The following is a 72089-nucleotide window of genomic DNA, read 5'->3' as shown; positions in this document are numbered from 1 at the left end:
GAAAGATAAAAGGGTAATCGTAGAGGCCTCTGAATCAGATTTATTTAGGAATTCCTGAATATGCCACCCTTGCTGAAGCTATCAACAAATCCCTTCTCAACAGGGAGTTCCACCTCCATCTGTGACCATCTTGTGAGGAAAAGGAAGGAGTCTTGGATGTTGGTCTAGTATTGCTGTGATAACCTTGAGATAGTCAGGCTGTGAGCCAAATGATATCTATAGTACTGACCATATAATAGTGTGATCCACAGGGGCCTTGCAACCACATCCATTCCTACCACTTACCAAATTATCTGTTGGTCTGTCTTCCACCAACCGAGCATCTGCTTACCTATCTGCGCCTCTTTCTTGCTGTCTCATCAGCACTAAAGTAGTATGAATAGTTGGTATGGTTTCTGGGGTAGACAACTTTGGTTTACTAAACTATATTATGTTCTCTCTTAGTAATTTAGAATTTTATCCTGTTTATGATACTGGTAATATAAATGGATAAATGTTTCTCTTTGCTTTCTCTCTGTCTCTCTCTGTCTCTCTCTGTCTGTCATCTCTCTCTGTCTCTCTCTCTCCTTTCAGTACTACTAGGAATTGAATACAGGGCTTCATATATGCTAAGTATGTGTTCTACCATTAAGCTTTACCCCAGGTCTAATGTTAACAGTTTTTTGTTACAATATTTAATATATCTTATTTTTATAAGTACAGATTAGGTTCAGAATTTATGATTCTCTGTTACTTGCATTCATTCATTGATAAAAGTTATTTGGTCTAGGTAAACTTATTCATACCAGGTTTAAGGTTTTTATATGATTTTCTGCTACCACCAGTTTAGACTGTATTTCAAAATCCAGAATATACAATGACAAAGAGGTATTTTGATTAGATAGGGTGTACTGTTAAGTTTGAAAACATAGTATTTTTGATTTATGATGTGTGGAAAATTAGTTTTAATTTCAAAATTGATCAGAAAATTAGCAATTATAATGTCAACTTTGCTCAGAATAGTAGTTTAAAAACATTTCAACCTTTTAGCTTATGCATGGACAAATCTGAATTGTCAAAAAGACTTAGCTTGTATGGGAAAGTTAGGAAACAAAATAGTAAGTGATGATTGGTAATTATTTACTTCTATATTGTGACAATATTTTTTATGATACTCAGAATTGAACTCAAAAATCTATGCTTACGAGACAAGTACTCTACCACTTGGCCACACTTCCAGTCCTTTTTTAATTGGAGTTATTTCTTAAGTAGGGCTTTGCAATTTTTCTACAGGTGTCTCAGACCAAGATACTATTGATTGATGTTTCCTTCCTACAAATTTGATCACACATGCATGAGGCCATACCTGGTTGTTTTATTTTTATTTTAATTTTTTTTGGTCGTGGGGCTTGAACTGTGGCCCTGGGTGGGGCTTGAAGTGTGGGTCTGGGCACTGTCCCTCAGCTCTTCACCTTAAGGCTAGCACTCTAACACTTGAGCCACAGAGCCGCTTCCAGTTTTCTGGTGGTTAATTGTAAATAAGATCTCATGGACTTTCCTGTCTGGTGGGCTGGCTTTGAACCTTGGTTCTCAGATCTCAGCCTCTTGAGTAGCTAGGATTACAGTGAGCCACCTGCGCCCGGCCATACTTGTTTGTTTTTCCCAAAGATTACTTTTTATCTGGTTGGTATCCAGTGGTGACTTTGGGTCTCTGTTCCTTGAGTAGCAGATATTATAGACAAGAACCTCTGTTCCTGGTTTGTATTATATAGATAGTATTTTTCAGTCTTGAATTCCAATAAATTTTTTTGTATGTATGGTGCTAGGGATCAAACTCAGGGCTTCATAAATGACAGGCAAACACTTGAATTATGTCCTCAGCTCTTTTCTTCCCATATATTCAAAGAATCACTTCCATATACATATTTTCTTTGATTTATGAAGATAAAACTTCGGTTTGTGAAGGCAAACTTTTTTGGTTCATGAAGAAAAACTTCTTTGTTTTCTGACTGTGTATGACCACAGTTTGTTAAACTAATGATTCTAAAAAATGCTGTTGACTAAATTACTTTTAAGTTAAATACTATCTTACCTCTGAAATAAACTTGTAAAGATACCAGAAGCTTAATTGTGCATCTTGATTAAGTGAAAACTGTTGTTAATCATCAACATTATGTATATATGCTAATGTCATATATAATTGAGTCAAAAAAGTCATTGTTTCATTTTGTTTGTTTCTTTTTAGATTTTTAAATGTTTTTTATTGTAAAAATAGTGGACAGAGGGGTTACAGTTACATGAATAGTGTAACGAGTACATTTCCTATCGAGCCTTCTCTCCCCATCCCCTCAACTACCCACTCACCCTCCCTCCAAGTTGTAAAGTCTTGTACATCTCATTATTACAATGAGCAAACCTATATCCTTATTTCAGCATTTTGTTATTTCCCTTCTCCTCTCCAAATTAGACAAATGTATATACAAGATGCAGGGACTAGAATGAAATACAGTGAAAACGGGTTATACTGTGGGGAAAGAACATACCAGTCCCCCCCCAAAATCATATAGTACATTTTAAATATGTTAAAAAACATTAGCAAGAAAGAAAAAACAAGTTGTGTCCCTATCTTGGGGTTCATTTCACTTAACATCATCTTATATGGTCATATGTACATAGCTTTTGACCTTTTCTCCTTGTCCTAGACTAATACTAGTTATTGCAAATTAGGGAAACTATGGGACCTATGTTTCTTTGGGCCTGGCTTACTTCACTTAATACAATTTTTTCCAAGTCTTTCCATTTCCTAACAAATGGGGTGATGTCATTCTTTCTGATGGAGGGATAGAATCCATTGTATATACCACATTTTCTTGATCCATACATCTACTGAGGGAATCTGGGTTGGTTCCATATCTTAGCTATGGTAAATAATGAATGCTGCAATAAACATATCTGTGCTGGTAGCTTTAGTATAGCCCTGCTTGTGATCGTTTGGGTAAATGCCCAAAAGTGGGATTGCTGGGTCATAGGGGAGTTCTATGTGAAGTCAGTTGAGGAACCTCCATACTGCTTTCCCACGTCATTGCACAAGTTTGCACTCCCACCAACAATGCAGAAAGATTCCCTTTTGGCTACATTCCTTCCAGCATCTTTGTTACTAGATTTCTTGATTATAGCCATTCTAACTGGGGTGAGGTGGAATCTCAATTTTGTTTTGTTTTACATTTCTTTTATGGCTAGAGAAGTTGAGCATTTCTTCATGTGTCTTTTGGCCATTCTTATTTCCTCTTCAGAGAAGTTGACTAAAGACCACCTATTTATCGGACAGTTGTTTCTTTCAGGATTGGTTGTTGGGGGGATTTAGTTTTTTGACTTCTAAGTATATTTTAGATATAAGACCCTTGTCTGTTGTATGGCTAGTGAAGATCGTCTCCCAATTCGTGGGTTGCTATTGGTCTTGCTAGCTATGTCCTTTGCCATGCAGAAATTCTGCAATTTCATGCACTCCCATTTGTCCAACATTTCTTTGATTTGTTGTGTTTCTGGGTCTTTATTAAGAAAATTTTGGCCTGTGTCAAGGAGCCCTAGAGTTTCTCCTATTCATTCCTGTAATGTTTTCAGGGTGTCTGCTTTGACTTCGAGGTTTTTGATCCATTTGGAGTTGGTTCTGGTGCAGGGTGAAATATAAGGATCTACCTTTAGTTTTCTACAGGTGGTTAACCAATTTTGCCAACACCATTTATTGAAGAGGCAGTCTTTCTTGTATTCTATTTTTTTAGTTCCCTTATTGAAGATTAGGTGGCTATAGGTCTTTAGGTTCATTTCTGGGTCTTCAGTTCTATTCCATTGGTCTTCAGGTCTTTTCTTGTGCCAGTACCAAGCTGTTTGGATTACTATGGCTTTGTAGTAGAGTTTAAAGTTTGGTATTGATATTCTGTCAGTACTGTTGTTTCTGCTAAGATTTTTTTTTTGCTATTTGGGGTCTCTTATTGTTCCATATGAATTTTTGGATTGCCTATTTCCTTGAAGAATGAGGTTAGGATACTGATACGTTTTTTTCACTTCCTTATTTCTGCTTTAATTTCCTTTTTCAGGATTTTAAAGTTTTCATCATAGAGGTCCTTCAATTCTTTAGTTAAGTTAATTCCTAGGTATTTTATTTTTTGTGGGGCTATTACAAAAGGAGTTGCTTTCCTGATTTCAGCCCACTCTTTTCCTTATTGGCATACAGAAAAGCCATTGGTTTTTAAGGGTTAATTTTATACCCTGCTACTTTGCCAAAGTTTCAGATCAGCTTGAGTAACTTGGGAGTGGAATCTGGCGTTCTTTAAATGCAAGATCATGTCATCAGCAAAGAAGGGAGAGTTTTACTTCAGCTTTCCCTATTTGGATCCCCTTTTTCTTTGCATCTTTTCTTATTGCTATAGTTAGGCATTCTATTACTAAATTGAAGAGAAGTGGAGAGAGTGGACATCCTTGTCTCATTCCTGAGTTTAGAGAAAATGGCTTTAGCTTTTCACTATTAAGTATAATTTTGGCTATAGGTTTGTCTTACACAGCCTTTATTATATTGAGGAATGTTCCATGGATTCCTAATTTTTCCAGAGCCTTCATCTTAAAAGGGGTGTTTGAGGCTGGGTCTTGTTGTGCAACCCAGTGTGGCCTTGAACTAGAGTTTCTCAGCTTCCTGAGTGCTAGGATTACAATTGTGTACCACCACACCTGGGTAAGGTGGAACTCTTGGTCAGCTGAAACTGAAACATTTGATTTCTGGTTTCTGCTAATTTATCTCTCAAGAGAGTCTCTGTGCAAGATACTCACATAGAACCTCATATTTACATAGCACCTCTTCTCAATTTGAAAACTCAAAGCATTTCTGTTTTTACTTTTAATTGACATATACTTGTACTTATTTATGAATTACAATGTAATAACTCGGTACAGATAGTGAATAATTATCAAATTAGAGTTAATTAGCATTTCTGACTTTTTGTATAGTTATCACTTCTTAGTGTTTAGAGACTTTGGACTCTTTCAGTTTATCATAAAATATGTAATTGATTGTTGTAAAAGTAGGGTTATCCTACTGTGCTACAGAATGCTAGGACTTACTCTTAACCTAGTTGCATTTTGGTCTCGATCTTCCACCATCTTTCTCATTTCCTTCTCCCCCTACCTTTTCTACCCTTCAGCTCTCCTCTCATTTGAGAAGCAGCTATTTTAACTTAGACATATTAGTAAGAACATGAGACATTTGTTATGTCTGTTATATTTCACTTAATAGTGTCTTCCAAAAATATATTTATGATCAACTTTAAAACCTAAAAGTTAATATTGGTACATCCTTCTTTCTCACGCCTCACCTCCAATCTATAGTTTCCTCTTGTGTGTCTTAAAAATCCACATAGCTCTCTTCCCAACCCCACCCTTTAGTTCTAGCTCCCATTTACCTCTTTACGTGGACTGTTGTGTTAGTTTCCTGAGTCCAGTTTTGTTCTTCTCCATTCCACTCTTCATACTTGCACCACAGTTGTCTTTACCACCAGCAAATCTCAACCTGTCATTCTTAGAACTCTCCAGTGAAGACCACATCTTTTGATTGACCTCCAGAACCCCTCTCAACCTCCCCTGCTTCCCAAGAACACAAATAGCCTGTGAGTGCTCACTGTCAAGTGTATGTTGTTGTGTGTGAATTTAAACACTTACGTGAACTTAGAAATTTCAGCTTTACTGGTCTTGCTCATTTTGTTGTGTAGGCTGTTTGGGTGCTTCCAAGGTTCAGTGTTATCTTTGCTTCTAGGATTTACTGCTATATCTACTTACTGACGTGACTGTTTGTTTTAAAGGTGGCCGTTCTCATTCCTTTCCGCAATCGTCATGAACATCTGCCAATCTTTTTCTTGCATCTGATTCCAATGCTTCAGAAACAGCGGTTGGAATTTGCCTTTTATGTCATTGAGCAGGTGAGAATATTTTTTAAGATAATTACTGAGTACAACTTAAACTATGGCTTTAGTTAATAATGTTTAAGGATAGGGGCTGGGAAGGTGGCTCAGTGGTAGAGTGCTTGTCTTCCATGCATGAGCCCCTGGGTTCTATTCCTCAGTACCACATAAGCAGAAAAAGCTGGAAGTGCTCTATGGCTCAAGTGATAGGTGCTAGCCTTGAGCTGAAGAGCTCGGGACAGTGCCCAGGCCCAGAGTTCAGGCCCCAGGACTGACAAAAAAAAGTTTAAGGATAATCAGGTAATTTAAATCCTTTGATTTAGAGTTGAATAAAAGATTTCGGATTGGATCTGTACTTTTTTTCTTTTAATAATTGTAATTACCTTATAGTAAATGTCAAGCAGGTCAAACTTAGTCAAATTTGGTCAAACAGGTTAATCAGTTATTATGTTTGAGAAAAGATAACATTGACGTATTTTAGTGACATTGTACACTTGGTACAGTCATCTGGGCTTCAAATTGGGGTGTGTTCTAAATTATATGTGGCACTCCAGAGTGACCTCAGATACATTCACTGTGTTCAGTTTTGAAAGAACATTTCAGTTTTGAAGGAACATTTCAATTTTCAACCCATGGATTTCCATAGAGCAAGGGAAGAAGGAGTGTGTGTGTGTGTGTGTGTGTGTGTGTGTGTGTGTGTGTGTGTGTGTGTGTGTGTGTGTGTGTGTGTGTGGTTTTATTTTTAATGGTATCCAGATCTGGATGATTCTTGAGCAAGGGAAGATGGACTCTGTGTGTGTGTGTGTGTGTGTGTGTGTGTGTGTGTGTGTTTATGGTATCCAGATCTGTATGATTCTTGGTTGAGGATTTCTTTGTACTAGGGTGTGGGTGCTAGTTAACCCTGAAAATTAATATTTGATCAGCATTATTAGGCATTGCAGGGAACCTGAATCAGAACCACATTTTTTTTCCAAGTGGCACATAGTGAACATTTGCTGTCCTGTTTTCAGTTTTTCATTTGAAAGCCATCTTTCTTGGTAAAAGAACATTGACTTTCTGTTGTAGACTATGTACCCAGATTGCATTATTCTATTATTATATTTGGTAGCAGACTATTTAAATGTTTATTCCTAAGGTATTTATAGTTTTTTCTTCCTTAGTGATTTATTCTGCATCTGTCTCTTTAAAGAAAAAGATTCTCAGATTTTTGTATCTGCTTTTTTTATTGTGGAAATACCACTCATCTAAAATACTTATAGGTATATAAAGAATTCTTTAAGTTTTTTCCCTGTAAATATAATGATTAAATTAAGCCAGTGTAATTTTTTTTTTTTTTGGTCTTGGGGCTTGAACTCTGGGCCTGGGCGCTGTCCCTCAGCTCTTCAGCTCAAGGTGAGCGTTCTACCACTTGAGCCACAGTACCACTTCCAGTTTTCTGGTGGTTTATTGGAGATAAGAGTTTCACAGACTTTCCTGCCTGGGTTGACTTTGAACCGTGATCCTCAGATCTCAGCCTCCTGAGTAACTAGGATTATAGGTGTGAGACACTGCACCCAGCTCAAGCCAGTGTATTTTTTAATGCAGCACATAAACTATGAAAATTGACCTATTTTATCTGGTAATAAGTAAAACAAAAAGCTGCTTCCATAACAATCATGATACTAGATTTCAAGATCATTACTGTCAACTGTTAGTGTCACTCTTTGACGCTTCAATCAATTGTCCATAATGTCCTGGAAGATAATGATAACTTTCTGTTATGTTAAAATCATCAGCACCATTGAATTATTTTGTGAATATGATGAAAACCTCTTTGCAAAAAAAATCTATATTTTAATTTTCAAGCCTCTTAAGTCGAGGAATCTCAGTCTTTGTCAATATTAATTCAGGGGCATACATTTGATAGTGTGTGGTTTTGAGCTAATAATATCTTCACTTATGAAATAGAGGAGTAATTCTTCTTCTGGATTGGTGCCCAGGAGAAATGCTCAACAACTGATGAAAAGCTGAACTATTCTAGTTAAATATGAAGGGTTGTGCAGGGGTTTACCTCTTCTCCAAACTCAAAAATTGAAATGAAAGAAAAAAAAATCTTGTAAATCAAACCACAAGAACAGAGAGAGTGCACATTTCCTCTTGGCCCTTACTTAGGAAGCTCCTGAAGGAGGTTACTCAGCAAAGCAAGTAAACCAAATAAAAGGCATGGATGATCATAGGGCATGAAGTAGAAGTCCAATTTGGTAGCAGCCAGTCCAGACTGCAAGACAAAAGTGAGGGCACTGGGAAGTGAGCTTGGGAGGAGCTGATGGATGATTTAGTTTCAATGATTCCATCAGTTACTAATTGCTCAGACCTTATTGACTGGTCCTTTTTAACAAAATAATATATACTTAGAAAACTAGGGCTAATCTTGGTTTGATAAAGACAACAAAATCAGTTCACTCAACTGTTAAAGCCCATCTTCTTCAGTCAAGAGTAATAATACATTGCAGCTCTTCTAGCAATTCCAGCACTTATCTCCATACTTTAGCACAATAGAAGTTCTGTTTCTTGCTTTTAACCTTGGGAACTGTCTGGCTTTGTGTCATGGAGGTTGAGGAGTTAAACCACCATACCCACTGCCTAGCACTAGTCTCCCAATATAGTTTTATTGTAATCTTTAAAAATTACATGCTAGAGTTTTCATTGTTAGAAATTCTTATTCTTTTTATTAACATTTAAATATTATGTCCACATTTATTTAAAACATTTTAAGACCTTAAAGGAAAGTCAAAGGTGATTTTGAGATACCAGTAATAATGTTAGAATTGATCTCCCTTTCATTTTATTCTATTTCACTGGTGAAGAAGAGGCTATAAGCAATAAAGTGATTTCTGTGACTTCAGATAAAGTGCAAGACCTCACTCCTTAGGCAGTATTGTAGTAATAATACATCTTATCCAGTCTCATTCCTTCCTGTCTTATATGTGTATATAGGAAATGATTTTGAGAAATGTTGCTAAGACATTGGTAAATGCTTTGTGATTTTCTTTAGAAGTGGAATAAAAGTTTTTTTTAATTGCTAGTGCTCCTTAATATTCTTTACTATAAAGGAAGGAAAATGTTTGCAATGTAGGGAGTTGGGTTTTGTGTAATAAGTAAAAGTGCTCCTGATAAAGACACAATAGTAAGTCTTAGTAAGCAAAGGAAAGAGAGAGAGAGGTGGAGGAAAGAAAGGGAAGGGAGGGGAAGGAAGGAAGGAAGGAAAGAAGGAAGGAAAGAAGGAAGAAAGGAAGGAAGGAAGGAAGGACAAACAATGAACATAGGAGTGGTTGCCTGTGCAGTTTCCCTACTAAAGGAAAATGGTTATAATATGAAATATGCATGCTTTGTTTGTTAAGTTCCAGTTGTCTTTAAAGTGTTCTTGATGTCTATTATAAACATTAATAATAGAAAGTTAGACTTATTTGGCTTTGTTATACAAGAGAAGGGTCATGATCTATGTGTCATTTTTAGTTTCCTGCATCATTTTTTATTTCCTTTGTTGGTGTTAGGGATGGAACCCAGGGCCTCATGCATGTTAGGCAAGTGCTTAATCATTGAGCTACTTCCCCAGCCCTCTATTTTTAAATCTGATGGTATACAGAAAGCATTGCTAAAAACCAAACATTATTTTTAATGTCATTTTAAAGGTAGTATTTTTATTTTACATTTTTTCTGGTTATAATATATGAGTTGGTATATTTGAAATAAAGCAGAAATACAAATTCCATTTTATATGATTATAACTTGGAACCAGTAGCCTACTTAACTAGTTCTCCATTATTAAAATACAACATTATGTGATGATCAAGTGGTATAGCATTATGTACCACACAATGGCATCCCCATAAAGTTATCTTGCCTACTGTTATCCTAGCTGTCTTAGTCTGTGTATGTACACCCTGTAATAGTCATGTATTGAATAAATTATCTAATGGCACATTTTTCAGAATGTTTCCTCTATGATTGTCATGCCTGCCTGTATTTGAAAATCCTGACTTGTCTGTTTGATTGAGATATGATTGTTACTTAATGATTCAACAAATTGGAAGCCATCAGATGACAAAACCTAAGTACGTTTCTATTTCTCTTTCTATATTTGCTCTGTGAAGACGGGCACACAACCTTTCAATCGTGCAATGCTCTTCAACGTGGGCTTCAAAGAGGCCATGAAAGACAGTGTCTGGGACTGTGTGATCTTCCATGATGTGGATCATCTCCCTGAAAATGACCGAAACTATTATGGATGTGGAGAGATGCCACGTCACTTTGCAGCTAAGCTGGATAAATACATGTATATGTAAGTAGTGCACACTATTTCTGATACCATATGATGTACAGTTGGAGCTTTTTTGGCTTTGGAACAGCACTATGTGCCTAATGCTAAAACAGCTCAGGATCCTAAAGAGTACCATTTTTAGCTCCAGTCTATCCTCATTGGGAGCTAGGACATGGAGTGCCTGGTCATCCATCTTGGCACTTTGTATTACAAAGAGGTTTGGGTGTGGTGTGATAGAGAGGAATCTAGTTTCTGCAAAAACACACACACACACACACACACACACACGTTACAATTACATGGGCAAGATAATGAGTACATTTCACACACACACACACACACACACACACACACACACACGGGTTACAATTACATGGGCAAGATAATGAGTACATTTCTTACCGAGCATTGTTGCCTCCTCTTTGTTTCCCCTTCCCATCCTTTTCCATCTCCCACCCTCTCTCCCCCCTCACATATATATTTAAAATTTGGTGGAACTTATCTAGTCTCTTGTACTTGTGAAGTTTGGTTTCTTTTTCGTTGTAATGCTATTGCCTATCTATATGGCTGTGCCTGGAACAAGAATATGCCCACTTGGTAGCTGTGTAACCTATATTGGCTCTTTCTATTTCTTACTACCTTAGAGATAGTTTGGGGTCATGAAAGACCTTCTTCTGAAGTATGTCTTCTTAAACTGTGCATTCTTGGTCTTCTCTATAATTATAAGAAACAAATCTTACTGTTTTCCTTGACATTGCATGAAGACATCTTAAAATGTAAATGGCTGCATAGTTGTGAGAATAACGGAAGCTGACCAAGAGTACAAGTCTAATCTGGGAAAGAGATCACAATTTTTATGGACTTAAATCACAGTTTTGGTAGCATCTGATCTGCAGAGCAGAGAGAAGCACAAATCCTCAAAGGCCAGAGCAGATGAATTGGCATCAGAAGATTATTTGGGGTTTTGGTTTGTTTTTGGCATTTTTCATCACCATATGTCGTGTTACTCCTCATCTGAACTTCCGAGTCTGGGGTTGCTTTAGTGGAGGCCATTGTGATTTCTTGGGACATAGAAACCTGGAATTGTGTTTTAGAACTTCTGGAAACTTAATTTTGGTCAGATTAGTGAAATCAAGTTAGACCCAGTGTTAAATGGCTTTCATCAAAGAATACAAAAAAGTCATGTAAATTAAGAATTCTAAATTAAGTTGTTTTTTGGTCGGTTGTGGGCTTGAACTCTGGGCCTGGGCACTGTCCCTCAGCTCTTCAGCCCAAGGTTAGCACTCTACCACTTGAACCATAGTGCTACTTCCCAGTTTTCTGGTGGTTTATTGGAGAGAAGAGTCTCACGGACTTTCCTGCAATCCTCAGAGCATAGCCTTCTGAGTAGCTAGGATTACAGGCGTGAGCAACCTGTGCCTGGCTCTAAATTAATTTTTATACTTGAAGATAACAATTTCTAATGGCTAAACCATTCATGTCCATTGGAATGTAGTGCTTTTCTTCACACTGAGTGAGTTAAGTCCTTCGCAAAACCTTAAATCCTTCCTTGCTTATTTTCTGACAGACTTGCTCTAGAGCCAGGCAGATTGCTCTTGTCTTAATTTTGGTTGCTGTTCATGATCCTTTTTCCTCTGTGGTGCTGCATACTCACCTGACTTCTTAAGCATTGCCATTCCTAAGAAGTACCTTCACAACCACTGGAGTTGATTGGGTATTGCAGGTCTGGGGAGTTACTTTAACATCAGAAAGCCAATCCATATCTGAACTAATAATGTAGATTATTAAAAATACAGCTCAGAAATACTGCATGATTTGACCAATTACTTGGGATATAAATTAGGGAAAGGTAGGGAAAATAAAATATAAATTAAAAAATATAGTTAATCTCTCCAGATATCAGTATGTAAATATATTTGTAAATATCCATGAGTATTTTATGAATATAATCCAGCTAGTCATTTTGAAGTAAAATACTAGTTTTCTAATTTATATTTATGCATTAATAAATCCAGTTTCTTTTAAATAATGTTATTACTCTAGCAAATTAATTGTAGCACTTATTGCACTATAGATATGAAAATGTTTTATTTCTCCGTTCACATTTTCCAGAACAATATTTGATCAGTCCAGTGTTTTTTTTTTTTTGAGAACATGGGTGTATTTTGCCAAGCTCGTAAGAGACCAAAAGTTTGATCTTGTGTGGCAGACTGTTAGGATTTCATTTTTAGAATACTGTGTCCTGCTTTCTTTTTCAGTCTTCCTTATAAAGAGTTTTTTGGTGGTGTAAGTGGACTGACTGTGGAACAGTTTAGAAAGATCAATGGATTTCCTAACGCTTTCTGGGGATGGGGAGGAGAAGATGATGACCTTTGGAACAGGTATGTTTAGATTCAGAATTGCTTACTAATAGGATGTGTATATTTCATTTCTGTGAGTTAAATTATATTTGCCAACTCCAGGAAAGGATTCTTTGGGACAGAAAATTTTTGAGGTTCCTAATGCTATTTCATCTTTTCTTTCATGAAGAACACCTAAAATCATTGGCAGCATGTACGTTTTGAAGTTTGAAGTTGACCTCATGTAATCCATTCTGTATTTGTGTTGTAGAGTTCATTATGCTGGATATAACGTCACCAGACCAGAGGGGGACTTAGGAAAGTACAAGTCCATTCCTCATCACCATCGAGGGGAAGTACAGTTTTTAGGACGGTAAGTTTAATGTCCTCAGATAACAAGGATATGAAACTCTTTGATATATAATAGTTTAAAAAATACCTGTATCCCCCTCCCCAAAATCTATGAGAGAGAACATTGTTTATAGAAGGAAGGCATTTTTGTGTTGTTTTGAAGATGTTTTTATATACTCAGTCTCACACAGACACATGCAGATGTACACACACACACACACACACACACACACACACACACACACACACACACACACAATGCTATACTAATGAATCCAATTAACTAGTCTTTAAAATGCTTCCTTGACACAAAACATCTTATTTTTTTAAGAATGTCTAAGTTGTAAACATGCAAAATTAAGCTAGGTCCTGGTGGTTTATACCTGTAATATTGGCTACTCAAGAGACAGATCTGAAGATTGCAGTTTAAGCCAGCCAGAGTAGGAAAGTCTGAGAGAGTCTTACCTCCAATCACCTGACAAAAGACCAGAAGTAGAGCTTTGGCTCAGGTGGTACAGTTGTTACCTTGAGGAAAAAAAAGCTCAGGGACAGCACCTATGCCCTGAGTTCAAGCCCCAAGACAGCATTAAATAAATAAGTAAATGAATAAATCAATAAGCAAGCAAGAAAAATTACTTTTTTCAAATGGCATTTCTGAGTAGTAAAATGCTAATTTAGAATCATAGTTCAGAGATATAAAGAAAATGCTCATGAGAACCTGAAATTGTAAAGGACTTCACATGTTTTAATTGTTAGAGAACTTAGATCATATTCAGCATTAAGTTTTTTTTTTAACATGTTTCTGTTACTTTTTTGTGTTTTCTTCTAACACTTAGGTATAAATTACTAAGGTATTCTAAAGAGCGTCAGTACATCGATGGGTTGAACAATTTATTATATACGCCAAGAATACTGGTTGATAGGTTGTATACAAATATATCTGTAAACCTCACACCAGAGTTAGCTCCAATTGAGGACTATTAAAAAAAAAAAGACGAAGAAGTAGCTCTCATGGCACGATGCACCACAATGCTGGATCATGTACTTGGAGTGTACTCTCAGTGGAGGTCAGTGCCTGGACCATGAGAAGAGCCAGCAGTCCTGGGGCTCACAGTGTTGGCACTGTGTAAAGTCCCCCTCTTCCACCTGCCCTGTCGTGGTACACTCCACGACACGGCGAACACTGCAGAACCGGAAGCCAGTGCTGAAGATTGGAAGTTAAGAGAGCTCCTTATACAAAAAGAAATTTTTTATACTCGGATCTATAATTTAAGAGAATGCTTTTATTTCCATTTAAACATATTTTGTACATATGTGATATAAATCAATGTGTTTAAATAATTGTTGAACAATAAGCTGTGTTGCAGTTTTGCATGTAATTGGTTATGCTTCCGTTGGTCTTTTATAATACATTTTTTTATTTGCATGGGGAAAATTACTGTAAATTTATGTCACTAAACAAAGTGTAACCCTTGTGTAAAAATGAAGGAACTGTCAGTAATTGACAGTGAATACAGTAAACTGTTATACTAGTTTTCAGCTTTAGACCTCCAGCCTTTCGCGTGGAAGAAGGCTTAGCTTTTTGATGGCTTTAAAGGGAAAGAAGAAAAGACTCAAGCAGCTAATTTTCCTGCCAGGATTACCTATTTTTTCCTTGCTTGCAAGCTTACCAGATTTAGCTGAATCACAACCATGTTGTTTATGCATATTGCATGGTATTACCAAGAAAATCTTAAATGTTGTGATGTGACATGATATAAAGGACCTCTTTATGTTAATGTCTGTTATGACCTCTGGTGTGTTAGGGATTCTGTGCCTCAAAAACGCTCCCACGCTTGTGTGTTTATACAGTTTTTTTTTTAAATTTCATAGTGAACAGCACTTTTATTATTTCCAGGTCAGAAGAGCCAAAACAAAATATATTCATTTTTTAAATTAGTTTTTTTTAAGAAGAAGCTATAGAGAGCCTAAGTAGTACTTATACAGATGAATTATACTATTGGATAAGACGTTAAATGTTCTATTTTTATGAAGATAAATGCCTCATAGATTAAAAACAAATTTTAATTATCAGACTTGCACAGTTTCACCTTTAAAAATGACCCTTATAATGTCAGCCAGTTTCATACAAACTATATTTTTTTTCACTTACAGTATAATGTCATAGAATTATCTTTCGTGTGTGTGTGCCTGTGTGTATATGTATATGTGCGTGTGCGTGTGCGCATGGTGCTGGAGACTCACCCCAGGCCCTCTACAGTTACCTTACAATACATGATCAATTATCTAGATGCACTGATAATGGGATACTTGTGGAAGCAGGTCTGACTACCTAATAGCAAGTAGATTTACCTTAAGATTGAACAAAACTTTCCATTAAAAATTCAAAACAGTGTTCTTAACTTTGAAGATGACCAGTTATAAGGATTTTAAAAAAAAATCATAAAATATTTTCACAAACTTAAAGTCTTATATATTCTATAAAATAAATCTTTGAAAATAATGGAGAATGATAAGATGCCTCCATCTGAGAAATGTTTGAATAAAATTTGCCTCTGAGTTGTTCACCTAAAATGGAAATACGGCTATGTATCTCAGGTTGTAGATTTAATTTTCCAGGACCATTTTCTATACCAATTTTAGTAACACAAATGACCATAAATGAAATCATAAAATAACTGAGAATCATATACTTGAAGGAAATAGTTTCTCTGTAATATACCTGACAGAATTTTCCATATTTATTTCTTAGAAATATTTCCAAAATATTTCTCTGCCATTTTATTTGTGGTACTCAAAATAGTAAAAAGAAAAATCAAGCCTTCCGAAAAGTACAAACATTTGTACTTAACTATGTTGTCCATTCATTTTGTGTCCCTATAGCTAATGTAGTTTTTTTTTTTTAATTTGGTGAAATGTAAGAAGATAAAATGACCGTGTTAACATTGTTGTTTACAGTTAACAAGGTAGCAGGGCACAGGGACATAATTAACCTACCAATGCTGAAGTGTGTAGTGGTGGGGAGAATTAGTGTTGTTTCTGAGTCTTACTCAGGAAACATGATTTTTTTCTCATTTTAATGTAGGGCTGTCTACTTTCTGATGTCTTTTCATTTTGACATACATTCATACTTTCAAGGGGATTCAGAATCTGCCTTATTTTTGTGGTTTAGTCTGACATTAATTTTTTAGGAGTTGTATGCAAATATTTTGCTTTTTACAGTTTTGAATATGGTGTGTCATCCTATAAAAACTACCTTATAATTTTTTTTAAGTGCAGATCTAAAGTTATTTTTGGCTATGAACACTGACCTTTTTGTTTCCATGAAGTGATAGCTTACCTTCATTAGGTGACAATAAATCTGTTCCCTAAAGATGAATGAGTGCATTGCAAAAGTAATCAGTCTTCTGTTTAGTGTTGGGTTGTTTTATTAATGAACCATGTATTAATTATCCACTCTGTATTAGGTCCAATGCTAGATGTGACTATTTAGAAGTATGATTTTATTCTAAACAAGTCAAGCAAGTTAAAACCTTGAAATTTTGAAGACATTCTCTGATTATTTTATTTTTTTCAGTCTCAAAGTCATGAAACCTACATTACATAGAAATATTAGAAGATCACTGTGGCACTCAGAAAATTATATAGTGCCTTTCACTAGAGAAAGAGGTCATGATTTACAGCCCTGTTTGTAGAAAAGAAAGGGGAGGACACACATTTGTTAAAATTGTATCTAATTCACTGATAAGATATCATTAACTTCTTTGTTAAACTAGGATTTGATGAGCAAAATTAAAAAATTTGATTCGAAGAAATAATCTTATAAATGTGTTAAAACGAACTTTACAACTTTGGTGGGGGGATGATTGGGTGGGGGGACAGGAGGAGGATGGGAAGGGATGGGAAAGGGAAACAAAGGAGGAGGCTACAATGCTTGATAAGAAATGTACTCATTATCTTGCCCATGTAATTGTAACCCCTCTGTACAGTATTTTCACAATAAAAAAATTTAATTCAAATTTTTGTTTGTATATTCTGAAAAGGAATTCACTAAGAATCCTTTTTTATATTATACAAATACAAAACTATGAATTAAAAATTTAATATCCCATCCTGGCTAAAACACTGTATTCTAAAGTAAAGTGGAAAAATAGCCAATACAGTATTCTTTAGGAGAGTCTCTATGAATGAAAAGCAAATTTTGCGTGTGTGTGTTTTTTTTAATTTGACCTTTGCTTTCCTCCGTAGTATTCTTTACATACTTTACAGATAAATAGCACTCTAGATTTATTGCCTTGGATTTGTAAGTATGCCAATTGAGAGAAACAAAATGATCATAGTGTTGTCAGACAGAGGAAGTGTACTTAAGTTTTTCTTTATCCAGATATGAAAGGCTTCTACATTAATGCACTGAAATAACTGCTAGTGATCTCTTGTACTCTCATTTTTTTTTGCTTCTCATGGAAATGTTTGTACTTTTTTATCATTGTCTTTTATGAAATATAATGTTCTAAAGACTTTGTGTGATGATTTAGTTATTTCCTCTAAGGATTTTTTGGGGTTACTGGGGTTTTATTTTCCTAAATTTGAAGGAAATTATCGATTTTTGTCTTGGTTGACTAGGATTGCAACATAAACCAATGTAAGCAATCATATCTTACATACATTTAGCAATCACATCATTGTTTTTACCTTAACACTGACACATTCAAATATTGAAATATTTGAATAAATATTTTTATTAATATAGTGGTAATATCTAAGCATTTGGCTTTACCATACACTTTCTTCTTCACTATATATTGCAAATGAAACCAGTCATGTCATAATCATTCGATCACTTAAAGTCATGACATTTAGCTGGTGTACTCTGCCTTAGGTTCCTACCTCTGATGACAGAGCATAACTCACTTTAATAACCACATGTATGTACACATATGTATAGTGCTGACTTTAAACACACAGCTTATGGAAGTACTTGGACCAAAATGGGTTTTATATAGAAAAGGCTGTTGCTAAGCAGTATATACTCTATTGGTCTTGATTTAAATTATTTCAGAAAAAAACACAAAAATGGTTCATCATGCAACTCTACTGTAACTAAAAGAAAAATACATGGCTAAAAAGTAAGACATCCTTCTCAAAACATTCCCATAACATATTTTTATGGACATGAAATCCGTTGTGAATTTAATCTTCCCAGTTAAATTTGTCATCTAGAGGGCACATATCAGATATTTCTATACTGAAGTAGTTAATAAATTCTGTGTGTAAAACTGAAGGATTGAAACACCTGAAGATCCATCATCTTCAAGTGAAGCTGATGTCTCTTCTGTAAATACTGCTTTTGTATTTCACATGTTTGCTGAGCATCTTGACAGGAGTAACTTTTCTCCTTGCATGTAATAATTCCCACTTGTACACATACTTTAGGAGGGTCATTGAGATCATGTTTTTCTTCGGCGGACTGTAATAGCTTTGCAGTAAATTTTTAGGAGGGCTCTGAAGAAAATTGAGGTTATATCTATAAGTAGTGACTTTGGATGACACTCACCTGAGTTTGAATTCAAGGATCCCTTGTCATAAGCTGTGAGACATTAATACCTTTTTTTGAGCTCTTTAGTTTTTAGTTTCCTTGTATCTTAGTGTAGTATGGTAGTACTTATCAGAGGATCTTTGAAGCAAATAAGCTGACTCCAATGACTCCAATAGAACAAGCCCAGTGCCTGACAAATTGAACAAAAACTTAACTCATTAAGTCAGTTTACAGAAAGATAGTGTGTTCTTTAATTCTAGGGAGTTAAGCCTGAGATTCTACACAATTATGTAAGTACAATTGAGTTTGTCAGTAATTTTCATGGGAAGAAACGTGACAAGCCTTCAGTCAGTCTCTTTTCTGAGAGGTTGGAGACTTAGCATGGAAAGCAGCTATATCTGTATCTGTCTCTATATATAATGCAGGGGGTGGGAGGCATTGAATAACTCAGAGCTTGTCTCAGTGTCACAGCCAAAGATGTAAAGTATCACCCTTGTGTCTGCGCTACTGCCTTCTCCCTTCTAACTTGGCTCTTTGTTTTGTTCTGTTTCCTTCAAAGGTCCTTCTTCCTCTCTTCCATTATTCCCATCCCACCACCTCCTCTCTAGACCAAAACTCATGTTGTAACAGTCTGCAGTAGTGTGTTCTTTGGGGATGGGAATGGTCCAGTATCTGCCATTGATAAGAGCAACGGCTAGCTACAGGTAGCCCATAAGGAATTGATATGTGCCTATGACTAAGGAACTGGAGTTAAGATGTTCTTAAAATAGCTTACAGCATCAGATGATCTCGTACTTCCAAAACATTATGGACACAGACTCCTTACTGAGGCCTACCAAAGCCAGATCTCCTGCTCAGAATTCTGAACTGCTGACCCACCCATATTTGCTCAACTCAAGGCACAGATCCCTTCCAGTCATTCCCTGATTTGCTATTCATTACGCCATGATTCACTTCAGTTCTCACTGCCCAGATGCCCTTTTCCTTGGTGTAAGATTTTGTGGTCTGAATGTATCTTCCAGGTTGCCACAGAAACTGTGTCTCTTGAAGCATTTCTTTGTTTAAATGGCTTCCCATTACCTGATGATAAAATCCAAGTATTTCTTTTTTTTTCTTTTTTCTTTTTTTTTTTTTGTCAGTCATGGGGCTTGAACTCTGGGCCTGGACGCTGTCCCTCATCTCTTTAGCTCAAGTCTAGCACTCTACCACTTGAGCCATAGCACCACTTCCGGCTTTTTCTGCTTATGTGGTGCTGAGGAATCAAACCCAGGGCCTCATCCATGCAAGGTAAGCACTCTACCACTGAGCCACCCTCCCAGCCCAAATCCAAGTATTTCTGCTTCATGTATCAGGCCTGAATGACCTAACTTCCATCTACCTCTCCACCCCTGACTCCTGCCTCTTACTCCTAGTTTGCTCTACATTCCTGTAAACGACCTCAGTAGCTTGTGCCATACTACTTGCTTTTATGTGCATCTTCTTTTCTTCATCTACCAGAGGACTAACTTTTAAGATTTGTTCAATCTCTGGAAGCCTCCCCTGTGGACCTAAGGAGAAGTTAACTGTCTCCCTATGGTACATAAACCCTACCAAAGCATGGGTTATACTCTTAGTCTTTCTTTCCATACAGAGACTCAAGTCTTTGAAAATGGAGAATCTCTATTTTACATCTGTACTTAGCATCCAGCACAGTGCTCGATGAATGAATGATTCTGTGAAGGGAACTCTCTTGGTGATCGAATTGGGAGAACATTCACAGCATTCTAGACTACTGTTGTATGAATACCTGTGTCTCACACCTCCTGGGTTTTAAGTAGGATCAGTGCCTTAATTAGGACTAGTAAGGACTATTACCAAAGTCAATGATTTACCTACAAGTATATCTGAATAGAGAATTCTGCTCTTTTGACAACATCTTTACAATTTTTAAAAAATGTACTAAGGCAAAGATTGAAGCAGGTTAATATTTGAAAGAAAAAATTGCTGCCATGAATAGTACATTTTTTTTTAGAAAGTCAAATGTGAGAAGTGAGGTCATTCCACAAGTTTACATGACACTAATATTTTGATAAAGCAGCTTGAAAACAGGTGCCGAGAACAGCTGTTTGGTTTATTAAAAAGAGAAAGTGTTAATGTATCTCTGGAACGTAACTGCTATTTGAAGTTGTCTTTTAAGTATACCCAATTTCCAGGGATGATTGACTTTCTATGACCCAGTTTTCCCTCCCAATTGACACCTCATTTATCTGGCCTTCCTTTCCACCACTGTCTTCATCAGAATCAGCAAAGATCTTGATGGCTATGCGAGTTCTGGTATAGGCATGAAGTCTAGTGAGAGCTTCTGTTCACACGGACGTGGGCCTCCTTGATAAGCAGATTTCCTTTATTTGCTCTTTCCCTTAGTCTGTTCTCATAGTCAGATTTTAGGAAGTCTTAGCTTGTCTAGCATCTTACAGCAGCCTAGTTCCTACCTGTTATAATCCCTACATTTTTGCCATGTGTCTGTTGTGTCTCTGGCACTGTTGAGTGCTTAGTGAATGGGTGTGAGCCAGATGCAGTTCTTTCTCCCAAAGAGCCACAATCAAGTAAGGGAAGCCAATCACCTCTTCCTTGAACTAGTTTAAAACTAACTTGGGAACTCCATAAAAAAATGTGCATGGCTCAAGTGGTAAGAGTGTCTGCCTACCAATTGCAAGGTTCTGAGTTCAAACCCCAGTAGCGCTGAGTGGTACCCCAACCCCTAAGCCCTTTTATGTATTGTGAAGGCTGGTCTTCACAATAACCTGTGGCCACAGGAAGGAGGAAGAGGAAAGAAACGCAAAAGGCAACCCCACATTCCCTCCAAGTAGTTTACTGCTGAAGACTCCACTTAGTCCAGGAGTTTTATGCTAGTAGAAATGTTAGGTCATCACTTAATTCAAATTCAACAGAAACAAAAGCCTTATGCTTTGTAAAGATGTTCACGCAAGCGCTGGGAAGGTGGCTCAGTGGTAGAGTGCTTGCCTTGCATGCATGAGGCCCTGGGTTCGATTCCCCAGCACCACATAAGCAAAAAGAAAAAAAGCTGGAAGTGGCGCTGTGGCTCAAGTGGTAGAGCGCTAGCCTTGAGCTGAAGAGCTGAGGGACAGTGCCCATGCCCAGAGTTCAGGCTCCACGACTGGACCCCCCCCCCCAAAAAAAAATTTTAAAAAGATGTTCACACAAGTACCAATAACAAAATTGAAACTAAGAATATCACTTTGAGGGGTATAATTTTTCTAAAACAAAATTATAAGAACTACACAGAAACATGGAAAATTGTGATAAAAAATAACTAAAATCTGAATTTCACCTTATCATTATGAGTTTATATAAGCACAATATTGTTTACTTAGTCTACGGTGTTATAACTGTGGGTTATTGCAATTTTAATTTATGATTACATTTCTTTAATAAAATATCCTTGAAAAAATAATTATGAATTATTGACAATAGTTCATACAATAACATCTTCCAATTTATTATTATATGTGAGAAGAAAGTCTGCCTTAGACTCTTGGCCAATTGTCTTGTGTACACTTGTTTTTACCAAAGGTTGATGAATAAGTTACATCTGTGCCAATTAAAACATTCTAAGTCACAAGTAACAACTGAGATGAATTCAGTTTGAAAATAAAGGAAGCTACTGGTTAGTCTTAGTGAAAATTCTAGACTTAAGAAAGCTAGCTATTAGTTAATGTCAGTTAAAAAAAAATCCCAGAAATACTTTGTCTCAGCTGCTCGGTAGTGTCACTTGGGCCTGGTTTTCTACCTTCCTGAGGAACTGGCTCCTTTCTGAGTGTGGCTTACCAGCACAGCATGGCCGGCAGGCCTGCAAGTAGCATTCTTTCAGGAATACCGGTAGGTGTGTGTCTGTACATCGGATTCATATTGTCTGATTAATATTTTCAAACTGTTTTGGGCTGGGAAGGTGGCTCAGTGGTAGAACGCTTTGCCTTGAATGCATGAGGCCCTGGGTTCGATTCCCCAGCACCACATAAGCAAAAAGAAAAAAAGCTGGAAGTGGCGCTGTGGCTCAAGTGGTAGAGTGCTAGCCTTGAGCTGAAGAGCTGAGGGACAGTGCCCAGGCCCAGAGTTCAGGCCCCACGACCAGACCCCTCCCCCCCAAAAAAACAAAACTTTTGTGCTCAGATTTTCAATCACTGATTACAGAAATCCATAGCTATTTAACAATAGCCAAATTGAAGTGTGGCATTCTATAAATAGGCAGGTTAGGGACTAAGCAATCAATATAGGTAACAGATTGAATCTTATGGAATTGTCAGTGTTTGACTATTTCATCTACAAAGCGGTTTGATCATGATTAACCTAATATATAGGGAACCAAGGACTTGCTAACAGCATTGAACATACTGGAAATATCAATTCATCACATATTTTGGGAAAACTCAATATATGTTCAGAAGCCCAAACTTACATTCCATTTTCTTCAAATCTCTTGCTTTCTCAATATACCAAGAGGGTATCAAGATTTCAGGTTTGACTTGGGAGGAAAATAGAGGTATGTTCAGGCCTAAGCCAAGTGTCTAAAGCAGGTTTATGGGGCATCCTGTTTGGAGATTCTGCCAATGCAGAAGCTCTCTTTTCCCCAGGCCACAGGAGGGTCACCGACGCCATAGGTCATCGATTTCAAGGCTATGTTCAATGGATCCATGATTCTTTGTTCCTACCACTCCAACTTGACTGTGGCAGAAATGGTTATTGATCATGTAGATAACTGCTCCTCTTCCAGAAGGTAAGACTGTGCCAAAGGCCACATTCATCAGTTCATCTAGATGGAACCATGTGCTCTGGTTTGAATGTATCCCACAGAAGTGCATGTGTTGGAACTCTGTAATTCCTCAGAGAGGCAGTGTTGAGAGGAAATGTCTATATTGAGGTCATACAGGTAGAGGTCTCATGAATGGATGAATTCTTTTCTTGCTGGTCTGGGTTAATTCTTGCATTAGTAGGTATCTTTGGAGAAACTGGATTAGCTCCTCAGAGCAGATTATAATGGAGCAAGGCTTTCCGTTTTATTTTTGGCTCTGTCAAGTGTGCCTGTTGCCTTTCTGCTTTCTGCCATGAGTTGAACAAGAAGCCAAGCAGATTCTGGTGCTCTGTTCTTGGACTTCTTAGCATACAGATCACTGACCCAAAAGCAGCCTCTGTTCTTCCTAAGTCATTCAGTGTCAGGTACTCTGTTATGGTGACACCAGGTCACTAGCTCTGGTCAGTAAAGGGCCAATGAGATTCATGTATGACATGTCATCTCTGAGAGCCCTCTGCTGGCTAGTTGTCACTAGGGTGACCTTGAAGCCATTAAACTAAATTAAATTGGATCTCAAAATCATCTTTTGGAGGAAAGTCACGTGTAGAATCACCAGAGCAAGGACTGCACTGGACCTGGTGAGAGCATGGAATAAATGGTTGAGATCTCAGGGGTTTAATATAGCAACACAATCTCACTTACCTTAATATGCTTTCATGTAGACATTCAGAAACACCAGCAATTCCTTCAGTTTACCAAATTATTTCTCTCAGTCTGGCCTTGTAATCCCTAGTCTCTACCTAGAACTCTGTTCTTTTATTTCTTTTTTTTTAAAAAATTTTTACCTAACAACTCAGATTGAGCAATGCTTTTTTAAAAATTTATTTATTTTTTGTTTATATGTTACTCAGGTTGTGCTGAAACTCACCATGCCTCAGCCATCTGACTGCTGGGATTACAGGTGCATACTACCATGCTCAATGGAGGGACAACTATTCTGAGTCCAGCAACTATTCTGGGTCTCTCTCTCTCTCTCTGACTTCTCTAGGCTGTGGGCTTTTCCCCGCTTCATACCCTTGGTGTGGTGTGTTGACCACAGCCCCTGTCAGTCCACGATGAATGTCATACTTCCCAAAAGCTCATGAGCTTGTTAAATAGTTGCAGGTCTTATTCTTCACAGTTGGACCACTTACTGTAGTGCCTAGAATGTGTGTGTTCTTATAGATTTTGGATTGGTGGGAATAAATTCGATGTATGAAGACTCTTTGGTTATGTCTCTTCTTGAGCTGGTTGCCAGATAAGCTGATAAGCTGATCTATGCTGGTTCAGAGGGACTTAGGAACTGTAGATAGACCTCACTGGTACTTCACTACTCATTTTCATTTATGAATGATTTGGGGAAGTACTAGAGTTTAAACTTAGGGTACTTAAGCCATGCCTATACACTACTATTGAAATCAGTGAAGGACTTAAATGCCTAGGGTAAAGTGGGCCCTTTCAATTTTTCTTCTCCCCCTCCCTTTCCCCAACCAAATATTGTAGGAAAATAAAGCTTTCTTGAATGGCTTCACAATGTTATAGTTTTAATGGCTGAAGCTCTTGCTTAATACATACCTTGCTTGTGAATCATCAGAGATTTGGGTTCTCCAGGACCCCAAATTCTCTGGTGAGAGACTTTCTAAAATTCTTTTGCTTCTCTGTAAAATTTGGGTGTGGGCATGGAGGAATGGAACCATGAGGGATACAAAATGAAGGTCAAATGAAACAAGAAGTACTTTTAACAGTAACATTTAATGGTCTCTTCCTGAGTTTCTAATGTAGTTTACAGAGTGAAAACACTGCTTTAGAAAAATGGAATACTGCTGGTTATAGAAGATGCTATTCCTGCTCGCTCGGGTCCCTCACTGCTGGGGCTCGCTGACCACAGCAGTGGTTGAATAGGAGTAGGGGCTGAGCAGAGCTGCGATGGTGTAGGAGCGATGGCCAGAGTCATTGGCGACGAACACCACCTAGGAGAGAGAACGAGACAGAGCTCAAGAGTGGGAGCCACACTTAGAGGTTTTGCTGGAAGTCCAGTGCCAAAGTTATGATTTTTAGGGTATTTTTTGGGGGTTGGGGGTGGAATGATTAGAACCAATAGCAAAAATCCAGATACATTGGCAAGCGAAGCCTGTGGAGCTCCATGCATCTCTTAGGAGAGAGCCCCAGGGATATCTGTACAGCTAGGCCTTTTGCTTTGAACTTCACACCCATAGTCTGGGTGACCCTTGCCTGACTGTGAGGAGTCACAGAGAACCTTAAGGCTCTTGTCTATTTTCTTAGCTTCAGGAAGAGATGGGGAGAATGGAAACAGTGGTATCTAAGGTAGGAATGGGGACTACCAACCCCACTATAGCTTTTTATGTTTGTTTGTTTTTTTTTAAATGTTGTCAGAACTGGGGCTTGAACTCAATGCCTTGTAATTTTGCTTAGCTTTTTTTTTTTTAACTCAAGGCTGGCCCTCTACCACTTGAGCCATACGTCCACTTCTGGCTTTTTGCTGGCTAATTGAACTGTACTTTATTGCCAGGCTGGTTTTAAACCTCAGTCCTCAGGTCTCAGCCTCCTGAGTGGCTAGGATTGCAGGCATGAGCCACCAGAGCCAAGCCTCCATCCACAGCTTTTGAGACCTAGAATTTTAGAGCTGAAAAGGATCCTTCTATGTTACAGATAACCAAACCAGACTTCTGTATTAGTGACTGCCAAGTGGATACAATGAACAGAACCACACTGGGAAAGAGTCCCCTGTCCCCAGAGGTTTCTTTTGACTTTTTTTTTAAGCATAAAAAACATACATCTTTGGTTATGGAACAGTGAAATTCTAGATAAAAGCTTTATAGGATTCCATTTAAAACACAAACTGTGGAACATCTTGTTGGAATCGTGATATGTACATGCAGGCTTTGGAGCTCATTTAAGCTTTGTGATTGGGCAAATTGTGGATTCAAATGTCATTGCATTTAATTAGTCATGCGCTTCTCAAATTCAGTGGAGTGTCTGAGACACACCCAGATGCCTGGAGTGAGGTGAGCTGGGATAAACCGAGGGCGGCGAGGGTGTGTGGAATATTACTTTTGTTGGATTCAGGCCTTGGATTGGATACACTCTGGAGAAAGCCTTTTTGTTCCCAAAGGGCACTGGATACCTGGATGAATGTAAACCATACCGAAAACAAATGCAACCTTTTAAGGCCAATCTGTGGGAGCAACTAGGAAAGAGTCCTTGTCCTTGTTTCTTTAAAACTTGGAAAAAAGTCACAATATGGGATCAAAACCCCATGAAGGGAAGAGGCCTAATGGTTCAGAGGAAGTTTTCTAATTTTCCTTTGGAAATCTGATAGGAGCCACCTGGGCCACTGGCCCAGACGAGGTGGCCAGCTCGGATGGAATGCAGCTCTCTGGGAGGAGCCTAGTGCAGCAGCCACCATGCCCTGCTCACTGAAGCAAGGAAGCACATGCCTCTCCCACTCCCTGATCTCCTCAGACTCCAAGCCGGGCTCCTGATTCTACCGCAGATGTCTTACATCGTACCTTTCTTTCCATTCCCCAGGCAGATGTGTGTGTTCCCTTCTGAACCTCTAGCACGACGCTCAGCACATGAAAGGTTTTTATTTTGAGAATGTTTGCTGATTGAATATTTAAAAAGAGTCAAGAACAGACAAAGGACCCAATAGAACAATTATATGGATCTTTGGGAAGAGAACCTTTTCAGCTGGCCTCATGGGGCTGAGATCTAGAGCATATATGAGTCACAGGGAAGGCTCTAGACAAGAGCTGCCATCTCTTTGCTAGGATCAGCTCATTTTTTTGCGTTCAGCTGGGGTGTGGCTAAGGAATGGCCAGTGACATGGTTCTTGGTGGTGGTGGGGGGGGGTGGTAGTCCCTTGGCCACTTGTGTATCCTGGAAGTCCAAAAGGTCCATATAACTTCCCTGACAACACAAGTGGCTGAAAGAGGTGCCTTATGTTCATTGAAAATTCTTCCATGACTAAGCCAGAGAGAATAGCTGCCTTTCACGCTGAGCTGTTTTTGATGGAATTAGTTGATCTTTAACTCTGACCAACATGTCTGGATTCTATTTCCATGACAGCATGTGTTTTAAATGGCTTACCAAGTGAAGAGCAGGAAGAGGCCGGGAGATTGGGCTCCACTGTATAAGGATTTAACTGTATGAGCATTCATAGCTCAACAATGTGAACCAGAGGCTACAAACATAAAGCTGGATGTGGTGGCACACACTGTAATGTCCGCACTCAGGAGGCCGAAGCAGGAGAATAGTAGGTTTGAGGCCAGCCTGAACCTGAAACAAGCCTGGCTCATCCTTGTAATCCTAGCTACTCAGAAAGCTGAGATCTGATCATGGTTCAAAGCCAGCCCGGGGGAAGGCAAGTCTGTGAGACTTTTATTTCCAATTCACCACCAAAAAGAAGTGGAGTTGTGGCTCAGGTGGTAGAGATCCAGGTTTGAGCAAAAATGCTCAGGGACGGTGGTGGTTCTGGGTTCAAGTCCCAGTAGCAGTGCATGTGTGTGTATGTGTGTGCGTGTATATGCTCAATGCATACACACACACACACACACACACACACACACAGACACACACGGTTCTCTGCCCCCTCTGTCTCTGGAGCATGGAAAAAAAGAGAAAAGGCAGTAACAATCATTTTAGGAGCTGGTGGTAGCTCAATGGTAGAGAGAGTGCACAAGAACCAGGATTGGATCCCATACATCACAAAAGAAAGAAAAAGAGAAAGAGAGAGTGAAAGAGAAAGGAAGGAAGGATGGGAGAGGAGAGAGAGAAGGAAAAAAAGAAAGAAGAAAGAAAAAGAAGGAAGGGAGACAGAGAGAAAGAAAAAGAGAAAGATACAAGTACAATATGGTTCTGAGTGGTTGAGAGGTTTCTTTTTTCAGTTTGGCTTTTCACAGGAAAAAATCTTTCTGAGATGCTCTGAGACATACCACCTTGATCCCTCACTTACTAGTCATGTGACCTGTAATGAGCTATTTGCATTTCCCATGCCTCATTTCCTTCATCTGTAAAATGGGGGCAATCATGGGTTGGTCATGAGGATAGAACAGGTTAAATGCAAGGAATATTTGCTATGCACACAAGGTAAATTTATCTGCTATCTTGCCATTATTGTCCTGAAAGTAAAATGGAGCACTATGTTGTTATATAACATCTGAAGTGCTGCTCATAATCAAACACAAATATTGCGTTGTCTTCTTCTTCTTCTTCTTCTTCTTCTTCTTCTTCTTCTTCTTCTTCTTCTTCTTCTTCTTCTTCTTCTTCTTCTTCTTCTTCTTCTTCTTCTTCTTCTTCTTCTTCTTCTTCTTCTTCCTCCTCCTCCTCCTCCTCCTCATCCTCCTCCTCCTCCTCCTCCTCCTCCTCCTCCTCCTCCTCCTCCTCCTCCCCCCCTCCTCCTCTTCCTCTTCTTCTTCTTCTTCTTCTTCTTCTTCTTCTCCTCTTCCTCCTCTTCCTCCTCCTCTCCTCCTCCTCCTCCTCCTCCCCCTCCTCCTCCTCCTCCTCCTCATCTCCTTCTCTTTCTGCTTCTGCTTCTGCTTTTTTTTTTTTTTTTGCCAGTTCTGGGCTTGAACTCGGCCTGGGCACTGTCCCTTTCACTCAAGGCTATTGCTCTACCACTTGAGCCACAGCATCACTCCCGGTCATTTCTGTTTATGTGGTACTGAGGAATCAAACCTGGGGTTTCATGCATGCTAGGCAAGCACTCTACCACTAAGCCACATATGAATATTTCTTTAGCAAAGAAACAAATATTCACATGAAATGGGCTGAACAGAATAACATGCTACTAAATATTCTTGATAAACTCAGGGAAAAGGTTTGTTCTTCATCGTGTTATAAATTTCTGGTTGTTGCAAGTCAAAGGAACTTGGACTAGCCTTCTGGAAAGTGCTCTAGCACCTTCCCTGAGCTATTCTGATGGGGTGCTGAGTGCACCTGCATATTTCCTGGGCCTGAAAACAAAACCCAAACTAACTCAAGGCTCTGCGCACTTACCTCTGCGTATTCATGGAACGGGGAAATGCCGAGGGCCTTCCAATAGGATTTGGTGTCTAATTCCACTTTGTACACACCTTCCACGAATTTCTCATTTGTTGTGAGCCCATGCAGCTCTCCAGTGTCTTCAGTTTTCCTGTAAGGCACAAAAGTCCAGGTTAGGTTAGGCATGAAGGGACAAATGGCTTGGCAGAGGGACTCTTCGCACATGTGTCTGTCTGTGTGTGATATAGAGTATATTTTAAAATATATAATATATAAACAATGACACTATATACACATATGTACATATTCATAGGTGTGATATATAAAGATCATATGAAAATTTATATGTAAAATATGTATACACAAATGTGTACAATATATTAAAATTGTATGTGTAGATATAGAATTAGTTTTCCTTCAACCAGATCTTTGAAACTTCTAGAACATTTTCAAAAAACTCTGTGTAGATTTTTGCTAATATGAGAACAAAGATCTAGATATAATCTTTATTTAAAATATCCTCAAGGTACAGGCATTGGTGGCTCATGTCTAATCCTAGCTACCCAGTTCAAAGCCAACTCACCCCGAAAAATCTGTGAGACTCTTATGTCCAACTAGCCAGCAAAAAGCCAGAGGTAGAACTGTGGCTCAAGTGATAAAGCACTAGCCTTGAGGAATAAAGCTCAGGCATAGCGCTCAAGTCCCAAGTTCCAGCCCCAGGACCCATGAACATATACGTAAAATATCCGAAGTGCCAAAGTAAAAATCGGGAAGCTCTTGCCTATCGGTATGAGTCTCTGGGTTCAATCCTTGACACTGATATTATTATTAATAAATAATAAGAATAAATTAATAATGATCATGACAACACTTAGTATTCAGGTTGGTGAAAGTTCATGACTGTCCTTGGAAACTGCTCTGACCCATGACAGCAGGGTCTCACTCTTGTACCCCTGGCATGAGAGTATCTTCCAGAAGACGATAGCATTTGTAAGCAGAAAGGAAAGCCCAACGTACAAAGAACCTGTGTCTGACTCTTTTCCTTTTTATGTGTTCATCCTGTTGGTAATTCTTTACCAACAACAAATCCTGGGAAACTTCTATTTCTGTATAGGTACCAACTCAATAATTGAAATATTAGAAATTGCTCCCTATTGGACTACAAAAACTAAGTCAGATAAAATGAAAGTTATTTTTAGTTACTTTAACTGTTTCTGCTCCCATTTCGTCCTTTTGTTGTGTGTGTGTGTGTGTGTGTGTGTGTGTGTGTGTGTGTGTGTGTGTGTGTGTGTGAGAGAGAGAGAGAGAGAGAGAGTGTGTCTTGGTGCAAAAAATTCACATAAACATTTAAATATTTTCAGTATCCATTCTATCTCCCACTTAGAATATTCCCTTAACCACTTTCCATATTGTGTTTAGCATTTTATATAAACATGAAGAAATTAACAAATAAAACCTTGATTAAAACCACCCCAAGAAAATGATCTTCCCAAGGAAGGGTAAAGACATATACTGTGTTTCTTGGGATTCAGTTAAAACACAATGGAAACTCATTTCCCAGGAGACAGAAATGCGTAGTGCTGAAAGTTTCTTAGTTGTTCTTCCTTTTGGTTAGTTTGCTTAAGTTTTCTAATATTTGTTTTCTTTGGAATTCTTGCTAATAGAATTTGCAAAAACCATCGTGAATACTTCAAAGTGTCTAATGTAGGTGAGAAGTAATTTTGCACCAGTAATGGGTGATTGTCAGATAAGTCTACGACTGTAGTTTGTCTGACATGTCCTTCCTTATATAAACATGAAGAAATTAACAAGTAAAACCTTGATTAAAACCACCCCAAGAAAATGATCTTCCCAAAGAAGGGTAAAGACATATACTGTGTTTCTTGGGATTCAATTAAAACACAATGGAAACTTATATATATATGTATATATATATATGTATATATATATATGTATATATGTATATATATGTATATATATATATATATATATGTATATATATACTATATATACATATATGTACATATACACATATACATATACATATTAATATATATATATATGTGTGTGTGTGTATGTTGATGAGTATTTCTCTGGGCATGGAGTATGGCTTTCAATACCTTCTTCAAATGATCTGTGATTAGTAAGGGTTGCAAACTCCATGTGCTCTAAGTGATTATCTAGTTCTTGATCACTTGCAGCTAAGTAATGAAAGAAGGGAGTATCCTCCTTTTCCATCACTTGGCCTTTGCCCACATTTTAAATCAATCTTTCTTTCTCTCTCTCTCTCTCTCTCTCTCTTCCTTCCTTCCTTCCTTCCTTCCTTCTTTACTTTCTTCCCCCTTCAACTTCCCCTCCTCCCTTCCTCCTTCATATCCCCTTCCCTTCCCTCTCTTTCTCTCTCTTCCCTTTCTTTGATGCTGATACTAGGACTTGAGTTCAGGACCTGGGCACTGTCTCTGAGCTTTTTCATTCAAGGCGGTCACTCTACCCCTTGAGCCACATCTCCACTACTAGCTTTTTGCTGGTTTTGGAGATACGAGTTTCATGGGCTTTCCTGCACAGGTTGGCTCTGAATCTCCATCCTCAAGTCTCAGCTTCCTGAATAGCTAGCATTGCAGATATAAGCCAAGAGTGCCAAACTTACTCCTAGATTCTTTAGGGAATGATGTGAACCTTCCTAAAAAGTGCTCTGGAAATGGAAAGGCTTAACCAGTCCCACAGCAAGCCTTTGGGAGCTTACCCAGCAGCAAATGGCTCCCAGGTCCCATCAGCAGCCTTTTTGAACACTTGCACAGCCACGTTGACGGCAGGACTGCCTCGGACAGCGTCCAGGACTTTGACCATCAGAGGACACCCCTGGGCACAGAGAAGGCAAGTGAGAAGTCCACAGAATTATTCAGAGTAGGGGCAAGAAATCTGGAACAAAGCCAGAGGTACATGCTGATTCCATTACCAGTAATGTATGTGTTGACAATTCATGAGCTTCCCTAGTCAGTAGAACACAGACCTAATTGTTTCCAAAGCAAGAATGGTTTCTGCCTTGAGACATGCTGCTATCGACCAGGGACTTGTGTAATGAATTTTAAAAGAGAAAATAGGCCCTCTGAGAACAGTTGCTTTGCTTAGCCTCTCTGAGTGAAATTACTAAAAAGATGCAATGTGCCAGGGAACAGAATCGTTTTTCTTGAGATCATTCTATCAGTTGTAACTTTAGTAATTTCCTGTTATAAAATAATGTCAGTGTACAATTTTATAGTCATATTCAAGGCTTACAAAACAAATATTAGTCTAGAATAACAATAATATTTCGATTAGCAAAAGGTCTAGAATATAACTTTATGCAGTTTTCTCCAATATATTTTATTAAAAGATGCTTGTATGAAAATTTGATGTTAGTGGTCTTGTCTTTAAGTCTTTCACCTATCTGAGGACACAAAGGTGCTAAAACATTGCAAACTCAATGCATCAAAGCATGAGAAGAAAGTGTCCAAGGTGTAAGCCCCAGTTCAGTAAGCTCTGAGCAACTGCATTTCTTTTCAATCAAATGCTATTAAATCTAAATTCTGGGTACCCTTACTCTACAAACAAGCTGATTATCAAAGCCAAAAGAAGACAATTATACTTCATCTAATGCACATGGACTTCACAGAATCAAACACTTACCGCAGGGCCAGCTTCAGACACAAATACCAGGCCAGCGAGGCAAAGAAGGAGCAAATGATGGGAGGCCATCTTGTCAAGAGTTAGTGGATTTCTGTGATGGCTGATCCTGGGCTGAGGGCTTTTATACTCCCTTCTACCAAGCCAGGCTGCTGATCCCTGTCAATCTGACTCCAAACCTGCTGATCCTGATTATTGACTTAGTCAACAAAGGGAGAATAAGTAACCCACACAAATATGAACCTTGTCTAGAGAGATTAGAGCACTGGAACATGAGCTCTATGGAATATTCTTAACAGGTCACTTGACCTGCTCAATCACCAAAACAAAACAATTCAAACTAAACAGAAATAGGCTTCTCTCTGCTTAGCTAAATATGCTAGCATTCTCAGGATTCTTTACTTCTTTCTACTCAATTAAAAAATACTTTTCTATACATTTTTGTCTTTCATTTTAGCTGAGAGATGCAAGTTGTGATCATTGGTTTCATGCTGAGTGACAGCTGCTGCACAGGCTTAGATGAAATGTATTAACAATGTCATTGAACTGATACATGTCCATGAGCCAACAAGCAAAAGCCACTGGCAGTGCATCATCTTAAAGAAGTTTATTTTAGCCAAACCATGTCATTTGGAAGTTTTGTTTAGTCTTTAATTGCTCTGCATTGTGTGTGCATATGTGTGTGTGTGTGTGTGTGTGTATCTTTCATATATAAGATTTATCTTGACCTGAGGAATAATGGCATATTTCAAATGTTCATTGCTAGGCCTGAACACAAAACCAAATCATTATTGTATCTCCTTATGGGGCAAACAGAACCAAGGCTGCTAAGCTGAATTTTTGTAAGACTGAAAAATTCTGGAAGGAAATAAGGAGGATTGACAAAACTAGAAGGCATGATTAACAACATCTCTTCCTTTCAGCTTACCTGTATGTCCAGAAATAATTATCACTCAATGATTAATTCATTAAGCATTAATGTATGTGTGTATGTATAGCCTCACTCACAGATAAATTAAGACAGTTTTTTTTTTTTGTCAGTCGTGGGGTTTGAACTCTGGGCTTGGGCACTGTCTCTGTGCTCTTCAGCTCAAGACAAGCGCTCTACCGCTTGAGTCACAGCGCCACTTCCGGTTTCCTACTGGTTCATTGGAGATAAGAGTTTCACAGACTTTCTTGCCCCGCCTGGCTTTGAACCGGGATCCTCAGATCTCAGCCTCCTGAGTAGCTAGGATTACAGGTGTTAGTCACTGGTGCCCAGCAAGACAGTTTTTTTTTTTTTAACTTTATGGAGACAAACATGTACGATATATAGAGAAGACAAATGTTGTAGACAGATATATGTCGCAGGGATGTCCATTCTGGAGGCCTAAGAGTTCAAAGGAACATTCCTGTAGTCGACAGACACAACCTGGAATAAATTCCACAAGAAATAATGACGTATAGGAGCTACTAGGGAGATGGGAATGAAGACCAAGGCATCCTGGGAATATGGAAAAGTGTGGAGAGAGCAGATTGACTATAGGAAAGCAATAATGGTCAGTCAGGCTCAGTGAGAGTATAACTAGGGATGGAGATAGCAGTCTTGAGCAAACCATCCAATCTTATCCAGAGGTTCTATTTCCTGGATGACTCTGAGAGTTATTTAATATCTCAGATACTCAACTGACTCATTTGAAAAATAGAAACACTTACTTTGCTATTTCAAAGAATATTTCTAATATTATTTTTGTGTGCTGGTACAGAAGTTTGAACTCAGATTGCTTGCTTGGCTCTTGCTCTCTACCCCTGGAGCTATACTTCTAGCCAGATATTTTGCTGGCTAATTGGAGATCATGTCTCTCAGCTTTTTTTGCTTGGGCTGACTTTGAACCACAATCATCTGGGTCTTAACTTCCTGAGTAACTTGCCTTACAGGCGAGAGCTATCAATGCCTAGTTCTTCTAATGACTTTTAATGAGAGACTATGTAAACAATGTTTTTTGCTTTGCAGACGCACAACTGTAATATGATTTGAGTCAACATCTATGCCCAAGGAAATAAATCTTTCTCTGATATTTATTACATACTACCATCCAATATTCTTTTGGTTACTTCCTCCTTCTCAGACCCCCATATAGAAAGCCTGCTCTCTGTCCATGAATCCTAATAACATTCGAAAGTTCTCTCCTAATCCAGCAAAACCTTCATCCTATATGTTTTGAACCTACACTCTTGTTTAAACCAAGAATGGTTTCCTCTAGATTTTGTGAACTAGCAGCCCTGGGAAAACACCTGACCATAGTCTCCAATATGTGTTTTAATATTTTGACTTGAAATAGTTGCTAAAATCAAAATTGAGATATGTGACATAATGGTCTTGTCTTGACATAATAGGCTTGTCTTGAGAAATCAGAAAAGATGACAGCAGCAGTGGAACTGTGGCTCAAGTGGTAGAGCGCAAAAAGCTCAGGGACAGTGCCCAGTTAATGAGTTCAAGCACCAGTATCAGAACAACAGCAAAAAAATGGCAGCCGTTGGCTTCATCTGCATGACCACAATCAGTAGGATGGTCTCAGATATCAGTTTCCTAGACCTCCTTCTCTCTCTCTCTCTCATACTACACCCACACCCACACCCACACCCACATCCCACACACACCCTCTGAGGCCAGGAATAGCTATCTAGCAGCACTATCACACTTGAGCATTAAAAAAAAATCATGCATGTCTTATTTTCCTCATGTACACTCCTAGCAAGCTTCTAGAAAACCAGTTTGTGATGGTTGATCTTCCAACAGTCATTTAAGCAGTGATTGACAACTTATTTTCTTCTGCCAGATAGATATCAGCACTCTGAATGATTCCTCTTTAGACATTGTTCCATTGTTCCTGGAATCCTTACCACCTAGGACTTTGTCCACTGTCATCTTCCCATTGGTCAATATCTCTCTTCAGGTGTGATGCACTGAACTGGACATATGTGTTAAATAAGAGCAGATCAACCCACAGGACACAGAGATGAGACAGTTACCTCCCAGCTACTCTATCCTCAATGTTGCACCCTCAGTGCATTTACAACTCTAATCTCTATGGATCTCTCTCTCTTAACCACAACACTACCTTTGTGACCTTTGGGTCTCAGTAATCTAAAATAAGCAAACAGTACCTTTCATGCTGTACTTTGCTCACTTATCAATTTTTACCTAAAAGTAGGAACCAGGATTATCACAGACCCACCTCATCCTATTAGTTCCAAGCCCATTCTGTTGGCATCTTTTGCTAGTTGCTTCCATAAGTCAGTGTGTTATGGCATTCTCCTTTGCCACATGCTCCAGGACACTTTGATTTGCTTGCCTTCTGAATCGTGTCTTGATCTGGAAATCATTAATAAAATTTGAATTGGAACCAGATGAAGCGGTGGAAAGAAAATGATGCAATCCCGAATATCAGAGAGGGAGTGTGGGGCGGGGACAATCCCAAATCAGTTAGAAAATTGATTAGAAATTGGAGTCTATTAGAAAATGCATGGGCTTTATTGTAATTTTCATATGTGAGAGAAACTAGTTTGTTTTTTTTTAAATTGTCCTGAGTACTATATACATGTCAAACAACTAGCAAGCCTGGAATTCTCACTAATAATGTTATGAATAAGCTGATTAGCCAGGAGAGAAATGGATGGTCACGTGCTGGCATTAGACCTCATGGTGGGGAATGTGGGAGAGGAAAACGTCACTGTTTGGGATTCTGGATCTTTGCAGATTAAAGAATTCAATTTTGTCAGCTACCTTGAGGTGAATAAATCCTAGGGGAGGTGGGGTGCAGGGTTGACTAATGGTAAGCAAAAAAAAATGCTCATTTTAAATCCATAATACCAAATTAATTAACAGCCGGATGACTGCCAGATAAACAAAGAATTAGAACAAAGAGGCCTAGGTCATTTTGTGAAAACGTTTCTTATGTAGGATAGTCTAGAGAAGTTTCCTTAGTTCATTGTAAAGAACATTGTTCTCAGGCTGGGAATGCTTGTGCCGGCCTCATCTAGCTTGCCTGTCCTTCAGAGAGCTGAAAAAGAAAAGAAAAGAAAGGAAAAGAAAAGATCTTTTCCTTTGTTTCCTTCCTTGCTTCCTAGCTCATCTGATTAACCATGCAACTTAAGGCAAACATGAAGTCATTAGCTAGAATGGTCATTATATCAGCTTCCATTGTTATTTTTTTATTATGGTTTTAGTTTCACTGGTTGAGGCCACCCTAGTTGAGAACACTGACTGAAACTTCCTTATATACGAATATTCTCATGTCCTCTGTACTGTTCCTTAGCTTTTTCACTCAAGGCTGGTACTCTACCACTTGAATCACAGTTCTACTTCCAGCTTTTTGGTGGTTAATTGGAGATAAGAGTCTCTGGGACTTTCCTGCCAGTTTCCTTTCCAGGTTGGCGTCCAACTGTAGTGTTCAGATCTTCCTGAGTAGCTAGGATTATAGGCATGAGCCATTGTTCCTCAAACCCATACTTTCTCCATCTAGAGTACTCTAATTTACCTCAGTAGCTCAGAAGACTTGAAGTCATGATACCCAAGCATTGGTCCAGGTTTGCATCTCTCTCAGAGATCTATATATAGTTTAAGGACTTTATATAAAATCAGTCATTAGACAGATTGAGAGTTTGGGCTTCTAGAATTACTAAAAGCTCCACTATTCAGGGAGATACATAGACAAAACAGAAGTTTCAAGGATCTTTTGGCAATCTACAGGTTTTTCTTTGGGCTCATCTTTGTTGTCTCCTGCAGCAAAATCAAATCGTGACAAATCTGTCTTGAAGCTTCATGGCCCTAAGAGAGGTCTAACTGACCATGATATCTGAAAGATAAGTGGGAGTCATAGTATGGCTGGATGGAGATAATGATGAAAAACTTTCCTCTCTAAATATATCCCAAGATGCTTTCAGTTTACAAGGAGATTGTACTGGGTCTGAGTCAATAGTACCAGCTAGAATTAATGAAGATTTGATTGATCTTACCTCCGTCTCCACATTTTCTACAATCAACTGGGCTGACTCTGTAGCCATCACCCAGGGTCCATAGTTCACAGTCTGGATTTTGGCCACTTATGTATCTTTTGTCCTTGGGAAATGACTAAGAAAGAAACACTGACTGAAAAAGAAGAAATGACTGAATATCTCTTCTGAAAACTTGTTAATTTGACAGGTTAGGCACTACATGGAGCTATCAAGAAGCATCTGCTTTAAAGTTGCTTAGAATTTAATTATTAAGAACTTATATTTGTTTATTAAACAGGGAACAATGGATGGAGTGGCTAATAATTCACAGGAAGAGGAAATGGTATTTGGCTCTTGGAAGGCTTCTGTAAGGAGATAAAATTCAATCTGGATCATCAAGGACATGGAAAAAAAGGAGCAGTGTGTGTTATTCCTTTCCCGAACCAAGGGGACGCATCTAAAAGCCTCAAGTGGATGGAAGTGGAAAGGAAATGTTAGGAAGGAGTATGGAACAGGAATGAAGAGCAATCCCCAAATGTACCAGCTGGAAACACTCATAGAATCTAATGGAAGCATCAGAGCAGGAAGGAAGCAATGGTGTAGAAATGGGCCAGAGGAGCAATTCTAGAGCCCGAGATCCAATGGACCTTAGACCTGAAAGGCTTTTAGAGGCTCTGCTTCCACACACACATAAGGATAGCATGTCTTAGGCTTGCTATTGGAAAGGACTTTGAAGAGCATGAATTCCAAGCTCCAGCATTATCCTTAGTATGTCTGGTTGATGGTTAGGGAGCTCCTGCATACATACAAGAATATAACTAGGATCAATGGGTACACCCACCTCATTATCCAGACAACTATTTGAGGAATAGTCTTAAATTTCCAGACAGGCTTGCTCTTGCTTATAGGAAAAATTAGAGCCTCTACAATCTAATTCAAAACTGTAGTTTTGGCTCATGTAAGGAGAGTCACATAATATAGACATGATGTTCTATTCGTTCTCAGTCTGTGCTTGGCTCTGTGTCTTCTTGGAACAGGCTGCCTTGTTCTATAAGCTTAGGTCCTGGAGCAACTTCCCTAGTATTTTCCAAGAGGACCTGAGGACCCAAGAAAAACAACATTAGCAACAGAAACTATTGTGAACAAACAGTTTTAACTATGCCTTGGAATGATATGGCTGAAGTCGCAATCTATGTGTAGCAAATTCCACGTAGAGATGGCTTCAAGCTTGAAGCATTGCCAAATGGGTCTTGAGGGATCCCTGGGACTTCACCTCTAAGTATAGCAATCTCTTCCATGTACTCAAATGGAATACATACATGCATACATACACCACATATGTGTGTGTATTTTATTTACTGAACATGGGCTGTTACTAGAGTCGAAGCTGAATAGGAACTTGCTGTGCAGCCCAGGATGGTCTTGATCTCTGGAAACTTCTTGCCTCAGTTTCTCAAGAGTTATAGGTGTGTGCTACCATGTCCAACATTATACAAATGCACATCGTAAAACATAACTACTACTATGTGAAAGTCTATATGCAATTTTTGGTACATTACACAGATACATTTGCATACTTTAATTCATAAACAAAAATGACTCTTTTTGGGTATACAGCTATCGATAAAATTTGGTAAACCTGTGCAGTTGTATTACCACCACCAGAAACAAGAATTAGAGTGTTTCCATCCAAAAACTTGCCTCATACACTTTTGTAGTAAATTTCTTCTCTCCTCTTTTTTTTTTTTTGGCTGGTCCTAAGGCTTGAACTCAGTGCCTGGGTGCTGTTCCTGAGATTTTTCAGGCTCAAGACCAGAGCTCTGTCACTTGAGCCACAGTGCTAATTCCACAGTGCTAATTTCTGGGTAGTTTATTGGATATAAGAGGCTCATGGATTTTCCTGCTTGGGCTGGCTTTGAACTGTGAGCCTCAGATTTCAGCTTCATGAGTAGCTAGGATAACAGGCATGAGCCACCAGTACTCAGTTTTCCTCCACCCTCTTTAATCCATGGTAGCCACTGACATTGTCTTCTGTTTTTATACTTTCATCTCTTCCGTGTAGTTATAGAAATGAATCATACCATGATAGCCTGTAAGGCTACCTTCTTATAAATAGTGTAAGTTTAAAATATTCAACCATACTGTTGCATGCTTCATTAAACTTTCTTCTTGATTTATGAATAGTTTTCACTTACATGAGTATACCACAGTTTGCTTGACCATTTACCATATGGCAGACACTCAGTTGTCCTGATTGTAGTTCATTGGGATCTGTTGAAGCCTGTGGATAAAATACAGAAACTAGTCCTCAGTATGGAAAGTTACATCTTTATTCATATAACTCCGATTGAAATTCAACACTGTCTGAAACTGTGGATGAAAAAACAAACAAACAAACCAGAGTAGTAATTAGCAGTACCTGTGAATTTGTTACTAGTGTAAATCACAGATATTTTCAAATTACATCTATTTGAGGGAGATGTTTTGCAATAACCTTTATGTTGATCACTACTTTGAAATTCTGGTCATTATTAGATATAGTGCGAAGTTTGGTAATGAATAAAGATACATATCACTATATCACAACTTGGAAAAAATTAAGTGTCATTTCAATGGCATTTATTCCCTTTGTATTTGTATTCCTCCATATTTGCTTGTATGCAAACAGGGTTAAGAATGCCAACAAAGATACAGATTAGTGTCCAAGCCAGTGAGGACTGGCTGTGAGCTAGTGCAATCTGCTAACATGTGTAAAGAAAAAAAATGGAACTAGGTGGCTCATATGTATACTCCTAGCTTCTCAGGAGGTTGTGATCTGAGGATCATAGTTTGAAGTCGGCCCAGGCAGGAAAGTCTATAAGACTCTTATTTCCTATTAAGCAACAACAGCAATAACAACAACAACAAATCAAGAAGTGAAGCTCTAGCTCAAGAAGCAGAGCACAAGCTTTAAGCACAAAAGCTCAGGGACAGTGGCCAGGCCCTGAGGCTGAGCCTCAGGACCCCTGACCTTCCCCCCGCAATTGCACTCACCCCTGTAGCTGTATGTTAGCAGAAGGAAATAAGAAGGAAGTTGTAGTATTGTCTGTTTGGATGAAAGATTTAGTTTATTGGGCAGGACTTCTCTGGAGTAAGGGAGACTGCAAAGACTTCCCACAGAAATGTGCCAGAAAGAGAACCACTAATCCGTCAGGCTTGTAACTTGTGGATTTCATAGGGAATCTTATCACTTTGAAATTCTTGCGTTTACTTTCGTGTTTGTGAGTTCGTTACTGAGAGTCCATCACTGAGAATGCTGATGAAACCATGGTGCTGAACTTTCCCAGTAGACTTCGGACGTTGACCCTGGTGAATTGGCAAATTGACCCAGGAAATGCTCCCTGGGGGAGAGAGCAAGCTGGGCTCCACCTGGAGACATTCTTCCCCACTAAGACCACTCTTGTAGTGTAACTGATAGTCACCTGGGCTCTGAGCGCTGTTGATTATAGAAAGAGGAAACAGATGCAACAGTGTTGGACAAGACACGATGGTGGAAGGACACAGTGTGGAAGAAGATGATGATTGCAAATGCTTCTCCAATTTAGGACCTAAAGGCCTTCAGCTAACAATTGAATAAGTGGAAGATTTTCTTCATGAAAGGCGTCATAATTGAAGTTTTGAAAAGGCAACGCAAGTTGAACTTGCGTTCAATGTCTTTGCCACAATCACTACCTTCCTCAGACAAGGTTGCTACTGACTTAGAAGAGGCTATGTGGACAAATGGACCATAGAAAAACAGAGGGGTATGTTCAGATGCACCAGCTTCCACAGCTGGAGATGGAAACGTATGACTACTTTTTCCAGTTGGTTGACAGGGCATAGGATATATTAAGTAAACACAAAGGACCAACCTATAGGTGAAGTAAAGTGTCCTTTATCTACAGAGATGGCACTCCTCTCTCTCTCTCCTCTGAGTTCCCAGCCCCTCTATTTGCCTGTGCTTATAATCACTCCTGGGCCCCATTCTTCCACTGAGCTCCAGAAAACATTAATACTATTGTGGACCAACTTCCTTTATTCTCATTCAGTGCCCTAAGCACCCTTTCTACCTCCCTCCATCTTAATTAGAACGGAATCTGTCCCATTAGAGGTAATTTTCTGAAGCCTTCTTCACTGGTACCAGCTTACTGATCTGATTACCACGTTTGGGAGCTTCCTTTTGGGATGTGGTATTTGCTTATCTTCCTTCCCCATTCATATCTTGTGATGAAGAGAATCAGCATTTCTCTCCTTAAGCAGCTATCTGCATTATGTCATTTCCTCATGCTAGAATGTCCCCTGATTAGAGAGTATCTGTGTTCTGCCTCATTTCCATCATTGCGAAGTCAGGTCTACCTTATTGCTTCTGTCTCTGACACAGCAGTGGTCAGCAGTGTTGGTTTTGCTGCTCCTTTACCTTCAGTACTTTTCTACTTCAAAAAGTGTTGTTATTCTTCCCATCATCAATTCCCAAATGGCTCTGTCAGTCTCTCACCTTGATCATTTACTACGAGTTGCTTTGTCATCTCGGTAGGGGCATCCAACTTTGCTTTCTGACTCTGCCTTGCCTTGTGCATGTCTGTGCAGTTGCCATTCAATAAAACGTGGAGATCAACATCTCTAAATGGTCTCTATCCCATCAACTGCTCTCCTTGCCCCACCATATTTATTGATTTATTTATTCTATTTTATTTGTGCCTATCGTGGGGCTTGAACTTAGGGCTTGGGTGCTGTACCTGAGCTTTTTGGTCAAAGCTAGCACTCTACCACTTCAATCACAGTGCCACTGTCAGATTTTTAGTACTTTTACTACAGATGAGAGTCTCACGAGATGGGCTCTTGTGGCTCATGCCTGCATTCCTAGCTACCCAGGAGGGTGAGATCTGAGGATCGTGGTTCAAAGCCAGCCTAGGTAGAAAAGTCCACGAGACTCTTATTTTCAACCAACTACTCAGAAAAGGCCAGAAGAGGTGCTGTGGCTTAAATGGTACAGCACTCGCCTTGAGCCAGAAAAAGTTCAGGGACAGTGACCAAGCCCTGAGTTCAATCCCCAAGACAGCACACACACACACACACACACACACACACACACACACACAGAGCTATGAATTTTTCTGCCTGGACTGGCTTAAACTGTGATCCGCAGCTGTAAGCCTCCTGAGTAGCTAGGAATACAGAAGTGAGCCACCGGCGCCCAAGTAAGCCCATTATTCTTTCTCTAAGTAGAATCATAGTGCCTCTGCTTAGCTTGAGTTAGAACCTCAGGAGGGTATGCTTAAAGTCTCTCTTATCCTAAATCCTTATTTAGATTTAATAAGATGCTATCAATCAGATTTAATAACATGCTATCAATTTTATTTCCAAAATACTTCTTCATTCTTTACTTTCTGTTTCCATAGCTATCAGCTGAGTTTAAGTCTTTATTGTCAATCATATAGGCTTTTGAAAATATGTCCTAACTGAGCTCCTTGTTGCTAATCTGTTTTCCAAATAAACTTTTCTATAAGAGATTGCCAAGTTAATCTTCTTAATGCATACCTCTGATGACATCACATTTCTCTCCAAAATTAAAAGCTTTTTCCTACTCCAATGGTCAGCCAAATAAAGCTCAATGTCCTTTACTTGACATTCAGAGATGGACATTACTTAGTTCTACTCTATTTTTGTTTACTGTTATGTCCTTTGCATATCAAACCTTGGGCAGATGTGACCTTTTACCTTCTTCATTCATGGTCCCTCATCTGGTTTGTTGCCTGAGGAAGCAAATGTCAGTGAACTGTGGAGAAGATTGTGGTCCTAGAGAGGTAGTTATAGAGGTAGAAAAAAGAGAGTCTAGTGACGTTAGTAATGGAAAGTGAATGAGAGAGAAGAGCTAAATATGAGCTGACTATATTGTTTAGCTCAGAAGGATCTCTAGACAATAAAACCATTAGCTTCTATAGGCAGAAATAGGAAAGGATAATTTTAATTTTGGAAATGTTGATCTTGTGGTGTTGATACACTCCTGTCTAGATGGCGGCTGGAAATGATGGTTTGGGTTATGGGGCTTGAAAGAAACCAGGCTAGAACTACTTACAAAATCCACAGTATGGAAAGATCCCAGAGGCCCTATCATGGATAAATGAATGGAGAAGATGTGGTACACACACACACACACACACACACACACACTCACACACACACACGCACACACTCACACACTCACACACACACTCACACACACACACACTCACACTCACACACACACACAGACGCGCGCGCGCGCACACGTACCGTCACTCTCTTTTGTAAATCACTCAAAATACAACCTCCCATGCAAATATGCACAGGATCACATGTATACATACATGGTACAAATACTTAGAACAATTATACTATTAAAGGAACATCAGGAAACCAAGACATGTTTGAATAAGGAGGTATTAATGGGAAGGAGATAAGGAAAGGAAAAGGAACAAATATAATCATACGTTTTAATGTACAAATGTGAAAAAGGAATTTGATACAACTGGTGGGAGAAAGAATCAGTGGGAAGAAGAGGGAGAATGATTGAAGGGGTGACTCTTATCAAGATGCATTACACATAAATGGACATTGCATCCCTTGTACAAGCATTTGTAGATCAAGAGGATAAAATAAAAGATCGACAGAAACCAGGCTGGAGATGGACACTCAGTGTCTTGAACAACTTGGTTGGATTCCAGCATCTGGAAGTAGGTCATCACTAGATTTTATTTGCTAAGTTGGGGGCAGTGCTGGAGATTGAACCCAGCACTGAACCTTGTTCAGGTTAGTCAAAGCTCAATCAGTGAGCAGTATCCCTGGATCCTCACAATAGATTTTAATCCTAAGGAAATAGAAATAGAAAACAATTAACCAGTGAGAAATGAACTCTTTTCTCTGAATGCTTTGTACCTCTCTACGTCAGTTACTCCATTCAATCATGGTTTTCTGTGTCCACAGTTTCTTCTGAAATATCAGTGCCTCCTTACTGTTTGCATCTGCAAACTGTTACTGAATGATCCAGTAAATGAATGGAATTGTTTGTACCTACATTTTGCTTTTTCTTACAGTGATCAATATTTGTATTTTCCCTCTGTACAGGGTATCTGGCCTTCCTGATTATAGTTCAACAATTGAATTGCTATTTTTCTACATTCTCAACTGTATGGGACTGACTTAACCAGGCTGTTTTTCAGACCCAAAGCTCTCCATCCCAACCCTGGCACTGTCCTCATTTCCAGTCCCCTCTTCTATCTACCTTCTATTATCATCTAAGTCGTTATCCCTGAATTTCTGTATTTGCCTGAGGATTCATTTCTTAAAATTTTTGTTCTGTTCCAGACTCTTAATTAAAAGCTCCTTCATTATGGCTCAAGGAGTGGTCAGAATTCTTTTCCCGCAATTTAATTGCCTCTGAACTGTGCACACAGATTCACCTGACTTATTGACCCCACAATAGACCTGGAAACTGGAACAGACTTTGTTATTCTGACATTTTAGATGCATCTTTTTGTGTCTTTGGGGATAGCTGGTAATTTATTTCTTTTTCAACTACCTATTCTTAATAGGACTTGCAAAAGTTGCATCCACCAGGGTTGCACATCTCTCGAAACTTGTTAGAAATCTCTCAGGAGCTCTTGGAATGGAGAACAGCAGCCTGTGTTTTAATAAGCCCCTCAGTAACTCTGGAGCTGAAGTTGGAAAACTAATGTCTTAAATATAAATTTGAGCCATGCAGACTTGAGTGCTTTCTTTAAAAGCCTTATCACCTCTCAGCTCAGCAACCTTGGGCTATTCTCTTTGGACCTAAATCTTATCCTGTCCAAGACACATTTATGGGTCAGTTGGTCTCAAATTGTAGTCACATTATTCTAAGGGCCAGTGAAAATCTCTGCAGACACCATTAAATTCCCATGGTGTTAGTAACAGGTCAGAGCTCCAGGCGAAGGTAGGCACACTTAAAAGGCCAGGCTGTAGTGGCCAAGTGCACAGCTACATTGGCTTCCTTCCAACCTTTCTGAGAAACAAATCCATTTGGTTAGGTGTCTAGAAGCAAACAGGGACCTCTCTGCCTCATTAATCGGTTGCCAAAATTGAGAGACGAAAAGCAAATGAATCATGACATGTAGTCTTAAACAAACAAACAATAAATAACAGTTTTTCTGGGCATCAATAGCTCACCTCTGTAAGCCTAGCTACTCAAGAGGCTGAGATCTGAGAATTGAGGTTCAAAGCCAGTCAGGGAAGAAAAGTCCATGAGACTGTTCTTACTACCACAAAGCTGAAAATGGAGCTGTGACAAGTGGTAAAGCATTAGCCTGGAGCAATAAAAGCTCAGGGATAGTGGCCAGGCCCCGAGTTTGAGCACCAGGAGTCGCATGCACGCGCATGTGCGCACGCACGCGCACACACACACACACACACACACACACACACACACAGAGTCTCTTTAACTTTAACTATTTGCAGCTATTAGTAGCTGAGGAAGCTGATGCTCAAACAATGATCAACCCAAATTCCCACAGGCAAAAGAATTACCCAAATAGTGTCTTGGTGCTCCTATGCTTTAGTTACTTATGAGTTCAATAGAGCAGTTGTTCACTGTACTCTCAATTTGAAGCATTTAAACTAGGAGGTCATCCTGGGAATGAATGCTGATTCTTCCAGAGAAGTAAACCATGTCATTAGCTGCTTGTGTAGTCAATGCAATTCTTTTGGAACACAATTTAGCTTCTATTCTTTGAGTGCATTTTTATGCCAACCCTGTAAATCTTCAGTTGGCACACTGTTTGCATAAAAACAGAATTAATTTATCTATTGCTTAATTTGATTCACACATATTCCCAATGTGACCTTTTCCCTACCTTTTAGCTTGGAGAAGTGCTCCAAAGGACTCATCACGAAGTGAGTGCTGTGGCTAGCTGATTTGGATCAGTGGCTTCCCTAATAGCACAGGTGCAACAAACCCACAATGTTTGTAGTCACTTAGCCCCATTCATATGAGTGCTGTGGAGCTGGAGCCAGCTCCCAAGAAAGGAGCTTCCTCACCTTGCATCCTGTCCATCAACTGGAGTTCTTCCCTGATGTACTGTCCATCTAGAGCCCTCAGGGGTGACATATGTGATATGATGAGTTGGAGCTCCGTGTGGTGACTCAAGGCACATGTATTAAAGAAGGTTATAACCATGAGTAAGTTGGACGTGTCTGGGCATATTTGATTTCTGTTGTTGCTGTTGTTGTTAACAGGGTCAGTTGAGCAAATATTGATTTATAAAGTCATCAGGGATTCCTATGTTAGTGCCACCAACTTTCTAAAATCTGCCAAGTATGCCTTCATTTTCTTGTACTGGGACAATATTCAAATTTTTCCAGTTCTCTCTACTGCCAAGCTTGGTTTGACTCTAAGTTTGTCACGTGCTCTCTGTTTTACGTAGAATTTCTTACACAATCATTGAGGTTTAGTGTCTTCTGTTAAACAGTGACAAGAATGGCATCTGCCTGTGAGGGAGCTTTGAATGTAATCATGAGTAGGAAGGATAGCATAGTTTATGGTCCAAAACAATTTATAAATATTAGTTGACTCAGGCCTAGAAGTGGATCTGGAGGCTGGCAGATACACATTTATGAAGTATGTATGTATGTATGTATGTATGTATGTATGTATGTATGTATGTATGTATATGTGTGTGTGTGGGGGTGGGTGGGTGTGTATGTGCTGGTTTTTGTGCTTGAACTCAGAATCTGGTCACTGTCTTGAGCTATTTTGCTTAAGGCTATGGCTTTGCCCTTTGAGCCACAGCTCCACTTTTGGCCTTTTTTGGTAGTTAATTGGAGATAAGAGTCTCATGGGCTTCTGTGCATAGGCTGGCTTTGAATCATGATCCTCAGATCTCAGAGTCCTTAGTAGCTAGGATTATAGGTGTGAGCCATTGGTGCCTGGCTACATTTATTTTTTTAATTAATGAATTAATTAATTTTTGGTACTCGATATAAGGTCTTATTATATAGCCCAGGCTGGCCTCCAATTCACAATCTTCCTGCCTTAGCTTTCTGAGTGCTGGGATTATAGGCATGTTGTCACCATATCTGATATACCTTTATTTTTATTTAAGCAACTTAACCTTTGGTTCTATTGGTTTATGGCCACTCTACAGAGAAAGTTGAAATCCCTGGAAAGTTGAAGTCCAGGTCCCAGATTTTTGTGTAGTAATCATTTTATCTCAGTTTACGTCCTATTTTGTTTTTACCCCAAGTATAAATGCTATCAAAACAGAATCTTCAAGTTCATCAGAATTTGGATATTTTAGTTAGTTTGGTAGCCTCTTGATGTATGAAACTTTAGAAATTCAGTGAATTATTATGATATTCTAATGATATCCTCATTTATTTCTGTGGGACTTATTGTATTGGAAGGTTATAGCTTAGGTAAATTTGTCAAAATAAAGGTAGTGAATTGATCTAGGAAGATGAAGAAAAGCAGTCTCACAGTATCTTTTATTTGTTGCTTTGTTTACTTTGTTTATTTGTTTACTTTGTTTTGTTTTAAGATGGGATCTTGCTATATAGACCAGGCTGGTTTAGAACTCAGGATACTCCTGGCTCAGCCTCCACTGTGCTGACTGGTGGGCCCCACAACGTCTGTCTTTATGGTGTCTGGTAGTGATGTGAAACATGATAAATCTTAGTTTTCTCCAATTGCTAATCACATCAGGGTGAGAGTGAATAAGTTGCACTAGGAAGTTATCAGGGTTGGAGCTGTGTCTTGTAACTGATACACAATAGTTTAAACTGTATTTCTTGTTTGTGTGAGGCTGTAACTCCCAGAAAATTGGTAGATGGTGACAGTTGCATCAGTAGCATTTAAACTTTGCCCTGGGCATTGAGTTCTGTGAACTCAGAAGAACATTTTTGGCCGAATCAACGACAGTGTGTTAGTCAGTGGAGAGCCTGCACTCTGGGCTGTGGTTAGTAGTATGCTACTTGAGTGTGGGAATGGAGAGGATGCCAGAATTTAGTGGGTGTCAGAGGTCCCTATCTTTCTAATAGAATGAAAGTCTTTTTCAGTGTCTAAAACATTTAGAGACCTCAACTTCTACTGTCTACTTGTTTCAAAACAAATCTATGATGAGAAGTTAATAAAAAGCAATGCCTTGAAATGATTTTGCAAGTGTGTGTGTGTGTGTGTGTGTGTGTGTGTGTGTGTGGTGTGTGTCCCATTTCTGGACAAACAATGCCTTCAAGTTATCTGAAATGTTTGGGTCCTATGATGAACAGCTCTTTGTCATAGCTATGTATCTTCCCCAACACAAGAGATCCAGAGGTGATCAACTGTGGTCCTTGGCCCCATGGGAGGAATTGGAGGGTTCTTCTACCAACATGTTCCTCTAGGAGTCCAATCAGTGAGTCAAAGCCTGTCTGAAGATGAGATGTCTCTAGATAACCTTGTCCTAAAGCAACTGAAACCTGTGAAGGGTGTGTCAGGAATAAGGTTTATATGCTTGAAACCTGAGGCTTATAATAAAGTGCTTGGTTAGTGATTCAGAGTGAAGTTGTCCAATGCTTTTGGGAAACAGGGAGCAATGCTTGTTTGAGACACTTTAGAATTTGTAGAGGAGAATTTTTAGTGAAGTCTGGAGTGCACTGTAATACCCACAGACACAGAAATGAATGAAGAAGAGTTCTATTACTGAATTTTTAATGACGCTTTGCCTATTGAGAACCTGTTTTTACACTTTCCACTTTCTCACCTTCTCTCTCCCTCTCTTCCTTCTTTCTCACATCTTATACTTGTCCATCCTTCTAGCTTGTCTGTCATTTGTGACTTGCTAGTATTTGCAGCGATGAATGGGGAGCAGCAGATGAAGGGACTTTCTTCCATAAGCAAGGATGCTGAATCACATATGATACACTTTGCTTAAATGGGGACAACAGATCCTGGGCCTTCTGGTCCACTAGGGCCTAAAGTCCACAGGCTCGAGTTTTAGGCCCCAGGGCACTTTTTTTCCTTCTGGAAACCCACTCTAGCTCCTGTTAGACCCTTTCTGCTTTTGCCATGTAGCTATTACACGGGTGCCATCTATGCAGCTTTTAAAGCAGAATCAGAGATGAAGACTACAGTCTGACATGGGTTCAGAAAGGGATCTGTGCTGTGTTTGCTGCCTTCCTCTAGCCTGGAAGAGAGCCCTTCGATTTCCCCAAGGAAGACTATTTGAGGAAGAATGAAGGAGTTTGAGATCTGCAAGCTAGAGGAGAACAGGAAACATATTTGGGGTTCTGATACATGATTTTGGTTGGATGCTTGGCTGAGATTTGACATTCAAAGCCATCTACTTCATTTGTCTGTTGAATCTAAGGCTTTCATTTTTTGGGAAATCTGTGTGAAATATGAAACAAATAAGAACGAAGGGTTATCTAGGGATCTCAAACTGGCTGGATGCCTTTAAGAAGGGAACTGCGTGTGGAAAGGTTGCAATTTCCGACTCTTATGATGCCTGCAGGGGGCAAGCCTGGGTAAATGAAAGTCAGTGAATATATGGTGGGCCCTGATGAATACACAGGACTGGATGTATCTTTATATTAGTGTTTTGGAAAATTTGTCTCTCCATTATAGCTTCCTTTCTGTTCTAGGGCTAGAGCTGCTGGATCAGAGAAAATCCTGGGTGAGAGGCTCTTAGAAAACACTCTTCTCAAAATAGAATGGATTCTTCATTTGCTCTATCTTGCTGACAGTCCTTGAGGCTGTGCTCCTTTTACTCATAAGAATTCGTTCTGTTCTGTTCTTGTAGGGAAGAAAACCTCTTTAAGCAATACCCTATTATTAAGTTGTTCCCAGTGTTTCCAGGCCTCCTCTGGCGAGCTGGAATCTCCTGTAGGGACATAGACAGTGGGACAGACAGACTGGTGTTCCAATTTTGCTTTTGTCACCTGCTAGGTGTGTGGATGAATTTCTAGTCTCCATAAACTTAGGGTTTCTCTGTGTTCAGTTATTTTATTTATTTGTTTGTTTATTTATTTTGTCGGTTGTGGGGCTTGAACTCTGGGTCTGGGCGCTGTCCTTCAGCTCTTCAGCTCAAGGCGAACGCTCTACCACTTGAACCACAGTGCCACTTCTGGTTTTCTGGTTGTTTATTGGAGATAAGAGTAACATAGACTATCTATCCTGCCCAGGCTGGCTTTGGACTATGATCTTCCGATCATAGTCCAAAGTATTACAGGCATATTACAGGTGTGAGCCACTGGTGCCCAGCTTATTTGTTTTTTTTTTTTTGTCGGTTGTGGGGATTGAACTCTGGGTCTGGGTGCTGTCTCTCAGCTCTTCAGCTCAAGGCTAGCTCTCTACTACTTGAGCCACAGTGCCACTTCTGGCTTTTTCTGATTATGTGGTGCTGAGGAATCAAACCCAGGGTCTCATGCATGCAAGTCAAGCACTCTACAACTGAGCCATCTTCCTAGCCCTATTTAGTTTTGTAAAAATTTGTCTTTAAGTAGTTGTACAAAGGAGTTGCCATTTAACGAAGCAGTTTATAAATACAATATATCTTGATCATTGTCACCCCTTTCAACATACTCACCAGTGAAGGGGTGGGGGAAATGAGGCCTAGAAAATACTAGATTAACAAGAAACCAGCCTTTATCCTTTTCTGTTTATTAACAGCTTTGTAGGAAACCTCTTTTTTATTTTTGTCAGTTGTGGGGCTCGAACTCAGTGTTTGGGCGCTGTCCCTCAACCTCTTTGTGCTCAAGGCTAGCACGCTACCCTTTCCAATTTTTGAGTGTTAATTGGAGATAAAAATCTTTTTTTTATATTAAAGGAGTTTTATTGGAAGATAAATCAAGCCATGCACTGGTGGCTCATGCATGTAATCCTACCTACTCAGGAGGCTGAGATCTGAGGATAATGGGTCAAACCAGCTGGAGAAGAACATTTTTGATACTCTTATCTTTAATTAACCAGCAAAAAGGCAAAGCTGAGGTATGACTCAAGTGGTAAAGCAGGAGCCTTGTATAGAAAAGCCAAACAAGAGTGTGAGACTCACGTTCAAGCTGCAGTACCAACACACACACACACACACACACACACACACACACACGCACACACACACACACACATGCACACACACACACACACACACATGCAGAGGATATTAACTTACACACTTGTACACTGAGAAGTCCTACCTCGGGTATCTTTAGCTGGAGACTTAGAAATGCAAATGGTATAGCTTGAAGACCTGGGAGCCATAGAGCCAATGGTGTAGATGCAAGTCCAGCTCTGAAGGTCTGAGAAGCAGGAGCATTATGGGCAGGACTTGGATGCTATGGGACAAGTGCTCGGGCAAAAGCCAACTGCACTTTTCATCTTTTTCATCCATTTTGTGCTAGTCAGGCCCTCAGTGGGTGGGTGATGCTCACCCACAAAGTGGCAGGGGGAGCAGATATTCTGTATTCATCTAGAAATTCAAATGCTAATCTCTTCTAGAAACACCCTATAGACACACCATGAAATAATGCTGTGTCTTATATCTCTGCATCTTAAGGCTCAGACAAGTCAACAGACTTAATTACTCTACCTCACATGTAAAGAGCTCTTACAAATTAGTTTTAAAAGTATGTATATTAGCCAGGCGCTGGTGACTCACGCCTGTAATCCTAGCTACTCAGGAGGCTGAGATCTGATGATCACAGTTCAAAACCAACCCCGGCAAGAAAGTCCGTGAGACTCTTAGGAGACAAAAATCTTATGCGGACTTTTCTGCCCAGGCTGGCTTCGAACCACATTCCTCAGGTCTCAGCCTCCCGAGTAGCTAGGATTACAGGTATGAGCCACTGGAGCCCATCTAGAAACCTCTTTTTGATGCCTTCTTTCATCTAGGCTTATTCTTTTGTTGCTGAATAATAGGAATTTAGAATATGAAGCCTGGAAATCACTTTAACAGTCACAGAGCACAACTTCTCTACTACCTATTACCCACTCAAAACAGTTCGGAGCATCGCAATAGTTCACATGCAGTAATATAGCCAGCAGGCTCGCTACATGGGAGTATTGTACATTTAATCCTCAACAACCTGGTCAGATAGTTTCTCTTCTTCTTTTTTTTGGGGGGGGGTCCGGTTGTGGGTTGTGGGGCTGGGCGCTGTCCCTCAGCTCTTCAGCTCAAGGCTAGCGCTCTACCACTTGAGCCACAGCGCCACTTACGGCTTTTTTCTTTTTGCTTATGTGGTGCTTAGGAATCAAACTCAGAGCATCAGGCATGCAAGGCAAGCGCTCTACCACTGAGCCACCTTCCCAGCCCCAGTTTCTCTTCCTATATTCATATTCATTTGAGAGGTGAAAAATGGAGACATCAGATTTGAGCAATTATCCTACACTAGCCAACTTAAGGCCACACAGGTCTTTAGTGGGAAAATAACAACACATTTCCAAGTTCATCCTTTCTCTACTCCAGGGTACCTCCCCCACACCTTGAATGAGATCATCCACTTCAAGGTCATTTTCTTTCCTCTGAGGTCAAAAGAGGTCCTAATTAAACTCATGAGAGCATCATCTACAATGAAATGTATGGGACTTTCTTCTTTAAAAAGTAAGGTAAACCAAACTCAGAGAAACAAATGGTGCATGTTTTCCCTCCTATGCAGAAGCTAGATCTAAAATGCAACTAGACACGATAAACTATACAGGACTCTAGGTATTCACATACAGTAAGACCAAAAGAGGATATATATATATGTGTATATATATATATATATATATATACATACATATATATATAGATAGATAGATATAAAACCCCTCTGAATATCACCTTTATAATAACAATAAAAAATAAAATAGTTGAGATACATAATTTCCCTAAAGGACTCTGGTTTACAGAAAAATGAATGGAGTACAGAGATAGGCAGAGTGGAGAGAACTCAGGTGTGGAAAACACGGGTTTAACAAGAAGCCATCTCTCAGTGTGTCCCATTCTCCATCCTCTCTTTGTTTGAATGACTTTTCACAAAACCTCTTTACAGTATGTTGGCTGTGCTTTGGACAGGTCTTGTTCTACATTTTGTATATACAGGTATCTCCTTTTTTTCAGGAAGCTACTGGAAAGACTGAGATTTTAGTCTGTTAATCTAAGCAGAAGAGAAATACAGGGACTTAATCCAAATAAAGACTAAGAAGAAAATTCCTAGACGTTTAATGCTTGCTCCTTGTTAGGCAATGGGATCCATCTCCACATCCCAATCTCTGATATCTCTGTCTTGGCCTAATTTTGCTTGAGATATTGGTAAGAATTTCATTTTCTATTTGCTCTTGTTTCCACATATTTTTTTCACCTCTGACTTAGGATTTAACTTTTATTTGTCTCAATTAAGAAGAACTTGCTAAAAGGAACTCTTCTTGGACAGCCATGGTGATGCCAAGACATTGGGGCTTTCCTTGTATGATATTCCTGCTCTTTTTAATATTCTTAGCCAATGTTAAGTAAAGATAAAAATACAATCCTGAGGCCATTTGGGAATGAGTTTCTTGGGTGATGGTTGCTAATTTTGGAAATAAAGGATGGAACTGAGGCTGAGTGAGGGTAAACATAAATGAAATGGGCACAGATTTTAACAAGCCAGGTGTGAAAATGCACCATCTGTGTGTTTACAGTTATAAACCTGGATGGGTAGGTGCAGTTTAACACTTGGAAATACCTATATAGAGACCCAATCGGAAATTGGATAGTGAGGGAGAGGGGATGAGGATGGTAGGCAGAAGGTAGGTTGAGGGAAAGAGGCAGCATTCATATATATTGATTCATATATATTGATTCCTGGGGCAGAGAGGCAGAACTGAAAAACTATTCCATCTGCATTGGCTACAGCTCTAGCACAGCAACAAGAGCAGGTGCATGTGATGGAGAGATGCCAAGTTACCAGGCTTGCCCTCCTCTGCCTAAATAAGGCTCTCAGAAAGAAATGTGTGCAGGTGTGCTATGTGTCAGAGCTGGAGCCAACCAGGAGCAGGGAGGGGGGATCGGGCACTGGAGGGGGGGAGGGGCAGGGGAATCCCAACCTAGAAGGATGATTAACAAAATTGATGCATGAATATCCCACTTATTTTTTTATAATGAAGCATAATTAGGTGCAGACTCAAGACCAACTGAGTGCCTTACACATAACTCATAAATATTATTTAAAATGATGACTGAGAATGAGGCTTCATTATGAAACAGATGGCTGTGAAACTCTCACCTGTGCTTTCTATAGAAATCTCATGACACACTATTCATAATGATAGCATCTAGCAAGTAATAGGATAATCAGGATTTGTTAGCTTCACCAGCACTGCTGCTGCTGATCATTGCAGGTGGCCTCTCTTGGGATTCGAGCTGACACAGAAGAAGAATCCACAGCACTGATGACTTTGATATTGTTCTTTCTCTGACCACTGAGTCTTCTTGGAACATCTGTGTTTTTCAAACTTTTCTTCCTGTTTCATACATAGTGGTGTTCCACAGAGCCTCGTTTTAATCAGTGGAGGCCATATATATATATATATATATATATATATATATATATATGACATTGATCCCATCAGATTATGATGGAACTGCAAATTCCTTTTGCTTATTGTTATTATAGTTAGTGTATGTGGTGCATTATTCATGTGTTTGTGAGCATGCTTGTATAGGAGAAGAACTTGCTATGTTGTCAGCTGTATACAAGTATAGCATGTATTATATATAATACATAATATTTGCTATTTAATAATGACTATTTAATAACATTATTTAATAGATAACTATATTATTGGCTTATGTATTTACTCTACTGTACAGTTTATCATTATGTTAGAGTGCTTCTCAGACTACTGATTGCTGAGCATCAGTGACTCATGCCTATAATCCTAGCTACTCAGGAGGCAGAGATCTAAGGATTGCAATTCAAAGCCAGCAGGAAAATTCAAGAGACTTATCTCCAACTAATCTCAAAAAAGAAGCTAGAAATGGAGCTGTGGCTCAGTGGAAGAGTACTGGCTTTGAGGAAAACAGTTCAGGGATAATGACGGGGCTCTGAGTTCAAGCCCTCAGGATTGGCAGACATTCAAAATTAGTTTATTGGCTGGATATGGTGCTTTGTGCCTGTAATCTCAGCCATGTGAGTGGTAGAGGTTTGAAGATTGCAGTCCAAAGCCAATCTTGGGTAAAAGCATGAGGCTTTTTCTGAGAAATATCTACAGTATAAGGGGATCGAGTATGGCTCAAGTGGTAAAATGCTTGGATAGCAAGCACAAGGCCCTGAGTTCAAACCCCAGAATTTCAAAAAGATAGGGAGACAAGAAGGGAAGGGAAGGGAAGGGAAGGGAAGAGAAGAGAAGAGAAGATTCCCCAAATGGCTATGTTTACTGTTTACCAGGGACACTAAGCTATGTTGCACCAGCAGAACCTTCTACATCTTGTGTTTATATCACTTCTTTTTTTTTTGGTCCGGTCGTGGGGCCTGAACTCTGGGCCTGGGCGCTGCCCCTCAGCTCTTCAACTCAAGGCTAACGCTCTATCTCTTGAGCCACAGCGCCACTTCCGGGTTTTTTCTTTTTGCTTATGTGGTGCTGAGGAATCGAACCCAGGGTCTCATGCATGCAAGGCAAGCGCTCTACCACTGAGCCACCTTCCCAGCCCCTTTATATCACTTCTTTGCCACAGGAGACCCCATGGAGTGATTGCTGTATGCCATCTAGATGTACCAAGCTCTGATTGTCCCCTAGTTGGTATAGCAGAAAGTCTGGGTATAAATTTTCTCTGTTGTTCTTCACTCTTCCTTTGAGAATTCTTTCCTAGCTTCTCCCACAACAGTGTCAGGTTCAGTCTCTTGGGATAGAACTCTCCTTTCTTGAACAGAAACAGACTGATCCACACTGCTACTCAGATATGGATAGCGCTTCATTTCCTTTCTATACGTGCCAGAGGTCCTATTTCTACCAATGACAGGGGGTGAAGGGGAAGACAACTAAACTTGCTGAAGAAAACTCATGATGAAGTCTCTCTCTTGTGGTTTCAGGCATTCATTTCTGTGTTTACCTCAAGCTCTTTTGCCTGTCCCTCCTCTTTTTCCTAAGATGTCCCTGGATACACAGGGAACCTGACATACCCACCCCCCTAGTGGCAAGGAACTCCTCAGCATGCTGGTTCCTGCTGTGCTGAAGCCTGCTGTTGCTGGTGCCCTGAGATACAGTGAATTCCACAAGCCCCTGGGGGTCAATTAGCTAGAACTTATTGCTGAATCCCAAGGCTGCTGATGCTCATCTTGTGACAAGGGAGCCACCCCATCTCCAATGCCAAAGGAGCCACCCTCTTTGAGCTCAACTCCTGACCCAGGTCTCTTGCTGTCCTCCTGTCCTTTTGCATCACTGTAGAGAATTCTGGGAGACTCCTGGCTTCCTGAATTCTATGCCAAAGCTGTAGGGGAATCGGGGCCCTGTGTCAGAACTATTTAAGGAACATTTACAAGTTTAATTAGGATTTTAGATCAGGAAGGGAGAGGTTTCTAGAAGCTACCAGAAGGTTGAAGAATGTTAGGTGGTAGGTAGTAGTACCTTGGGAAAATGAGGATTTGAGATAGACAAAGCTAAGATGGAACTGTTCCAGGAGTTAACAGGCTCAAAGGTAAATCCCAGGAATGAGGATTGGAAATGGAGCCGATGAGAAATCCAAAGCATGGGAGCAAAGTCAGTGCAAAGGCAAATGTGGGTGTGCATGGGAGGGAGTCCTGGGGTGTGGGGGAAACGCAGAAGAAAGCTCACGGGAGCCTACATCCATGGTGCAATTGCCAACTTTGGAAGGCAACGGCCTGGGTTAAAACCTGGTTCTAAAGTCAAAGACAAACCCTTTCTTGAGCTTTTCTTTCTCCAGGTGCTGGGAAGGAAATGAAAGCCTTTCTGTAGGACAATAGTGAAACTAGATCAGAGACTTGCTGTGCTGGAATCCCCATTCGAGCCCATCCGCAGCCGTCTCGAGCCACTGTTAGAAAAGCAGGTGCAACTCAGTCTCCATATTTCCTGAAGATGTCCCTCTTCCCTCAGAGTTCTACAATCCAGATGATGAATGCACTTATTATGTCTGTGCCTACCTTAGGCATCTTGTTCACTTTTTCTTTTTTTTTTTTAAATTTTATTTTGTTGTAAAGCTGCTGTACAGAGGAGTTACAGTTACATGAGTAAGATAATGAGTATGTTTTCTGTCCAGCATTGTTTTCTTTTTAAACTGTGTGTGCATCATATTGTATTGGCGCCTCAGATACAGGAAATGTGTGGTGGTTTGCTCCTATTCCATGCAGAAGCCGGGGTGGTGCCCCTCTAGCTGAGTGCCCTTTCACTCTTATTGTACTTCTAAAAAGCACTGCTATTCTGCCCAAACATGTCAGTAGAAATTAAATCATAGAGTGGTAGTGATAAAAAATGGATAAAAGTTTGAAATGCAGAAAAAATTAAGATAAAATGGAAAGCTTTCAAAAACAAATTATACCTGAACTTCATACAATACACAGATAGCATTATCTTTTAAAATACCTATGTCAGCCTTTCTAGTAGGCTATGTCTTTGATTTAGCTTAATATCTGACCTTAGATATCTTTCTAGAATGTGATTTAAAAATTGAACCTGGTTGGGTGCTGGTGGCTACTCAGGAAGCTAAGAGCTGAGGATTGCATTTTGAAGCTTGCCTGCGTAGGAAAGTCTGTGAAACTCTTATCTCCAATTAACTACCCAAAAGCCAGACGTGAGCATATGGCTCAAGTGTTGGACAACCAGCCTTGAGCAAATAACCTAAGAGACAATGCCTAGGCCCTGAGTTCAAGGCCCAGTTCCAGCCCAAGAATGAATGAATAAATTTAACCTGGAGAAGGTCTAAATGAATCCACTGAGCAGATCATCTACATATATACGTATATATGTATGTGTGTGTGTGTGTTTGTGTGTATATATATATATATATATATATCTCAAGACCGATGGCTCCTTTATAGATAGTATCAGAAGGGATTGTTGTTCTGATCCTTGAGTATGCTAGTATAGAGAAGTTTTTCTAAAAATAAATCAAGACCCACAGACATAGAAAAGGCTGTCTTTCCTCTTGAAACAGGAGCAAGCAAGGAGACTTCAGGAAGAACTTTCTGAGTCAGAAGCTGTGACTTTGGGCAGTGAATAATGAAGGACACCAGTAGGGTCCTCCCTTTCAATGCTTCCTCACGACAAGACTGAGCTAGTTGACCTTCCAAGCTCATTTCAACTCTGAGAGTCCATCACTTATTAGAAATCATTACTGTTATTTTTATCCCCTTTCTGGTGAAATGTAGCCTTGACGAATTATTCAAAGCATTTCCCAGATGTAGTTCATTATCCCAGGCTGATGTGGGTTTCTCTGTAGATAGAAAACCAAGCAGGCACAGAGCTGGAATATAGAGTTTAGATCTTTCAGTCATGTGGAGACTGAATAGTAGAAATTCTCCCAAAGTGCAGAGATTGCTCTCTTTCAAAGATCATCTGAGTTGTATGAACCAACCAACCAACCAAAGAAAAATTGCCTTGCTCTGCAGAAAAAAAGAAAGAAAAAGCAAAAGAAAAGCAAAAGCTCTCAACAACTACTTTGCCTGACCTTTCAGCTCTCATAAGCCTGGGAGCTGTTGGCTGTTCCTTCTAATAACTGTTCTTTCTGTGAAAAGGAATGTTAATCAGCCAGTTTGGACCCCCTCTCTCAGCTGCCTCCTCGTTGCTAAGTGACAGCTAAAGATTAGCTTAGCCCAGGTGAATGGAAATTTCTGCCCTCTGCTTTTGTTGGTGGTGATGAAAAAAATAGTTGGAGGTATTTGAGAAAAAAAGAGCCTTTTCTGTGTTATTGGATCTTGATTTGTTTTTCAAGAGATTTTCTCTATGCCAACATATCCAAAGATTGGAAACAAATGGTTTTGGTCCTAAAGACTTGTCATTCTTAGATTTTTTTTCTTGTTCTTGTCTTCATTTCTTCCTTTGAGGGGAAATGTCAAATGATCCCCAAATCATAAGCTCCATTTATTGAGTATCTTTGCTGAATCTCAGCTCACTCCTCAGAAAGAGATGAATAATAAAACTTGGTTGGCATGGGTACAAAATCATATCATGTGTAAGTATAAGAGAGGCCTACTGTAGTGTCTGTCCATAGAAAATACCCAGGACATACTGAATACTAGGATTGTGGTCACCAGCACCATTTATGTGTTAGTTTTTCTCCTGTCTTCAGATTATTACTCCAAAGAAGGGTATGGGTTTCTTTTCCTGTTTGAAAGGCTGCTGTCATGTACCACTTTCTGAACCAGGGTGTGATCTATTGAGTGAGGAAGGCTACATCTGGAATCTCTCTCTGATAGTGTGCTTGAGTGTGGTACATCTAATGAGCCTTGCCTCTGCTTTGCTATGAGAAAAGTGGGCAATAAGCTTTGTCGCTGACACTCAGCATTAGAGAGGACGGCTGGAGTGCCTGGTACAACGAGTCCCTATGTCCTTGCATTCTTGTGGTCACAAAAGACAATGCCAACTACCACCTTCTCATCTTTCATCCACACATAACCCTGCACGGAGGGACTTAGAATGAGTTCCTCGGTAACTGCTTGGGTCTAGTTATAGATGATCAAAACCAGCATGATTAATATCTGTCTACAGACACTTCTTTTCATAATGGTCAGATTATCTCCAAAGGCAACTCCTACAAACTAAATTGTAGGATGGACTTTGGCCATCATTGGATGATCACAGGGTGCACCCAACAGAAGATGTGCTTTGTTCCCATGATCAATACCAGGTCAGGGTGGAGGAGAAAAATGACAACAACAAAATGAGCCTAGTGTTCTGGCTCACACCTGTCATCTTAGCTACTCAGGAGGCTGAGATCTGAGGATCAAGCTTCAAAGCCAGGAAAGTCCATGAGACTCTCTGATGTCCAATTAACCAGAAGTAGAGCGGTAGCTCAGGTGGTAGAGTGCAAGCCCTGAGTAAAAAAGCCAAGGGAGAGTGTTGTGGTCCTGAGGTAAAGCCTCAGGCCCAACACACACACACACACACACACACACACACACACACACACACACACACACACCACACACCTTGGTAGAGGGAATGTGAATATTTACTGGAAATTCTTTTAAATTTGTATAAAGGTATTTCCCAAAAGATGTTTGGGAAGATTATCTATTGACACAAGGTATATAATTCAGGCATTTTTCATTTGAATCCATTTAAAGTTATTTCAACAACAACAACAACAAAATGCTGAAGGTAAAACATACTGTTACATATTGAAGACATAAGATTTAACACAGACAAAGTCCAGAGAGCTCATGATTTCACAAAAAAGACTGGAGTGGCACTAAATTGTCATAGATACAATTGTATGCCAACGCTTTTCTGGAAGGGATCTATCCAACAAATAACTTTATATTATTTAGACTGCTTCACTGTTGAACTTCTATATAAAGAAATTAATAAGTCAAGGGAAAAAGAACCCTATTGACAGATTCTGTCTTATTATTTTGGTTAGGGGAAATATTTTTACAAGAATCACATCTTGCCTTTCTGTTGGTTCTCTGATCTTGTTGACCTAACGTTTAACATTTACTTATAGCAAAGAAAAAAAGCACCCAGGACAGGAAGGATCAATAAAAGTCAAGAGGAGAAAATAATGTTAATGTTTAACTTTCCCCACTTGTTGGCGGGTCTTCAAGTTTTCCCCATTCTCCTTTAGAACCTCCCATCTCCAACACCCTCCAGTAGAGTCTGAAGCCTCTTGCCTGAGCATGAGAGCACCCTGCTCAGATACATCCTGTGGCTCTCTACTCCATAGCGTCTGTTTCAAACTTCCCCAGAGTGATTTGTTCTGGCTCTGCCTCTTTATCCACACCTTTGCTCAACCAATACCTGTGATTCCTCCCTCTCCCCACCCCCCCCAGTAGCCCTCCTCACCTGTGAGAGGTGAGCTGCTGAACTACCTCATTCCTCTCTGTTTAGGTACCTTCCAATTATTAAAAATCCACCTCTCCCTTTAGCTTGGAGGGGTTGGCAGTGACAAAGAGAAATTAATCAAGAGAGGAATATATCTCTCCAATTAAGTCTTGGTATTTTCGTTCTCTTTCTCCTTCCCTCCTTCCCTCCCTCCCTCCTTTCTTTCCTCTCTCCCTCCCTTCCCTTCTTCCCTTTCTTACTCTTTTTTTAAAGTGCTAGATATGGAACCTAGGGCTTTGAACACTTAGATAAGTATTCTAACACGGAGCCATACTCCCTAGTCTCCCTCTTTCTTTCTCCGATGGTTCTTTATTACCAGCCAATTTGGTTTTCAGAATAAACCATTTGTTGTTATCATATGGTGAGCTCCTGGAAGGCAAGGGCTGGAGCTTACTTAACTCTTAAAGCCACTAAACAGTCTCTGTACACAGTGAGAGTTCAACAACTGTTTGTTGAATTGAATCTAGCCAAAGGTTCATGTCTGACCTTCAGAAATACATTTTGTATTTCACCATTGAGCAGGGTACATGTTTTCTTAGACTTCATTTACAGAAAAATCTTAAAACAACTCACTTTATCTAGGTAGGCCATAGTGAATGAAAGTATTGGCCTTTGTGGTGAGACAAAGGGTGAACTAATTCAGCAGTGATACTCACTAGACACTCTATTGGAAATGAACTGTACAACTTGGGGAGAAAAGGGTTCACAAGGGACAAAATTGGGAGAAAATGATGGAGGGGGTAACACTGCTCAAAGAGAAATGAACTTATTACCTGACTTATGTAAGGACAACCCTTCTGTACCTTTACAATACATACATATGTGTGTGTGTGTGTGTGTGTGTGTGTGTGTGTGTGTGTGTATGTATATTCCAGTTGTGGGGCTTGAATTCTGGGTCTGGACATTGTCCTTGAGCTGAAGAGCTCAAGGCTAGTGCTCTACTCCTTGAGCCACAGCTCCACTTCTTGTTTTCTGGTGGTTAATTGGAGATATGATGAGTCTCACGGACTTTCCTGCCGGGGCTGGCTTTGAGCCATGATCGTCATATCTCAGCCTTCTGAATAGCTAGGATTTCAGGCGTGCGCCACCCATGCCTGGCTAAAATAATGTTTTTAAAAATACAATCAAAAAGTTTTTGTCTTCTTATCCTGGCTGATTGATTTTGCTTCTTTTTCCCCCTGCATGCATACTGCCATCGTGTGGTCCTGGAGAATATAGCACTCATATTTACAGAAATGCTTCTAAGGTCCTTTCTTTTGGCATTCACAAGGTAGATAATTATGCTTCTGTGGCTCCTCCTCACCTGCTTTCCATGCTGGAGACTGAATCCAGGATACGTGCTAGAATAGTCTCTCAAGGAAGGACCAGCCACCAGGGAGTACGAGCTGGGTTATGAGCTCTTGTCCTTGGATCTAAGGCCTGGGGCCTAGGCAAAACCTTGGTGTGCTTGTCTCCTCTTCCTGGAGTGTCCATCTTCCCTGGCCTACCCATCCTGTGGAGACTTTATCCCTGCTCTTTTGGAGGAGTCCTGGGGTCCCTCTTAGGTATATAAGTAGTTTACTGAGGATGTTGTATGAAGGACATCCTCACATCTTGAAGGAAGGAGGGTCTGGGTATGGAGACCCTTCCTTTCTCAAGATGGGCCTGAAGGACAGGCATAAAGGAGGGGAAAAGGTGAGTGGACTCTCCAGAATCCCAACCAGATCCCTTGGAAAAGAGAGCCTTGGGAGCCAATGTTTTGCTCAGGCCAGGATGTGTTACTATGGGACTCACAGAGTGTTGCCATGGGAACAATACCATAGCAGGAAAGCCTGCAGTGGATTTCCCCCAAGCTCCAGTGTAGGTGGTGGATTCCAACTCAGGTCTGCTGTGGACGGAGGGGTGCTGGCGGTTCCTGTCTCTGCTAGAGCAGGGTGATTGGCAGGAGAGCGTGGGGCTCTGCTGCTGCGAGCCAGACCCGGGGCCCAGCCACTCCTCTCCTGGCTCTGATGTCCTTCTTCGTAGGCCCTTCTCCTTGCTGGAGCTACTTTTGGAGTCTGTAGAGCAGCACTTCATAGTGGGATACCGAGTCAACTCCTAAGTGTTCACTGGCCAGGCAGCCAATGAGCACCCTCCTCCGGGAAGGGTGTCCGCTGGTGGGCTTGCCTGCACAGAGCTACACACTGGGCAGGACGCGTCCAGGTGCCACATAGAAAATGTCAGACAGAGCTTGGAGCAGAGCGTCTGGTGCCAGATGAATTATCTGGTGTGTGCCAAGTGGACACAAAGTCCCACGACCACGTGACGCAGAGATGCTGTCTCAATGCTGGGCGCCCTGCATCCCAGCTTCGACAGGAGCAAGCGGGAGGCCTTCATCTACAAATGCTAGCCCCTGTCCCAGGCCTCCGGCTTCCTGAATGAGGGGGTGCTTTGACTACATGGAGGCCTTTTTAGGGCAGAGGTGCACCGGCTCGCCAAGGCCTGTCATGAGGCCATGATGGGTGAACTGGCCAACAACACTGAGGCACAGTGGGAGCCACCCGAGTAAGTACCTGCTATGCTACAAGCTTACCAAGGGGCTGGCCCCATGTGGGACCCTCACCTGCTGGCCTGGCCCACCATCACGAAGATGCTGGGATTCATGGTCATGTCCAGGAACCACCAGGAAATCCAGAATCAATAGCAGGGCTTCCAGAAACCCCTCGGGGAGGCTGGGGACCAGCAGCCTAGGTGCTCTCCCCATGATGCTGGAGATGAAAGGTTTAGGGAAAAGGGACCATGCTGTATCTTTCTTTGTTGTGGAGAAGTTGCCAAAGAACCTGAGCCTTTTGAGTACCGGGGGGCCTTGAGTGGCTTTTCCTACAGATAGGACCTGTTAGGAAAATGGAGGAAATCAGAAAAGGAATAGGCTGGCCTCAATTCATCAACAGGCCAGGACTGTTGATTGCCAGCGAGGGGCACAGACCTTTCCACATTAGGCTGGGGAACAGGAAGGCTGCAGGCAGCAGATTGCCTTGTATACTAGGGTCCTGGCAGCCAGTGTAGTGTCTGGTTGGCACCAGTCAGGTTGAATCAAGGCTGCTTCTTTAGCATACCTACTCTTTCTAGGAAAGGGAAGCCTCCCCCCACCCCTCCCATCCTTGATCATTCTTCATCCATCCCCAAACCTGTGTCTAAGGGGTGCCAGGAAAGTCTTTACCTTGCAGATCCCCTGCTCACCCTAAGCGGAGTGGTTTCTGTTCTCTTAGCCTTCCCTTCCTGGAATCCTACCCAATAAAAGGGGGTGTGTGTCTGAGACCTCAAGGATCCTTACCATAGTCCCCTTTTTCCAAGGATACTTTAACAGATGGTCCTCGCGTCCTGATCCCTGGCGCCAAGATGTCAGAAGAACACAGGCATCTGTCTATGCTGCAGTCTGGGGCGGAAGGTCACCTTTCCCTCTGCAGGTCTATCTGCATGTCTACATACACAGCATCAGTAACTGACCCTGGGATGAAAAAAAGAGGACCAGGTCAGAACCTCTCATCCTTTTCAAGTGACCTTGATCATGACCTTGCAAGTTGGGACCCTATCTCTACCTGTGCAAAAGGCCATTAAATGAACCTGGAAAAGACTTTAGGAGGATCTCAAGGATCATGGTGTGGAGAGTACATGGTCTGGCTTGGCCTGGGCAGCCACTATGTTAGAAATAAAGCCAGTGCTGGTTCATTTTCAAGACAAGGCCTTTGACCCTGAGTGCAAAATTGCCACCAGCTTGTTTGCATAGTGACTTGTGGACATGATAAAGTTCATGCATTGGGAAGCCTGAAGGTAAACAGGACAGATTAGAAGAGGCCAGTTAGCAAGGAGAGGAATGGACCCCCAATAAAATGAGAAAATATGTGCCAAAGGACACATATTCTGAAGAGCCTTCCCACCACACACACACACACACACACACACAGACACACAGACACACAGACACACACACACACACACACACACACACACTCTCACGGGATGGAGTCAGTCAAAATCCTGCTTGTCAAATTCAACCAACTTCAAGAGATGCATGTATTCAGATTACCCAATAGAAAACAATGTAACTTAGGTAACATTGGGGAGAAAATGTAAACTCTGTAGTACTCAAACCAATGAGGAACTGGAATGGGGGCATTCTCCACATGCTAGGGTGCTAGAGATATAATTGCTTGTTGTAATTTTAGACAGTATGCCTGCCATCAACACTAGGTCATGCAAGAACACCAACCAAGTCTCACTTTTGCTACGTTTGTGGTGTCTGAGTCCATCGTTTGAGCTTGGATGGGTGTGTGTCTCACAGTCATTAGTACCGGAGTCACTCTGGTGGTGCGCTCTTCTCCCTGCTCTCCTGTTCACCAGTCTCTCCCACTTCCCCACTTTGCAGGTGAGGTGTTCAGTCACCAGTCTGAAGGCTCCGCTGCGTAGCCTTCTGCGTTGTCACGCATCTGCTGATGCAAGGTGCTGTCTTGAGTGTCCTCCACTGCTGTGTCCCAGGGCCCACTTCCCTGTTCTCAGCTGCTTCCTTCTCTCAGCTGATGCCCCGTCTTTCACTTCCTTCCCCAAGTCTTTGAACAGGTGTGGGTGGAGGTAATGAATCCAACCATTTAGAAAGTTACAGAGGCAGAAGTGAGGATAATTCTTATTCTGTCTGGCTTCAAACCTCTTCCTTTCTTGAGCTTTTGTGTTGAAGGTTAGCATTCTACCATTTGACCCATAGGTCCACTTTCAGAGTATGGGGGCTTAGTTGAAGAGTGTCACCAACTTTTCTGCCTGGGCCGAATTCAAACTGTGATCTTCAGATTTCAGCCCCCTAAGTGGCTGTGATTGCAGGTATGAACCATTGGCACCTGGCTTTTTAGGGGGAGGGGTGGGGGAGGCTGTTCTGGAGCTTGAACGCAGGGTTTGAGCCCTGTTTCTGAGCTTTTTTTGCTCAAGGCTAGCACTATATCATGTGAGCCACAGCTCCACTTGTGGCTTTTGGGGGTGGTTAATTGGAGTCGAGTCTCACAGACTATCCTGTTCCAGCTGGTTTTGAACTTCAACCTTGATCCTCAGATCTCACCCTCTTAAGTAGCTAGGATTACAGTCACAAGCCACTGGTGCCTGGATTCCAGCCTTTGTTTTTTCTTTTGTTGAGCTCCTTAAGAAATCTCAGTGCAGTCACTAAGTAGGCCATCATAACCAATAAGGGTCTGTCAGGCATGGAGCCAGCTGAACACGCTTGCAAGAGGCAGGGCTTCTAGAGATTGCCTAGGGCCTCTGCTCAGCCGTACCCAACACTCATCAGCCAGAGAACTACCCTCAGGTCCTCACTGGGTGAAGGACTTAGTGTGTAAAGGCCACACTCCAGTTTCACCTCACCTGCTATAAGCTGTGACATCTGATAGCCAACTGACCTCTGTGGACCACTGGTGACCAGATATGGGAACTGGATAATCCATTGACCTTAGCTCCTGTGTGCTGCCATCTTGCTCAGAGCCCTCTTGGCCCCAGGCCAGCCCTTCAATATTCTCCATGCCTTCCTGGCCTAAGTCACTGCTCTCTGTGTCCACTCATACTGTCTCTCCCAGTTGTCCAACCGGGCAACACTGGTCCTTTTACGTGGCTGTCCAGCTCCTGAAGTGGGGCCGTGACCAACAGCTGCTCCCACTCTCAGTCCTCTGGCAGTTCCGTTGCAGGCCCTGCATCAGCTGCACATGGCCAGATCCACCAGCTCCCAAGTAGAGGAGGTCTACAGAGAGTGGCCCGGGGTGTGTAGATGGCCTGGAGCAAAGGGTGAGTACTAGGCCTTCCTTCTGAATTTCCTTCATGCCCGGGGCCAGCCTAGGCTGGGAGATTTCCAGGGTTAGCAGCTTCTCTTCCTCTTTGGTCTCCATCGTGCTCATGGCCATGATACACATCCATGGGCACTACCTCAGGACACCCACCTACCGCTTCTCACCCTCCATCCAGCAGGGGTGGCAAGCATGCTCCTGGGTGACTTCCCAGAGCCTCAGTTTCCCCTGCTGATTACCCATGATGGAATGGGAGGCGAGCGACTCAAGGCTTTACCAGGGGCCAGACCGCTACGGACTGTTCCAAATGGGAATGGAGCCAGCAGCGGTGGACGGATGTGGGCCAAATTTAAACAAGATTTTAGAGGGGCAGTCCACGGGTCACATTAGGTGGGCTGTGGGATTTGGGGGAGAATGTTGTTCTGAGGAGTGTAACGAGACTGTTGCAACTGGGGCAGGAATTTGTACCTCTCACCGGGGAAACGGCACAACATAGGTGAAATAGAAACCTAACAGATGTTTGTAAACAGGTAGGGAAACAGGGTGGGGACTTTTCAGAATTAGTAAGGTGACTCCCAGACCTTAGTGTGGTGCATGGATTAAAGCGGGAAGGAGGTGGTGTCCAGCTGGGCTCTGCAGATGCCCTGGCTGATGAAGCCCCCGACACAGGATGATAAAAGATGACCCCTCATCTCGCAGGTACAGCCGGGCATGGACACTTAGTTGTGGGCTGCCATGCATGAGTGTTGGTTGGTGCAGCAACAGGAGTGCTGAATACAATTGGAGTTAGGACAGGTTCATGTGCTGTTGTGATCCAGGCTGTCCTCTGTGGACATGTCCTCTGAGGCCTGTGTGCCAGCACTAGGTCCTCCCTGTCCATCTTCATGAAGGAGGTTTGTCCATACATTCACCTCACTCACGAGGGAGGGAGGGGAGGTCCACGCATGGTCCGACTCTCACAGGATGAGGAGGAAATGGAGGCAGGAGAAAAGAAGACACAGTGAAGAGACCAGAAGGATATGTGTGCTCAGAGAGGAGGCTGGAGAGGAGGCCACTGAGCCTGGAGGAAGGTGGGAGGAGGGTGGACAAGACAGAGATGGCACTAGCTGTCCATGCGGTGCCACAGACAGCCACACTCGGGTGAAGTCAGACTTTCTATGCGCCCAGGGTCAGGCATGCTCTATCTAGGCCTCAACTTTCATGTCTCTGGGAGGCTGTGGTTGTGACCTCTACCAAGAACAGACTCTGGGAATGTGGCAGTAACGCATCTGGCTGAGTCTCAGTGATTTTCTGTCTGCTGGTTGGGACATGGTTGACCTTTACCCAGGAGGACTGTCCGCTGGGCAGTGGATGATTCCTTACAATGAGAGATGAAAGGGGAGACACAGAAGGAAGGAGGAACAGGGGAGAGACAGAGCCGCCCCACCTCGCAGCTTCTCGTAACTTGGTCGTGGACGTCGCCTGTTTCATTGCTCAGAAGTCAGGTCTGAGTCCAGTCTATCTCAAGGGGAGCGGCCCACAGGCTTGGACAGGGGGAGGCTACAGTTAGTGTGAGGCCTAGTGCAGTGGCCTTCTGGAGGACTGAGAGGAGACGCGGGTCGGTTCTATGAGTCACGGGGGTCCCTGGCAGGTCTATGTGAGAAGGACATGGTTTCTGAGTCTCATTTGCGTCTTCCTGTGATGCAGAGGAACTGGTGGCCAAGAGGTGAGGTGGCATTTTCTAGAGCCCATTGTGGGATCCCAGGGCTGGGTTTCTGGGTTCCTTTCCTTGGAATTGTTCATCCAGGTTAGTGCCTTGGTGATGTGTGACACTTCCTGTCATAGGAGATACACAGACAGGAGCCTGATGATCTCCTAGGAAGCAGATCCAAAGGGGATCACTGGGGATCAGGGATGAGGGGGGCTGGGAGCCCCTCAGGGAACACAATGTCATGTCTTGGGTCACTTCTGGTTGGAAGGAGGGCTGCTTATGAAGCCATGTGTACCTCCACCAGGGTGGCCACTGCTGCACCCAGGTCTACCTGAGGAAAGTAGGGTGAGGTTGGGGGTGTGACTCTGGTTAGTTGTGTTCACAGTCAAGAAGAGCTTGAGGACAGAGGAAATTTGGGAAGGTCTTGGTCAAAGGGCTCAAGTTAAAGGACCTCCAGAGATTACCTCACTTTATTGACAAGAGATCAAAGAGACCTTAGAACCCAGGTATCCAGGCACCCACAGTCCCCAGCCCCACCTAGCTCCCTTGTGTGGAAATTGTATGTCAAGCAACATGTTTTCCTGCTGTTTCCCAACTTGTAGAGGTTCAGGCCTCAGTGCAGACAGGAGAGGTGCCAGGCCTGCATCTGGAGATTCTCCAGAGGATCTCACAGGCCACATGGGACAGCAGGGCAGTTGACCCCAGGCCCAGCCCACCAGTCTGCGTTCCCTGGTCGTCACCAGCTCTCCCTGCCCATGTGTGTCATCAATTCTTTTCAGGTATTTCAGTCCACTGTGTGGCAGCGAACCTTCTAATAGTTTCTTTAGATTCTACTTGACCTGTCCCTCCTGGGCTGTGCTCCAGGATGAAGATCAGTTGGCTCCAGGCTTGTTCCTCAGGCCAGGGTTCCTCACGGCAGGCACACTGCAGTCGCTGCTGGACCCCATGTTGTCTGCCCAGTTTGTCTGGGACAATATCTTCATCCCCACTTTCCTGACCACCTATAGAAGATTTGCGAACACCCAGCAGATACTCAACCTGCTGTTCAAAAGGTGAACACCATCTCTGTCTGATATCAGGGGATTCCCCACAGCAGATGGAGCCTGGGAAGTGGGGTGCTCACAGACGCGCACTCATTGGCTGTTGCCAGAACCTGTGGTATAAGCCATGGAAGTAGTAGTGTGGGACGCCCTCTGGGGGGTCCTGTCCCGGGCTGTGTGCTCTTTGTGACTCTGCTTCTCTGGCTCCAGCTTCACTTATCTGAAGTCTCGGACAAAGCAGCCTATTTATGAAGAGGGTATCAGATTCTACTCTGGATGAGTCTCTAACCTGGGTGTAGACAGAGGAGGGATGGCTGAGGGTAGAGTGAGGGACCTTGGGCTCTCAGGATGATCAGGGAAGGAGCTGCTTGTCCTCATACATGGCATAGATATGGAGTACCCACAGTATATTTCCAAGCAATGAGCATGGTTCAGTGAGGAGAGCAGGAAAATGCTGTCTGGGCCCGAGTCTATGGAGAGTCGGCCAGTAACGCTAGAAATTATCAACAGGTTCAATAGTTGTGAAGCCCCCACAGACTCCTCTAGACATGAGGACACCCTCCCACATACACTGTAGCGAAGATGTCATACCACAAGATCAGCTCAGCAAGTGAGTAGGTTTTGGTCTCCAGGGAGAGCATCTGTCTCCAGAGTGGTGACAATTGGGGGTGAGAATGGGTAAACTCAGAAGCCCACAACTCTTGTGATTCTCCCAGAGCCTTGAGGTGTGGGGCTTTGACTGCGGGAGGAGGAAGACACTCTGCTGGGGGTGCTGCTCTGAGCACTGGGGAGGCTGGGGCTCAGAACTGAGCCATGAGAATTCATCCTCACCATAGCCCATTCCAGCCAGGCTTGCCAGGGGGAAAGGTAGGGGTAGGGGCACCTCTCCTTGTCATAGCCCCTCAGAAGGTGCTAGGAGTGTCGGTGAGAGCTCAGAGCCAGGCTGTGCCACCAGGAGAACAGTGTGGTAGGAAAACAGCCCACATATGGCTCATGAGGAAAGAGGCAGTAGAGCCACCAATGAGGTGCACTAGAACCCTATGCATGCCAGGCCGGACAACGAGCCTTATTTGAGTCTACCATCCAGTGGCCCAGGGAGAGAGAAACAAGGGTGTGGAACTTCCAGAATAGGACAGAGATGCTCACATTTGGGCTTGGATCCCTTTCTGTTTTTCAGTCCTTGCCTGGGTTGGCTGGCCATTGCCTGGACAGCCAAAAGGCATTGGTGCTGGAGTATGTTGCTCTCTGAATGGACAGAGACAATCACAGGGTGATAAGGGATATCAGAGGAATCTCTGGTCTTTGCTTCCCACCCATCTGCCCCTGGTGCCACCATCATGGTTGGACCACTACACAGAGGACTTATTCCAACCCCGCAGTGTCCCTGCCTTAAGCAGCTCCTGGCTCACCTAAAGCTCTATATGTCTGGATCAGACCTGGAATGCCATGTCCACCATCTCCTGGCACAGATGAGTTCCAGGAGCTCAGCAAGGGTGAGGTTGACGGTGCAGAGCCTGGGGCTGAAACAGCATGTCTGGGAGTGCATGGTGCCGGATACTACCGGGAGGCGGCTCCAAAGCTAGCCATGGGCCAGGAGCGAGGAGGAGCCTGAAACCCGCAGTGGGTGGAGGGACATCGAAGAACA

General features: G+C 41.1%; 2 protein-coding genes across 4 annotated transcripts in view; one reads left to right on the top strand and one right to left on the bottom strand.

Moving 5' to 3' along the window:
- The window catches only part of B4galt6 (beta-1,4-galactosyltransferase 6), a 58447-nt gene extending 41679 nt beyond the window's left edge, over positions 1-16768 (top strand). For all 3 annotated transcript variants that reach the window (XM_042675322.1, XM_042675324.1, XM_042675323.1), the window contains exons 5-9: positions 5826-5942; positions 10058-10245; positions 12483-12605; positions 12835-12936; positions 13751-16768. In XM_042675322.1, the coding sequence (XP_042531256.1) occupies positions 5826-5942; positions 10058-10245; positions 12483-12605; positions 12835-12936; positions 13751-13898 (678 nt within the window). In that variant the 3' untranslated portion in view covers positions 13899-16768. The remainder of the gene's footprint in view (positions 1-5825; positions 5943-10057; positions 10246-12482; positions 12606-12834; positions 12937-13750) is intronic.
- Positions 16769-25011: 8243 nt separating this feature from the next.
- Ttr (transthyretin) lies at positions 25012-33050 on the bottom strand. The gene is made up of 4 exons (XM_042675230.1): positions 32948-33050; positions 32025-32140; positions 29297-29432; positions 25012-25248 (listed from the first exon to the last, which is right to left on the bottom strand). Exons 1-4 carry the CDS (start codon positions 33014-33016, stop codon positions 25141-25143), a joined length of 429 nt encoding a protein of 142 aa, XP_042531164.1. The 5' UTR covers positions 33017-33050; the 3' UTR covers positions 25012-25140.
- Positions 33051-72089: the final 39039 nt, after the last annotated feature.

Source organism: Dipodomys spectabilis, unplaced genomic scaffold, assembly GCF_019054845.1.
Source record: "Dipodomys spectabilis isolate Male_0828 unplaced genomic scaffold, ASM1905484v1 ptg000024l, whole genome shotgun sequence".
In the NCBI taxonomy this organism is placed as follows: Eukaryota; Metazoa; Chordata; class Mammalia; order Rodentia; family Heteromyidae; genus Dipodomys; species Dipodomys spectabilis.
This window is presented reverse-complemented; position numbering and strand designations above follow the sequence as displayed.

Excerpts from the sequence above, each read along its gene's own strand:
- Ttr (XM_042675230.1), bottom strand. The coding sequence starts at position 33,016 with ATGGCCTCCCATCATTTGCTCCTTCTTTGCCTCGCTGGCCTGGTATTT. Across the intron at positions 32,141-32,947 it reads TGTCTGAAGCTGGCCCTGCG|GGGTGTCCTCTGATGGTCAA; the intron begins GTAAGTGTTTGA and ends CTCTGTGCCCAG. Across the intron at positions 25,249-29,296 it reads CGTTCCATGAATACGCAGAG|GTGGTGTTCGTCGCCAATGA; the intron begins GTAAGTGCGCAG and ends TCTCTCTCCTAG.